Consider the following 72,089-nt stretch of genomic DNA (forward strand, 5'->3'; position numbering starts at 1 on the left):
ATTCTTGTAGTGTAAAATACAGTCCAACATTAAAAGTCCCAAGTCTCTTTAAAAGCCACAAGTCTCTTAACTTGTGAGCGCCTATAAAATAAAACTGTGGTCTTCCAACATCTAATGGCACAGAGCAGTCATTCCTGTTTCAAAAGTGAAAACGTGGAGCAATACAGGAATAGTCAGATCAAAGCAAAGCCAAATTCTGCAAGGAAAACACCAAGTCTTGTAGCTCCAATATCCAACATCTGGGGCTCATTATGTAATCTTGTCACCAAAGGGCTTGGGGATCCCCTATATGTACAACCTGCTGTGTCCACAAGCTTCCCTCTTGGGCTTAGCCCCCCCTCCACCTTACACCTTCAGCTCCCCTTAGTGGACACCCCTTGACCTGACTATATCATCTCCACTGTGCTGAGTTCTCATTGCAACTGAGGTTTTACCTTCACAGTCCCCTACAATGGCTTCTTGAGGCTTCTCTCAACAAGGACTCTGACCAGGTCACAGGGTGTAGGCCTTAGATGTTCTCTACAACTTCCTCAGTCTTGCATCTTTCATGCCTTCCAAACCAGCAGCATGTTGACAGCATTTACATTGCTACATTCTGCTGCCAGCTCGACGTGTAACCCAGCTTCTGGGTGCTGGCCCTGAGAACACACTTTCCTATTGTCCCAGTACAGCGCTGGAGGCCTCACTGTAGGGATGCTAATGCCCACGATAATGGCAGCTGCTTATTCAGCCTTAGCATGATGAGCACACACAGAACATTGGTCATATCATCACACAAGCAGTCCTTGTTCTTCCCATGAATGATAGCACACATTAATCCCAGCACTCAGGAGGCAGAGACAGTAGGTCTCTGAGTTTGAGGCCAACCTGGTCTAGATAGCAAGTTCCAGGACAGTCGGGGACATATAGAAAGACACTGTTTAACCCCCAGCCTCCTCCCCCTCCCCGTGTGTGTGTGTGTGTGTGTGTGTGTGTGAAGAGAGAGAGAGAGAGAGAGAGAGAGAGAGAGAGAGAGAGAGAGAGAGAGAGAGAGAGAGAATAGCCTCTATTCTTGATAGAGTGTTACTCTGTAAAACTCCATGAGCTAGGGCTCCACTTTCTGCACATCTGTCAGGATTTCTGTCTTCAAACATTTCACAAGAAAGAAAGCTACACAGTTAGGCTTATCACAGTAATGGCCCCACTTCCTTGGTACAAATTTCTGTCCTGATTTCCTTCTGTTGCTGTGATAAAAATTGCCTCACGAAGAGTAACTGAAGGAGGGTTTGGTGGCATATACACACCTTTAATCCTAGCCCCCAGGAAGCAAAGGCAGGCGGGGCTCTTAGATTTCCAGGTCAGCCTGGTCTCCATTGTGAGTTTCAGGCCAGCCAGGGCTACATGGTGAGATTCTGTCTCCAAAAGAAAAAAAAGCAACCAAGGGAAAGGGATTTGTTTTAACTTTACAATTTCTAAGTTACAGTCCATCCTAGCAGACAAGCCTCTGTGGCAGGACCTGGAGGAGCTAGTCACAGCATAGTCGGTCACATGACAAAAGCAAAGAAGAATGGAATGCGTAACCGCTCACGCACCTGCGCTCAGCTCAGTTTCCCCGTTCTTAGACAGTTCAGGATCCTCTGCCTAGGAATGGTGCTGGCGCTGCCTGGAGTGGACTCGTTCTTCCCACATCAATTAATTAAAACAACCCCCCCCCGCACATGTTCACAATTCAGCTCAATGTAGAGAATCCTTCATTGAGACTCTTTCCAGGTGAGGCTCAGTTGTGTCAAGTTGCGAAAACTAACCACCACAATTAAACGGCATCGCCAGCCTGCGCTCCTTGAGAATTAGAAGTACAGACTTCGAAGCAAACTTTCATTTTCCATCTTAAGGTTTGAGGCTGTGGATGATGCTTGTTCATACAGCATGGCCTAGCATGTGTGAAGCCATGGTTTCACCCATGGCACCCCTACATCCCAACACACATTGAGTTAAGGAGTGGCCAGACTTGGTGACACATGCCTATAATCCCAGTATTTGGAAACTGAGGCAGGAGGATCACCATAAGTTTAAGGTCAGCCTGGGCTTCAACAACAACAATACCACCAAAAGAGAGGCAAGGAATTTATGGAGTATTTGGGGAAAAAGCTTCTCACAAAAGGGGAATTGGAAAATGAAGTGTTTTGTAGGCTACTGAAAAGAAATATAGGATTGTGCTTTAAGGTTTTTCTTTTTCATTTACTTCAGTGTCCCTTTCTGTATTTTTTTCACTTTGAGTGTGTGTGTGTATGTGTGCATGTGCATGTGGTGTGTGCATGCAGATCTGCGTGCAAAGGTGTACTCATTCATATGGCTGCATGCGTGACATTAGAATGTCCTCCTCAATCACTTCTTCATCGCATGATTTTCCTTAAAGATCTATTTTTATATTTTAATCATGAGTGTTCACGTGTGAGCACAGATGCCCAAGGAGCAGAAAAGGGAGCCCTGGATCCCCTGGAACTGGAGTTACAATAGCCTGTGAGCCTCCCAGGGTGGCTTTTGGGACCTGAACTCACGACCTCTGTTCTCCAATGGCTGAGTCATCTCTCTCTCTGTCCTTTCACCTGAGTTTCTGAGACAGGGCTTGTGACTGACGCTGGACTTTGTCATTTTGGCTAATCTGTCTGACCAGCAAGGTTCCAGAAGTCACGTCCCTGTCAACCATCGGCGTCACACTTGTTTTTAAAACCGCCGCTGGAAACTGGAACTCAGGTCCTTATGCTTGCTTGCACAATAAGGATTTTCTCCTCTGAGCCATCTCCCTGCGTCCTCTCTTTAATGTTGTATCTTGAAATAATGTATAGATTTACAAGAAGTTCCCTTTACTCATCCTCCCTCAATAAATACATTACACACAATATATACTAGAAAGGATATATACCAGCACATTTGACATAGGCACTCGTGTGTCCACTTTTGTCCCATCTTATTACACGTATAGATTTGTGGGCCTACCAATGCAATCAAAATATTGAGCTATTCTCTCACCACAACCATCTGCTCATGCACCCTCACTACTATAGGCTCCCTGACATCTCCTCCACTCCCCCAACCCGTGCTACTACTTTATTCTCCATTTCTTCTTCTTCTTCTTCTTCTTTTTTTTTTTTTTGGTTTTTCGAGACAGGGTTTCTCTGTAGTTTTGGAGCCTGTCCTGGAACTAACTCTTGTAGACCAGGCTGGTCTCGAACTCACAGAGATCCGCCTGCCTCTGCCTCCCGAGTGCTGGGAATAAAGGCGTGCACCACCACCGCCCGGCTTTATTCTCCATTTCTATACTTTCAATACTTTAAAGTATGATTTCCTAGTGTGCTAACACATACCTATAACCCCAGCACTCAGGCTGAACCTGGAGTATAAACATTCAGCATGGATGGGCTAGACAATGATATCCTGTTTCAAAAACCAGCAGAGGGACTCCCTCAAGCCCCCAAAAGGTAGTTTACTCAAGAAAATGGATCGAGAGCTCTAGTTTCAACAGATCCTCAGACTCAGTGGTATGGCTTTTCCACCCTAGATATGCCCCCATCCCTTCTGCAATGCCCGCACTGAATGTACAGTCAGCTATGAATCACACGCAAATTGCAACTCTCCTGTCACCAAGGGAGATGCTCTGAAAAGAGGCCCTTGTGCCTCTAGGTAGCAGAACTGAAATTTCCCCAGCTAGTTCACACGGGGATGGCAAGTAAAGGATGAGACTTGGGTGCTCACAGGAAGACGAAGCGGCCTCTCAGGAAGGGGCTTCACACAGTTCCGACAACTTCGTAAGACACCTTGTAACCAACCGCCATGTACGACAGACTGAAGAGAGCTGCGTAAGACAATGGGTCAGTGGTGACCACACCTTGAGCAGGACGGCTTAATCATCAATACGCCCTGGCTTTGGTTAAACATAATCTCTTATCAGTGTCTCGGAAATTGAGCCCCTTCTTCTCCCCTTTTCTAGTGTGACCACACTGAATAAATCTTCCCCTGCTTGCCAATATTACTTATACCCTGAATTGGCGTGTTGGGGAGGGGTGGCCAAGCCTAGTGTACAGGGGTTAGCAGTGTCTAGACTTTTATCCTAAAAGCTCTACTTACAGAGCTAAAGTGTGTTTGCCATTCCAGGGCTCTTGAAGACTTTCGTGTTAATGTTTAGAGCAAGGACAGTCTTCCCGTCCATCCATTCTGTGATCAGCAAACCCTTACCTTTATTTAACTTACCTGTTACAAATGCCCTCTCGCATGCTGATGAGCCCATCACACAGAGTCCTGCTGTAGCTGGAGTTTAGAAGGAACAAAAGCTTGGGCTCTGGAAACTCCCTCCCCCTGCCAAAAAAAAAAATCTAGATTCAGCTAACTAGCCACAATATGCACACTAAAGAGAGGACAAATGGTCAAAATACAGAAAGGGTATTTTCCCTTTCTGTATTTTCCGATCCACTTTAGAGTGGATTGGAAAGAGAAACAGATAAAAGCATTTAGTGATTCCCAGGTCTGTCTTTGGGGGGGAAACCCCACGGGCTTTCAGTTTGCGTAGGAAACGAAGTAGGACAGGGACCATGTGGAAATGACCAGTCCTGGTCAAGCTGAGGCCTGGTTGATCATTGTCTCAGCTCTGGTTCTCTTACTGCAGTCTTGCCTTGAGGGCAGCTATCTGGTCCTTACATGATGACTGTTTCTGCTCCGGTACGTGATCTCGTCATCATCAGAATATTTCCTATCTGGGCAGGGCTCTGTTCTGTGAGGTTTTGTTCTTCCTGGAATCCAAGGTGGCTGGAGTTTCAGGACAATGCTTTATCTCTGTAAAGGGGATAAACACAAAATGTGGCAGAGATGTCAGCTTTTTAGCCTGGATTTGGTTCCTTTGAGGCTCTCTGAGGAATGAATTGTTTGTTTGAAATTGTAAAGCCCAGACTGGCCTGGAACTTACTACTAAGTAGCCAAGGATGACCTTGAACTTTTGATTCTCTTGTCTCCATCTCCCAAGTCCTGGGATGATGTTTGAACCACTACGGTGGGTTTCAGAGCGGGTGCTTTTCAGCCCAAGCAATGTTTAAGTGTCTACTATTATCTCAAATGAGCCTCTCCTTTTTTCCGTTCCTTTTACCTAGTGGAAAGGTTTGAGGTTCAGGAAGCCTGGAAGGCTCACAGGAAATTCCAGAATTCTCCTGACAATAGGTAAAGTAATCTGGCCTCCAGCAACTGAAGTTTTCCAGAGTGACTGACTATGAGTACCTGAGGTGACTTGAATTCCCAAGTGCGCTGTGAGCACAGCCTCTACCTGACAGACAAGGCTCCTTCTCTGAGATATTCAAAACGAAGCAGCACCTCAAAGGGACTTGTGTGAGGAGAGAAGCTCTACAAGACACTCTAGCCCACTGAAATGAAGTCAGGAAAAGACTCCAAGTCTGCAAAGCCTGGAAGGAGAAAGCTGAAGGGAAGCCCTGGCTTTTCCTGGTTGGAAATAATTTGGATCCACTACCTTCTCTCTTGGGCTTTTTTTTTTAAACGTCTTTATACTTGGATCTAATTTACCTCTCAACACAAAGAACTCCAGGGTTTCCTTACCTCACCAGCACTGCACCCATAAAGCCAGACTCAGAACCTTTAATATGTGGTGTCCTGGGCTGGAGAGATGGCTCAGTGGTTAAGGGCACTGGCTGCTCTTCCACAGGATCTGGGTTAGATACCTAGCACACACGGGGTGGCTCCCAGCTGTCTGTACCTCTAGTTGCAGTGGATCTGACTCCATCTTCTGGCATTTGCTGGGCTTGCAGGCAAAGTGGCCAAACACATAATAACTTTAAAAATTAAAAAAAAACAACACAAAAAACAAAACAAAACAAAACAAAAAAACACGCGGCGCCCTTCAGACTAGTGGCCCCCTCCAAAGCCAGGGCCAGAGACAGAGGGGCTGGTATCTGCTTCAGAGGAGACGTTCAGTACTGGCAATTAGGCCAGTTCCCTACTTTCTCAGTCAGAGCTCCATCATCTCAGAACAGTCGCCACTTCCACATTCTCAGCGGCTTTGGTTTCTTTAGGGGATTGCTTGTGTGGTTCATCTTGTGTTGTCTCTAGTTTACAGGGACTGGAAGAAGCACAAGCAATGCCTGGTTAACGTGTTGGTGTTGGCCCTGTCCCTTACTTGCTACGAGGCCTTACTGTAGCGAGCAAGTAATGTGAACCCTTAGAGCCTTGGTCTCCTCACCTGCAAAAGGTGGACAGGCAACAACAGCTCTTCTGCCCTTCCAAGGATAATCGTTGAGGTCAAAGGGGAACTATGACATCAGTGGAAAGATGAAAAATACAGTGATCAAGGAATTATTAAAATACAATGTTCACAGTATTCTGCTTTCTTAAAGATTTATTTTATTTTTAAGTGTGTGTGTGTGTGTGTGTGTCTATGGGTGTGCACACCAAAGGTTTCCAAGGCCTGAAGAAGGTATTAGGTTCGGTGGAGCTGGAATGACATGCACTTGTGAACTGCCCAATGTAGGGGCTGGGGCACAATCAGGCCCTGCACCAACAACAGTTAAGCACTCCTTTTCCCCCTCCTTATTTGGCTTCTTCAATTTTTAATTAATTTCTTTGAGACAAAGTCTCATTGTGTGGCTCTCATTGGCCTGGAACTCGCTCTGTAAACCACGTTGGTTTTGAACTTACAGAGCTCCATCTGCCTCTACCTCTGGTTTTCTGGGGTTGAAGGTGGGAGCCATTACACCCAGTCTGGACTTTTTATTTCTTTTAAATTTTTCACTTACTTATTTTTATGTGTGTAGGTGTTCTGTCTGCATATGTCTGTGCACCACATGCATGCCTGGTACCCACAGAGGCCAGAAGAGGGTATCAGATTCCCTGGAACTGGAGTTAGAGAAGATTGTGAACCAACATATGGGGCTGGGGACTGACCCCGACTTGACCTAACTGCTGAGTCTTGTCTCCAGCATTAAGAAAACACTGCTAAAGTAACTCTTGCAGGCTCCCCAGCCTTGATTCCCTTGGAGCCACATGCAGCCCAAGATAGTTATGAATGAGGCCCAATACAATTTAGATGATAATGACATATCATAAAAAACTGACACTATTTTGCCTTGTTTCTTTCTGAGACAAATTCTCATTCTAGTCCAAGTCCACCTGGAATTCACTATGTAAGCAAGACTGACTTCAAGCTAACAATGCTCTTCTGCCTACGCCTCCCAAGTGCTTCTGGGAATATCGGCTTGCTCTGCAGTTCTTTCAAAGGCTTCTGCGTTTTACCTTAAGGGGTTCTTTGCTGTTGATTTGATTTTTTATTTTGTGTGTGTGTGTCCTTTTTCTTTTATGTTGAATTAATTTTTAGCACTGTTCATTATATTTTTAAGTACAAGGAAAAGGCCATGGGATATTAATAAATCAATTAAAATATGGCATTAAATTAACCAAATAGCCATTTAAATGGGAAAAAGATCCATGAAGAATTTGATCTCGGGCCAGCCAGATGGCTCAGCAAGTGAATGTGCTTACTGTCAAGTCTAACAACCAAAGTTCCATTCCCAGGACCCACGTGGTGGAAGGAGAGAATCAATTCCTGCAGGTTGACCTCTGACCTCTATACACATACAGAATAAATGTAATTTAAAAATAGAATTTGATCTTGTGCTGGGGATATAGTGAGTATAATGCTTAGCTACCGTCCATATAGGACTGGGTTCAATCCCCCAGCAATGCAAAAACCAAATCTGGTGGTTCATGCCTGTAATCTCAGCAGTAAGGAGGTAGAGGCAGGAGGATAAGAAGTTGTAGGTCATCCTTAATATATAGCAAGTTAAAGACCAGCTTAAACTACATGAAACCCTGTCTCAAAAGAAAAATAATACAACAGAATATTATTTCCTTCATAAGGACACCTAAGCAAGGCATGGTGGTCTATGCTTGTAATCCCAGCACTCAAGAGGCAGGGGAATATCTGTGAGTTTGCACTACATAGAGAGACTCAGATGTCTCAAACAAAGTAGGATTGTAGTTTCACAGCCATAAATTATGTCCATTTTATTTGAATGTAAAAATCAGTCAGAACTTCACTGGTGGCCTATCACTGATCTAATTCTATTTTCAGGGTTCAACATGCACGTGTGTGTGTGTGTGTGTGTGTGTACACGCACACACACGCACATGCGTGCGCAAATGTGCCTACGTGCATGCGTGCATGCTTATGAGGGCTGACTACCTGTTCTGGATCCCTGGGGCTTTGAGCTGAGAACATCAGCAGACGCCTGCTACAGGCTAATTAATCATCACATCAGCTCACTGCAAAACCAAGTGTCTATGCTGATCCACTAATGCAGGCCTCTCGAGTCATTAGGGCATTGGAAGAGAAGGAAACAGCCTAATCTCCTTCTAGGATTAACGGATAGAAGTTCCTGAGATGTAATGAGTTCCTAGTAACCTGGAAGTATGCGCCTGACTCAGTACTTTTTCTATCTCTTCCAGTTATATTCCTTAAAAAAAGAAGCTACCCAGAAATAAAGGTTCCCATTATATTGGCCAGCCAGATGCAAGCCTCTCAAATACCCTTCTCCCTGTACACAATTTTCAACTGGTTGGAAACGGCTGTCAGTCAATCTGCCCTTCCCACCTGTAGGATGCCAACCTAGCCTGACAGCTTTTGAAATGTATTTACCAATTATTTGGGTCTTATAGCACATCTTCTGATTCTTCTGAGCTTGTAGTTTGCAGTTTGATGCATGTTTAGTCAACAGTAACTGGTAAGAGGGAATAACTTTGAAATCACTCCATTTTTTTTTCTGACCACTGAAATATTTAGCTGTCTACAAGATACCATAATAAGCGGCTGACAGGGGCAAGGCTTTTCAGTGGAGCAAGTGATTGCTGGCACAGTAGCAAATGGTTTGCTTCTCTACTGTGGTGTCAGAGAGGACTGGCTGTTGCACGAATGCATATCATTTTGCTTTCCTTTTTTACAGAGCTGCCATAGAGTCAAACTCTTTAACTGGGAGCAACATGCTATAAATGATACACTGTAAGGTAGACAAATCTAAATTTGTTAGCTGTGGGATCCTGGAAAAGCCAAATACTATGTTTCAGTGCTGGGCATCTCATCTGTAACTGGGCAAATATCTGCACTGTGGAATTGTTGTAAGATTTTTTTTTTTGGAAGGCTATGCAGTGTTTAGACTGTGACAGGCAGACGGTGCCTCTCAACTTCTAAAACACGTCCAAATCCCTTGGGGATCATGGTGAGATTCTGACTCTGAATGAGTTGGTTTAGGGGACGCTTGGGATCTCCACTGCTAAATTCTTAGGTGAATGTATGTGCTGCTGGTGCCTGCCACACAGGGAATTGTAAGAGTCTTCTTGTTTGCTTGCTTGCTTGCTTTGATAGGGTATCTTACAGTCTAGGCTCGCCCTGAACTTGGTAAGTAGGATGACCTTGATCTCCCACATTGGCCTCCACTTCCCAGGTGCTAGGATGACAGGGGGGCACAAGTACTCCCAGCCCTAGCAAGGGGCTTGCTATCATTTGAAGGAGCCGATCACAGTTAGTGTCTAATAATAGTTACCACAAAGTATTTCAAGCATTCGTTTTGCTTATTATTTTCAGACAGGGTCTGTCTGTAGATCCTAGACTGACTAGGATCTTACTATATAGGTTAGGTTCACCTTAAATTTGCTTCAATCCTCCTGTCTTTGACTCTCTTAAAAACATTTTATGTGTATAATTATTTTGCTTGCATGTATGTCTGCTTGTGTACCACATGTATGCAGTACCCACAGAGGCTAGAAGAGGGCATTGGATGAGAATTGAGCTCGGCTCCTCGGGAAGAGCAGCTCTTACTAGTTAAGCCATCTCTGCAGCCCCTACTGTCTTTGCCGCTCACATCCTGGGATGGTTGGTAGGTGTGAGCCACAGCTTAAGGCTAAATCACTCATTTTAAAAAGTACCAAGAGTGGTTAAAAAGATGATTTGAGCCCAGCAGCTCAAGACTGGCTTGGATAGCATAGCTAGAGTTCCCATCTCAAAAAAAAAAATCAAATACATATTGTGTTGTTTGGTTTGCGTTTTTGAGCTAGAAGACATATGTAGCTCACTGGGCCTCAAATTGAGCTTAGCCAAGGATGTTCTTCAACTGTCAAATTCTTGATCTTCTAGCTTCCACCCACCAGCTACTGGTTGTTTACAGCTGTGTGTCACTGTGTCTGGCTCCCAAAATACATTACTTCAAAAAAACAGCTTTTGTTTCAATGTTGAGGTGAATCCATTCCCAAGTTTGACTCACAAGACTTACAATTGTACAAAAGTCATCTACTGTGGGGTTTCATTTGCGCGTGCGCCCGTGTGTACGTGTGTGTGCGCGTGCATGCACACGCACACACTAATTTTGTCATCTACCTTCCATGTCAGGATTTAGCAGTTTTCTCAACATTGGCACAGTTTACACTTTGTTGATTCAAGACAAAATTATATTGTTTATTCTACCTCGATGGACTAAAATCTGCCCCCCTCCAAGAAATCATTTCTTTTGACTTTATTGAAACATGCTTGTCTGCCATCTACCTTGATCACGTCCTGAATCATCACCACCTCATGCATTCATTAAGTCGGTGATTCACAAAGCAATTACCCGGCTAATTAGAAAATGCATTTAGTGTGGAGGCCATTCCCCACAGCCACCTCCCCTTCAGTGGCACTGAAGCTGTCAGAACGCAGAGTCGGTGTCTCTAATAATGTGTTGAAAATCTTTGGCCTAACCCAGTGATTGGCCAGAAAGGAAATGAATAAAATGAGGGAACTAACCAGAGTTAGCTACCTTGGGCCTAGAAAGCCCCTAGGCCGGTGTGTAGTTCATTCCTCCTTTCTCTGGGACTGACTTAAATCGCTTCTGAGGTAGAAAGTGGTTCTTAGTATCCTGTAGCTGGGTCTACTTGCATTGCCCTGTTTCATATTTAATCCTGGAGACTAATGTTCTGCTTTGGTACGTTGTTTATCACTTCTAGATTATAGGTGTTGCAAATATTGTCTTAAAGCAAGCAATAATCCCTCACTTGACATTCTGCAGCTAGAATAACACGGCGAGCCTCTCGTGGACCCCTCCATTTTGAATCTCTATCAGGGCCCAAGAGTCACAGCATCTCCCCCCAGCGTCCTTTCCGTTCTAAATTGCTCTCTTTCGGCACGCTCTCTCTAAATGTCAGAGCATTTGGGGCCACTTGTAATCGTCAATCTTTTTCACAGGAGTGGTTTCTAAATCCTGGCGTCTGGTTCCTTGTGTGTGCACAGGCGCAACTGCAGCTATCTCCTGAGAGGCTGCTTCAGCACCCCCCCCCCCCCCCGCGCGCTTAATTGCTTGCTTGAATGAAAACATCTAGAGCTTCTTCCTAGAATCCCTCTAGAAACATCAAACTTTATAGGCTGACCTTGTCCGGTTCCTTTTGGAGTGAACTGGGATGCCAGGATTATGCTAGCCTAACAATATTAAGGTGGCAGCCACACCTGCAGTGACAGATAATTACACCCACTGCCCTGTCTCTTGTCGCAAGTTTCCTGTTTGGTAGCTGCTCTCAGGATGAATCACACTTGTTTTCCCAGTGACAGCTTTGCCGCCTCCTTCATTGAACTTTGGAATCCATACGGTGGCCCCTTGTCTAGCTGGGTCCTTTTCCTCATTCGTCCACCTTCATCCCTGTAAGTCACTGAGAGCGAAGTTTCTTTTGAGGGGACTGAAGGTAATGGCTCACACATCAGGCTCAAGTATCTCCCTAGGCATTGTTTCAAACCATTCTTCCCTTGTGGTGTTCAGCCTTGTCTTGTCTATGAACTCGTCTCTTTATAGTAAACGAATTTACCAAAACAGGACTGGTTCAACTCCCAGTTCTTTGAACACTTACAATTCTTATGTTTTATAAACAAAGGATATTTTATTTTTAAAGTATTTTTTTTTTTTACTTTCTGTAGGACTGTTTTATCTGAACGTCTGTGTACCATATGAATGTGGTAACCACAGAGGCCAGAAGAGGGCGCTGGATTCCCTGGTGCTAGAGCTACAGATGGTTGTGAGCTGTCAAGTTGGGAAACAAACTCTGGTCCTCTGAAAAAGCAGCAGTGGTCTTAACTCCTGAGCCATCTCTTCAGCCCCTGAAAATATCAACTCCTGGAAGTCGTCATTTGTGTAGGATGGACAGGCAAGGACAGTGAGGAGTGATATTTTCATTGTGCACCTTGTAAGTGTTTTTAATGTGGTTACTTATTCTGGACACAGGGTCTCACTATGTAGGCCAGGCTATCCTTGAATTTCTGATCCTCTGGACTCAGACTTGCAATTGCAGGGCTTATACACATAAAACACCATGCCTAGCTAGCTTTTAGGTTTTGAAACATGATTGTTACGTTATATAAGAAGTTAAAAATGAATTGAACCATGTATGGGGTAGAGCACTGGGGAAGGAGGAGGCAGGACGATCAGTTTAAGTCACCTTCAGCTACATAGCCAGTTCAAGGCCGGCCTGAATTATATGAGTAAATGACATCTGAAAAAGAGGTAAGGAGGGTGAGAAAAACAAGTGGGGTAAAAAATGACGATTAAAAAAACATAGCTAGGTATAGTAGTTCCTATCTGTAATCCCAGCACTTGGGAGACTGAGGCAGGAGGGTGGCTGTGAGTTAGAGGCTGGCCTGGGCTACAGAGTGAGTGTGACTTCAACATGGCCGAGAGTGAGGGCGGGTCTTAAAAACAAGCAAATAAAACAAACAGAAGAGGCTGGAGAGATGACTCAGGGCTTAAGAGCTGCTCTTCCAAGGGACCAGAGTTCAGCTTCCAGCCATTCACAGAGTGGCTCACAACTCCTTATAACTCCAGTTCCAGGGAATCCAACCCAACCCCATCTCTGGGCTCTAATGATACCCATACTCATGCACGGTTCTCTCTCTCTCTTTCTCTTTCTGTCACACACACACACACACACACACACACTCAAAAAGACTGTTCTTCTAGAAGACATAGGTTCAATTCCAAGCACCCACATAGCAGCTCACAACTGTCTGTAACTCTAGTTCCAGGGAAAATGACACATTCTTCTGGCGCCTGTGTGGGTACCAAGCACACATATCTTTATATATATATATACAGGCAACTAATACATATAAAATTGATACATATAAAAGAAAATAAAAATGATTTTAAAAGATAATCAACTGTCTTGGAATGTTTAGAAACTCAATATATTTCTATTTCATTTACTTCAGTATGTTTTTCTTTTTGGTATGATATGGGAAGTTAAACCCAGAACCTTATATATTCGAAGCAATAGCTCTACCACTAAGCTACAACCCCAGCTGTTTCACCGTTATTATTTTCCACGTTAACTCACAGAGGTATGAACTAACTTGAAGAAAGAAGTCAGATAATACTTTGGCATTCCTCAGAGGTGATGTCAATAAAATGTTTAAATCAGTAAAACTTGGGTCTTCTCCATGGTTTTCTCTTGGAAAGTAATGTCTTTTCTTTCTGATGTGCTATCTATCACATGCACACACACACAATTCAATAAATGAATAGAGAGACAAAAATAGAGTCTCACAAACATGTTTTTCTGAGTTCAAAGTTAATTACATTTATGTGCTTTTCAGTCATTATACAATGTACAGACATGATTCACTGAAATGATTTATGCTCTGCAAATGGTTAAACAATGATTTCCTATGGAATACTAGACAAACAAGCTTCTAGAAGCAGAGTATTGTTGCCTGCAAACAATCAACTTCAGGCATACATTTGTGTTTACACATATTCCTCGAGAATGCTACATTAGTAGTGCATAAAGTTTATTAAAAAGAGCTGAAAGAGAAATCGATTTTCAAGAGACTCGATGCATTGTGCTTTCAGATAAAAATCCTAAGACAAAAAGGATCAGTTGCTGTGAGAAGAACAGTTAGAGCCGTATAGATGTCAGAGGTCAGAAAATGCTATAAAGAAATGGAAATATTTGTGCTTAGGGGGCTTTTTTGGTAAAATTTTTTAATAAATAAAAACTTAAAAAATATCTCGGTGACTGATACAAAATAGACACAGGTATTCTAGGGCTTTCTCTACTTGGTTTAGAGTGTGAAGATGAAAAAAAATCATGTCCTTGGATATTAACTGCCATCAGGGCAAGTCACTTAACACTCAGGCAAGCAAGGGACTTGGGAGAAAACCAAAAGGTAATTTTCTCCTTAATAACATAAAAGGTTAGCCAGAGCTGAAGCCAGGATGAACAAATTAATTTTTTAAAAATGCCTACCTTCCTTTAGAACTCTCTGGCTAAACAGAGAAGCCAGTCTATTTCTATGCGGTGTCTGGTGTCTGACCCACAGCCTGTTCTGTAGTTCACAAGATGATTGAAATACATTTTGTCTTCGGTGAGACTGTCAGGTAAGTGAGATCCCTCAGTAAGTACCTTGTTTTCTCACCCCTTTCCCACATGGACTGTAACATACTTGTTTTAAGAACACGACAGCAACTTCTTGCAATGACAGAGGGAAATGGATGATTTACGGAGTAATGCTGATGCCCGTGTCTAGGCAATAAATGCCATTTGATGTTCAAGCTGGTCAGCTGCTCATTTAGGTCTTAAACTTTGAAGGACCCATGACCCTTATCAAAGTGAATTAGACAAAAAAAGATGAAAAATAATATTTAAAGTTATTTGCACAATAGGTAAAGATTAGAAAACAATGCCTTCAAATAATCCCCAATGTATTACTCAGAAATATCTTTTTGTTGTCTGTAACATAAAGTGCTAGAGTCCTTCAAATAAAATTATAGACTAATTGAAAATATATATTATACATTTGCAGTTACTTGAAATCATTTAATAATTTGTAGTGTGTTAATGGAGTGAAATAGATAAAAGGCAGTCCACATTCATATTTAAGATAAATTTACTTCAGAAGTCAGTTTGAATCCTTGCTCATGTTCTAAGTATAGCCATTGTGATAAGACCTGAAAAGAAAGAAATGGAGGAGAGTGAGAAATACATTTTACACTACTCGCCATTCAATAGACAATGGTTTGTAGCTTGGCAAGCAAATAAAATCTAGTGCCACAGGCAGGCACTCTACCAAGAACTCAAAGTCGATTTGAATTTAGTTGATATTATACAGAAGAAATCGAATTTACAACAATAGGCAGTCACTAGATAGATTTAATGAAATCACTTACGTCTGGTCATGGCTAATTTCACTATCAAACATACCTCCTACTTTATCCAGTCACATCAGCTGTAATAACAGCAGACATGCCATTTAAAAGTGTCTGTAAAAGCAAACAGACTTCAGCAGCCTATTTATGTCAGGGCTTTAGGGCTACAAGGACACAGCAGTAGAGTGGTCCCACTTGCCCTGAGGGATTCCACTTATAAAATCATATCCAATCAATAATGTAAAAACATGCTCCATCTTCTTTCTTTCAGACAAGGTCTTACTCTTACACAGCCCTGGCTGTCCTGGAACTCACTCTGTAGACTAGGCTGGCCTGAAACTCAGAGATGCTCCTGCCTCTGCCTCCCCGCTGGGATGAAAGGCGCGCACCCCCACATTGCCTTGCATACTCAGTCTTACATGCATGTTGGGGAGCAATGAAAGAGCACGGGGAAGGAAGGTGACAGCTTAGGCCTGAAACCACATACATGCATACAAAGAAATAAAAGTGAAAAAGAAAGCCTAGTGTGCTGGCATATGAGAACTGGGGAGGTGAGCACAGAAAGATCAGGAGGTCAAGGAAAGCCTGGGCTACATGAGACCTTGTCTCAGGAAAACAAAACAAAACAAAACAAAACAAAAGAACACTCCAGAGAATACAGAGTGAAATACAAGAAAGAATTGACATTCAAGTAGAGGTGACAGGAGAACATGAGTGAAGGAGAGACCTTTTTGTTTTAAGACATTACCTCCTATAGTGGAGGCCACCCTCAAACTATGGACTGCAAACTCCTAGCCTCCTTCCTCCACCTCCCAATGACACTTCTATGCCCAACTGAAATATATAAACTTTATACATATTTTATGACAGTGGAAACCAGTAACAAAGCATCTTTAAAAACCTTACCTAAGATATAAGCAGCCACTAATTTTTGATTCACACTTAAGTGGAGGTAGAGAGGCACCAGCGATTCCATATCCCCCAGAGTAGGCAGCATCAGGGCCGCAATACATACCACTCCCAGGAAGACAGTTAACAAACTAGGTCCTGAAGAGACAGTTCTGTTTTCTGTATTAAAAAAAAAGATAATCTCTGAGTTTGCTTCAAAAGCCAATCTAAGACAAAAGTCTAAAGTTCCTTCACAGGTAGTGGCCACCATGCATAGGACTGTGTTTTGGTTCTGTCTGTCAACCTTCACCAGTACTGTAATCCAGGGAGACGTGCACGCTGCACCCACACAAATGTCTATAATTTAACCCTCAATCATTATACACTGGCTGGCTTAAAGGGCAAAGGGAGGGAGGGAAAAAGAACAGTGATTACAAATTTCCCAGCCCCCTGGCTGGAGTCTACAGGACAAAAAACGTCTATCAAGTATGTATCAGAAATACCTTTAAGATTTCCTTTGTTTGGTTGGTTTCTCTCCAGGACAGCCTGAAACTCAATTATGTGTACCAGGCTGGCCTCAAACTCACAGAAATGCACCTGCCTTTACTTCCCCAGTGCTGGGATTAAAGGCATGCGCCACCGCACCCAGCATGGTTCTCAATTGTACAGATGACTACTGTACTAGTATGCGCACCAAAGAGAAAACATACCGACAGTTCTAGAAGCATGTGCTAGAAATGAATGGACAGTCACCATTTTCTTCCTGTACACCAGTGGATTACTTGGATACCACAGGAAGTCCTGACTTAAGATGGCTCAACTTTATACTGGTGTGAATGCAGCAGGCACAACAGAAACCACACCCCAGATGGTGAATTTTGATTGCTTTTGGCTTACTGGCATATGATGTGATAGCTAGGCTACTGGGCTTCGGCGGAGAACTGCAGAACTTCGGCATAACCAGCACAAGAGGAAAACATCAGCACCCTGCAGTGGATTGTGTATTCAATGTTCTTTCCACAGATAAGATGCTCAATTCACAATGAGTTAACTGGGACAAACTGGGGATTTAAAATAGTCAAATTCATAGGATCAAAGAGCATTGTGGCTTCCAGGACCTGGGAGAAGAGGCTAATGGAAGATGTAGTTTAGTTCACGTAAGTCTCAACCATATGGGATTCACATGTCTAAAGGCACACTCTATCACACAGGATCTATATTTAGCAACACTATATTGGGGGTGGCCACGGTGGCGTTCACCTTTAATTCTAGCACTCAGGAGGCAGAGGCACGTGGATCTCTGCGATTTTGAGGCCAGCCTGGTCTATATAGCAAGTTTCAGGATGGTCAAGACTACCTAGTAAGACCCTGTCTCCAACAACACAAAACCAATACTCTTATAAACCTAAAAATTCATTGTGAACGTGATCTAGTGGTACAGATCTATCATCCTAGCATTCAGAAGGCTGAGGTCAGAGGATCATATATTCAAGGCCAGCCTATAGTAGATAGCATACTCTAATCTCATGTTGAATATTCTTACAATAAAAATGAAATACGACCACATGGTGGCTCACACTGTAACACTGCCTATTCTAGAAGAAATGGTGGCACAAGTCTGTGATCCCATCTATTTCCGATGCCGAGGCAGAAGGATTGAAACCATAAGGCTAGCCTGGACAACTTAGTGAAGCTCTCTCTTAAAAATAAATATAGGGCTAGAAAGATGACTCACTGGGTATAGTGCTTGCTGTGCAAGCATGAGGACCTGAATTTGACCCAGAACCCATGCAAAATCACCAATACACACACACACACACACACACACACACAAAGCCCTGTTGTCAAGCCTGATGTGACCCAGTTTTGAGTGTATATCTACAGTATCCAAGCATCTTTTAAAGAAAGCCAGTATAATGGCTAATTCTAGACTCCAACTTGCCTACACTTGAAAGTATAACTTAAAACCCAAGCAGCTAGGTATACTGTGAGGTAACTTTCTTGGTTGGATTATTTAAGGTGGAAGATACATCCTAATTCCAGATCATTTCAAATCAGAAGATCCACCCGAAATCTGGGCCAGACACTCTGGTGGCAGCCTACATAAAGGGACTTGGAAGAAGGATGCTTGTGCTGTCTGCTTGCCCTCGCTCTCATTGGCAAGCTCATGCATTCTGACCCATTCCTTCAATGGTGTTTTAATCTACTTGTTTGGGATTCCAACATGGACTGAAAACTGGGACACCCTTCCTGCGACACCAGCACCAGATTGTGAAAGCTGAAATATCTAGTTTCAAGGACTAGACAACTACTGGATCCTTGGACCTTCCATCAGGAAACAGCTATTGCCAGATGACTTGTATCACGGCAAGCCACCCTAATTAATTAATCCATCCATCCATCCATCCATCCATCCATCCATCCATCCATCCACACACGCACAAACACGCGCGCGCACACACACACACTATACACACTATAATAGATATAGTTTATTATATCAGTTCTGTTCCTTAGAGAACCCTGACTAATAATCCAGTAACAGCATTTTTCTACCATGTACCTTTCCCCACTAATCTTCCTTTCATTAAAAGGAATAGCCAAGAGCAACACAATTTGTGTTTTATTAATGAAATAATGCTGTTCATTCTATTATTAAGTGGAACTTTTCTAAATTATTAATACCTTAGCTATTGTGAAATTTAATTGAACTTCATCAAAGCCAAATAGGTAAAACAAAGTCAAATTTCACAGTAATGATGGCTTGGGATGAAACAATAGCAAAAATAACTTTAAAAACCCTTAGTTCATAAGCAAAATAACTCTGCATTTACATCCACTGCAAGACTGATTTTAAGGAAAATATGACAATTACACCATTCACTGCAAATTAAGATAAAGATAATTTCAAAGAGCTGGTTGCGGTGGCAAACAACTTGTGAGCTAAGCACCTGGGAGACAAAGGCAGGAAGATTGCTTAAAGCTCAAGGCCAGGCTGATCTACAGAGTAAATTGCAGGCAGTTTAGATTATGTAACAGGATTCCTAGCGAGTTTGAGGCTAGCCTGAAGTTCCAAACTGAGTGTGACAGCGCAGCTATAACCGGACTAGGGAGACAGAGGAAGGAAGATCAGGAGTAACTTGGGACTACAGAGCAAAACCCTGTCTCAAAGAAAAATGATAAGGAAAACAAATGTCCCCCATCATCTCTTCCTACAGCTAGCACAGTGGACAACTTTCAGATGTTATAAATGCTCACAGAAACATGTAAAATAGGGGCTGCAAAGATGGCTCCATGGACAAAGTGCTTGATGTATCAAATGGGAGGACTTTTGAGTTTGAATCCCTGGAACTTAAAAGAAGCTGGACACAGCAAACTTGTCTGTAATTCCAACAGCAAGATGTGATGAACACAGCTGTGAACAAGAGGTCCTGCCTCAAACAAGGGAGACTGACACCTGAGGTTGGCCCCTACATGTACTGTGGCATATACACGCCTGCATCCAACACACGCACCTTACACATATAAAGATAAAACCATACAACTTTACAGTAATAGCACGCTATCTACCTGCCATCCCCCTTTACTAATGTCCTTGACACTTTGGAAAAGACTTCATTATTTGTATCTCATGTATTGTGAGTGTTTCACCTGTTTGTAAGTCTGTGCACCACATGTGTGCCTGGTGCCTATGGAGGCCAGAAGAGGCTGTCAGACCCCCTGGAACTGGAGCTACAGACAGTTGTGAGCCACCATGTGACTGCTTGGCGTCCAACCTGGGTTCTCCAGAAAAGCAGCGAGTGCTCTTAAGTGATGAGCCCTCTCTCCAGCTTTTTCCACTCAGCATACAAACCTCATTCTAACAGAGCCTTGTAACTGCCTGACATTCCATTTCATCAACAGTCATAACTTAGTCAACTCTCAACTGATGGCCTTTCATTTCAGGCTTTTTTAATTAATTAATTAGTTATACAGTGTTCTGCCTGCATTTATGCCTGCAGGCCAGAAGAGGGCACCAGATCTTATTCTAGATGGTTGTGAGCCATCTTGTGGTTGCTGGGAAGTGAACTCAGGACCTCTGGAAGAGCAGCCAGTGCTCTTAACCTGAGCCATCTCTCCAGCTCAACAGTTCTTTATTATTACAAACAATAATAAAGAAGATATTTTTCTGAAGCCAGAAGGTGAAGACTCAAATGTGTAACAAAGTCTTTGCAATTCATTATTAATGTAATTAATTAAGACAAATCTACCAATCTTTTAAAAATATCTTTAATAGCCTTGACTACTAGTATTTTATGAAAGTATATTTTATATATTTTACAGTTTATTTTTATTACATGAAAAGATCCAAAAAATATAAAACTGTGTTTTTATATGCAGGCAACACTTGTATAAGTCAACTTGTTAAGTGCATGAACTGTAGTGTTTTTTTTTTCTTTTTAAAATTTGTTATTGCTGGTAGTTTTTGTTATTTGGGGTGGCAGGTTCTCATGTGTCCCGCACTGGCCTTAAACTCCATCTATCTAACAGAGGATGACGGTCAGTGAGATGGCCGAGTGAACAGGTTCTTGCTGCCAAGTCTAATGGCCTGAGTTCCATTCCCGGGATTTACATTGTAGAAGGAAAGAACCTTCCCTCATCTCGACCATCCCGTTCCCTCTTGCTCTCTTCCACCCCTCCCCTTCTTCTTCCCTTCCACCCTCCCTTTTCTCCCCCCCTCAACACTCCCAATTTTCTTAGGGTTCTTGTCTATTTCCCCTTCCCAGGGGGGTCCATGTGTGTTTCTCTTAGGGTTCTCCATGTTACCTGGCTTCTCTGGGGTCATGGACTATAGGCTGGTTATCCTTTGCTTTATTTATGTCTAATATCCACTTATGAGAGAGTATGTACCGTGTTTGTCTTTCTGGGTCTGGGTTACCTCACTCAATATGTTTTTTTCTAGTTCCATCCATTTTCATGCATATTTCAAGATGTCATTTACAGGGAGAACAAGGAAAGAGATATCTTGATTGTGGGAGCCATTACAGAGCTAGCAAGAAACCTGCCACTTGGGAAATTCCTAGGAATCCACAAGGATGACACCAGCTAAGACGCTAAGAAATAATGGAGAAGATGCCTGAACTGACCTTGCCCTGTAGTCAGATTGATGACTACCTTAATTGTCATCATAGAACCTTCATCCAGCAACTGATGGAAGCAGATGCAGAGATTCACACTGAAGTACTGGGCTGAGCTCCCAAAGGCCAGTCAAAGAGAGGGAGGAGTGAAATAAGAGCAAAGGGGTCAAGACCATGAAGGGGATACATATTGAAACAGCTTACCTGAGCTAATGGGAGCTCACTGAGTCCAGACTGACAGCAGGAGAACCAGCAAAGGACCAAACTAGGGCCACTAAATGTGGGGGACACTCGTGTGTCTTGGGCAGTCAGTGGGACCACTGGCAGTAAGACCAAGATTTATCCCTAGTGCTTGAACTGGCTTTTTGGAGCCTATTCTGTTTGGAGGGATACCTTGCTCAGCCTTCCTGCCTCAAAGCAATGTGCAAGACTTTGTTGATTCCCCATAGGAAGCCTTACTGTCTCTGAGGAGTGGATGGGGATGGGCTGGGGGGAAGGGGAGGGGAATGGGAGGAGGGGAAGGAGTGGGAACAGGGATTGGAATGTAAAATGAGAAATGATTTTTTAAAAATAAATTAATTACAAAAGGAAAAAACCTATTCCCACAAGTTGTCCCCTGACTAAGGATCACTCTGAACTCCTAACCTATTGACTCTACCTCCCAGCACATACCAAGGGCTGGGATTAAAGGGCCTGGGGCACCGCACCAGTCCAATGTTGTCTCTCATCAAAAGATAAAAGATGCTCCTGTCACTGAACAATCACTGCTAGGAAACTAACGCCTCGTCCATAGTCCGCAATCTTGTTGTTAAGCAGAAAGTCTAGGCACTCCCTGTGCGGACTGAAAAAAAAACAGCAGAACCAATCAAAAAGACAGCCCTTCCTACCTTCTAAAACAAATATTTGGAGATGAACATATTGATATAGGGGTTCGTAAAATGACAAGTACATTTGTAAAATAGTCCCAATATAAGCTTCAATTTCTTTCCTTTTTATCTTTGTTTTAATTTACTTTTTAGTTTTTAATTCATTTTAATTAGTTTTAGTCTTAATTTCATATATATGCACTATATTTACAAAATAGTTTTTTTCCCTTTGTTTTTGTTGGGGATGGAACCTAGGGCCTTGCTTAAACAAGGTTGGACACATGTTCTACACTGGGTCACTTCCTGAGCCCTTTTTCTGTCTTAATAGAGTTTTACTAGGTAGCCCTCATGGCAATTCTGCTTCAGCCTCTAGCACACTGGGATTAGCAGCCTGGGCCACCACTCCTGACAGACAGCTGGTATCACATGCATGTATCGCTCTCTGAAAAGACCTTTGTTTTCTTCTTTTTTTAAAAGATAGATTTATTTATTTATTTATTTATTTATTTATTTATTGTGTATACAACATTCTGCCTCCACGTATGCTCACACGCCAGAAGAGGGGGCAAGATTTCATTACAGATGGTTGTGAGCCACCATTTGGTTGCTGGGAATTGAACTCACAACCTCTGGAAGAGCAGCCAGTGCTCTTAACCACTGAGCCATCTCTCCAGCCCAAGACCTTTGTTTTCTATAGAAACTTTTATCTCCCTGCTCTTCTACCAGGATTGCAGGACAATAATTACAAGCTGGGAAGAAAGGGGGATGATGTCTGAAAGTTGGATATGAGGAGTGTCATTGTTGAAAATATATATCATAGCGATTCTGAGTAGCTAAGCTGGAAGGAAATGAGGAATGGAAAGGGATTCAATTAATAGCCCACAGGGGATATTATAATCTACTTAGTTTAATTAACTTCAACTTTAATGAGATTTTTTTTCAAAATAATATGAACAGCACACTAAGCTTGGCCTATTGCCAAAATGAATCTCGCTCCTCCTTCAAACTAATCAAATGAAAAAGGATATAGGAAAGTCATAGAAACAATAGTATATAATTGCTAAATTGTGCTGGTATTATAAGGTTGGTACCCGCATTCTTTAAGTTTATATATCTTGGAGATATGGCATTTCCTACGTTTCAAGCCTAGGGTAGCAATTGTCTGCTCCTCCTACCTACTGTGGCAGGCATCCCTTCCCTTCCCTGAATCTCCATCTGTTGACTAGGCTGAAAGTGGTTATCTTGTGAGTAGTTAGTCTCAGCGCCATGATTACTGGTGGAAATGTATAAGGTTTTAAAAACATTACTACCTGGTTGACATGACTGCTCAAAAAATACACTTTCCGTTAAATGTTCCTTTATTCTCTTCTCCTCTTCTTCCTTTTGTTGTTCTTTCGCAGACGGGAGAAGAGTGGCAATAACCTCTTTCCTTCCTAAAGCCTTCCTCTGGCTTTGCTCAGAAACTTGGAGGCGGAATTTGTCTATCACACCATAGTGACAGGATCGAACATCTCTATGACGAATCACACTGAAAACAGCAAAATAATAACAATAATTAATAATTACAAAGTCTGTTTAGGTTTTTGGGGGGCTATCAAACATCAGAAATTTCAATAGGGTAAAAATAATCTTACTATAACTAAAAAGAATCTTTCTGACTATAACTAAATACTCAACATTTGCCAATGACGCTAAAAAAACTCCAATCATCATATGGCCTAAGGAAGAAAATGGGCAATTATGAAATATTAGATGAACACACACAGTATGAAATGGAATAAGTCTTCTCTGTGTATGTGGCTGAGGATTGAACCCAGGGCCTCAAACACACTGAATAAGCAAGCAGTCTACTGTTGTGTTATGGCCTCAGCCCAGAATCAAAGTCTCAACTAAAAGAGTGGTAAAGAAAATTGCTTTTAACACTGAATTTGTTTCTGTACATCTGTTAAAGATTTCTTTCCTAAATTAGAACACATAAAATAGTTTCTTCCTCACGAACATAATAAATTCTTATTGTTACTTATTTTTTTTATTGAAATAAGAAATCTTCCTTTTATTGTGCCTAATTCTTCTGAGGGAAAGCAAAAACAATTAGGTCAAGGGTAATGGGTGTTTATTTGGTAAGACTACATTTTTTTGAATATCCTTGTTTATTGTGTACCGAATGACAACCCAAAGAAATATGCAAAAATCTGTTCTTAAAAGGACACATCACCTATGGCAGGGGTTCTCAATCTTCCTAATGCTGAGATTCTTTAGTGCAGTTCCTCAGGTGTGATGGCCTCCACCGCAACATTATTTCATTGTTACTTCCTAACTGTAATTTTGCTACTGTTATGAATGTAGCGTAAATATTTGGGGAACTAGAGGTTTGACTCCTGGGTTGCGACTCACAGGCTAATAACCACTGACCTATGGCTTTGGGCTGAGGAAAATTCACGAAAAGAGCTTTGCCTCTCATAGAAGCCTTAGACAAAAAATAAAGAAGCCTTAGACAAATACAGCTGACTTGGGAGCTTTAATATTAAGGGTTGACCAGTGGATTCATTTGGTCACTACTAGTTTCTAACGTAAAAATTAAATATGAACAGCTTGAGCAAACAATCACTCATTTGACACTCTAAAATGAAATTACTAGAAGCACTCGGCTAACCTTTCACACACTCGCTTCCTGTTGAGATTCAATTCCAGGCTTATTAGCGGAACCATTGTCAGACAATCTTATACTGCTTTTGTTCTACAATGTAGTATTATTTGCTTCACAAATGTTACTATAGTAGCAGGATGTCTCAAAGAAAGCTAAATTCTCTATTATAGCTAGAGAAATGAAAAGGAATAAACAAGAACTTGACCATAAACATCACGAGCTAAACTGAAACAATGAGGAATTATTAAAAAAAAAACACTGGCCCAAATTGTATAAGTATTTGTTTGCCTTATATAGAATCTTTCAGAAACTTCTTAAACTTTTTTTTTTCTTTTGGTTTTTCAAGACAGGGTTTCTCTGTGTAGCTTTGAAGCCTGTCCTGGAACTTGTTCTGTAGAAAAGGCTGGCCTTGAACTCACAGAGAGATCCGCCTGCCTCTGGGATTAAAGGCCTGTGCCACCACCACCACCCAGCAAAAACTTCTTAAATTTTTTTTTTTTTTTGGTTATTCGAGACAGGGTTTCTCTGTGGCTTTGGAGCCTGTCCTGGATATAGCTCTGTAGACCAGGCTGGCCTAGAACTCACAGAGATCCGCCTGCCTCTGCCTCCCTAGTGCTGGGATTAAAGGCGTGCGCCACCATTGCCCGGCTTACTTCTTAAATTTTGATAAGCTTTCAGCCCCAAATAAAAAAACAGAAATACCTACTTAGGAATCACTTTGAGAAGGTATCATTTTAAAGTTCAAACATACATATCCACACACTGAGGACATGTTACGTGAGTCTGACTTACATATCCACACACTAAGAACATGTTACATGAGTCTGACTTACATATCCACACATTGAGAGCATGGTACGTGAGTCTGACTTACATATCCACACATTGGGAGCATGGTACGTGAGTCTGACTTACATATCCACACACTGAGGACATGTTACGTGAGTCTGACTTACATATCCACACACTGAGGACATGTTACGTGAGTCTGACTTACATATCCACACACTGAGGACATGTTACGTGAGTCTGACTTACATATCCACACATTGGGAGCATGGTACGTGAGTCTGACTTACATATCCACACACTGAGGACATGTTACGTGAGTCTGACTTACATATCCACACACTGAGGACATGTTACATGAGTCTGACTTACATATCCACACACTGAGGACATGTTACGTGAGTCTGACTTACATATCCACACACTAAGAACATGTTACATGAGTCTGACTTACATATCCACACACTGAGGACATGTTATGTGAGTCTGACTTACATATCCACACACTAAGAACATGTTATGTGAGTCTGACTTACATATCCACACACTGAGGACATGTTATGTGAGTCTGACTTACATATCCACTCACTAAGAACATGTTACATGAGTCTGACTTACATATCCACACACTAAGAACATGTTATGTGAGTCTGACTTACATATCCACACACTGAGGACATGTTACGTGAGTCTGACTTACATATCCACACACTAAGGACATGTTACGTGAGTCTGACTTACATATCCACACACTAAGAACATGTTACGTGAGTCTGACATACATATCAACACACTAAGAACATGTTACGTGAGTCTGACTTACATATCCACACACTAAGAACATGTTACATGAGTCTTACATATCCACACACTGAGGACATGTTACGTGAGTCTGACTTACATATCCACACACTGAGGACATGTTACATGAGTCTGACTTACATATCCACACACTAAGAACATGTTATGTGAGTCTGACTTACATATCCACACACTGAGGACACGTTACGTGAGTCTGACTTACATATCCACACACTAAGAACATGTTATGTGAGTCTGACTTACATATCCACACTGAGGACATGTTATGTGAGTCTGACTTACATATCCACACACTGAGGACATGTTACATGAGTCTGACTTACATATCCACACACTAAGAACATGTTATGTAGTCTCACTTACATATCCACACAGCACTGAGGCTTCACTGCACCAGCGGCATCAACGACAACATACTTATTTGGAGTCGTACATAAAACTGAAAGAAAAAGTCACAATGTCATTAGTGTGATTAAACCAACTCATTTAACTTAGTAGGAACTGGTTAAAAATTCAGAAGCTAGGAGACTCACCTTTGAACTTTAAGGCAAACTCATAGGGGTTGTACAGAGTCAACACTTGCTTATGTGTTGACTGATCATCCGCATAGAATATTAGCTCCGTGGGGAACACAAAAACAGGAAGATTTCCTTCCACTAACTCTGGTTGTCTTTTTTGTTGATGCATTGGCACTGAATCCCCCTTGCTGCAGCTTCTGTCTTTACAGTCTCAAATCTATTTTGGACTTTTTTAGATTCGGTTAAAAATTCCAAAGCATTTTGGCAATCTATAAAGGAGAAAAAGAAACTGCATGATATCAATTTTCAGTAATCTGTAGTCACTCTACAAAAAAAGCATATTTAGGGAACAGCAAGATGGCTTAGTGGGTGAAGCTGCTTGATGCCAAGCCAGACCTGATGGCCCACACTCCATCCATGAGGCTCATGGGGAACCAAGTCAGTCAAGCTGCCCTGACTGTCTCTCTCTCTTTCTCTCTGTAAGGGAGAGAGAGAGAGAGAGAGAGAGAGAGAGAGAGAGAGAGAGAGAGAGAGAGAGAGAAAGAGAAGGAAGGAATGAAGAAAAGAAGAAAAGGTTAAAGCAGACTGTGTGTGGTACACACACCTTTAATGCAGAACTCAGAAGGCAGAGGCAAATAGATCTCATGTGAGTTCCAGGCCAGCCTTGTCTACATAGTGAATTCCAGGCCAGCCAGGGCTCTACACAGTTGAGATGTTGTGGAGGCTGGGAATTAAACCAGGATTGAAGAGTGGCCATCTCTCCAACCCCTAAAGATTGATTTTTATTTATGTGTGTATGTGTGTGTGTGTCTGTCTGTCTGATCTGAAGCTGGGGTGGTGGTCTTTGTGGGTGCTTGGGACCAAATATGGGTCTGGAGAGATGGATCAGTTAAGAGTACTTCCCGTTCTTTTAGAGGACCGGGGTTTAGTTTCCAGAACCCACCTCAGATGATTCACAACCCCTGCATCAGGGGATCTGATGGCTTCTTTTGGCCTCCTCAGGCACCTCCATACACATGACATGCCCACACGCATACACTAAAAAATAAAATCTCTCTAAAAAAAACCCTAAAAATTTCCAGTATTTCACATAGAAAATTTAAGAATCACTTTTACAGTGACATTAATAACAATTTATTTAGTGCTGTGTAGAAGTATGGGGAAGGCTTTCTTAATCTTTTTTCCTACTCTAACCAAGATGCCTGGGAGCTGAATATACTTGCTAAGCAGTCCTTGGTGTTTTCTTTGAACATTCAAAGTCCCTAAGTGCTACCGTTCTTCTGCTCGTATGTCAGCTTACACAGGCTTCATGAGAGCTGCCTTTTGCCAGCTTTAGAGGCTTTTTCAGATTCCTTCTCCGCCTCTTGAATGTGTTCCAGGTAGCTGTAGGGGGCAGACGTCTGTCTGCCTGTCTGTCCAATGTGATGTTTCTGCTTTTATTTCCTAATCTCATTGTAATCAATATTCTTATTTAGCAAACCTCCTAAAAGTAATATAAAAATACATGGTCTGAGGATGTGGCTCAGCTGGTAAAGTGCTTTCCTGGCATGCACCAAACAATGGCTTCAGTCCCCAGGATTGCATAAAACCAACTATGGAGATACATGCACCTGTAACCCCAGTATTCAAGAAGCAGGGGCAGGGAGTTTCTGCAGCACTTGGTTTCCACATCCCCCCTCACAATACCCCCAATTTCAGTATCTCTCCCAGTCCTCTCTTCTACAACCAGGAAAGGATCCTTGTAGTGGGACTGGGACATCAACCTAGCCACAAAACCTTTGACCTACAATCTGTCCTGCGTGCAAGAGGTGCTGAGGCAATGGTGGTGCAGAACTTGTGGGAGTGGCCAACCCATGACTAGTGTAACTTGAGGCCCATGCCATGAGAGGGAACCCATGCCTGACACTGCTGGGAGGGCCAGGAACCAGACAGAGGCAGGACAGTCCAGAGACCCAGGATAGAACCAAACATGACCAGAAAAAAAATCAATGAAAATGATTCCTAATGATATTCTGCTATAATCACTCATATATCAGTGACTAGCCCAATTGTCAGAGGGGTGCATCCAGCAACTTGTTGGTACAGATGTAGAGACCCATAGCTAAACACTACACAGAATCAGGGAAACCAAGAAGAGGGGAAGGACTGTAGGAAGCAGAGTGTGTCAAGGATGCCAGGAGAACACTGCCCACAGAATCAACTAAGCGGGACGCACAGAGACCAAAATGACAATCATGGACCCTATATGGGGCTGAGCTAGGTCCTCTGCATATACCTTATGGTTGTGTAGCTTGGTGTTCTTGTGGGACTCCCAACTGTGGGAATGGGGAGAGGGGGAGGGTGTTCCTGAATCTTTTGCCTCTTGGGACTCTTCCTTCTATTGGGTTGCCTCATCCAGCTTTGATATGAGATTTTGTGCCCAGTCTTATTGTATCTTGTTAGGCCATGTTCGATGGATATCCCTGTGAGGAATTGATCTGGGGGCAGGGATTGGGAAGAGTGGAGGGACAGGAAACTGAGGTGAGGATGTAATGTATGAGAAAAGAATAAAAGTTTAAAAAAAGCAGAGGCAGGAAGATTAAAGATTAAAGACAAACTACACAGAAAGTTTGCCACCAGCCTGAGAACATGAGATTCTGCCTCACGAACAAATAATAAAAAAAATAAGGCTTCCCCCGCCGACACACCCCCACTGCAAAGTACAAATTGGGCCAGGCATGGTGATGCATACTTGTAGTCCAGCACTTGGGGGACTGCTTGTAAGTTTGAAGCTCGTGTTTTCTGTGCAACAAAAGCCCTACGTCTTAAAACCCACCAACCCAGCAAAGCGGCAAATCTAACTCAGAAAATCTCCAGTTTTCATTCTGTAGAATATCCTTTTAAAACGGGCTCTCAGCCGTTACTGTGAGTCGAGCTTCATAGACATTCAAAGAGGACTAGAACCAATGAACACATTTAGCTTCGTCAGCTGCCGGGGCTCTGATCCTTAATTAGGCTTTCTGATCTTTCACCAAAATAGGATCTAATACCATCGTACGTCAAAACGTAGATGGGAGACGTGTGCACCGTGCCATCAAGACGGTCTGCTGGGGCATGGTGATCCACACTTTCATCTCTGCTCTCAGGGGGCACACGTAGGTGAGGTGCTCTCATTTTGAGGCTAGCCTGGACTACATAGTAAGTTCTAGGCCAGGCAGGGTACATAAGTAAGCTACAGTCTCAAAAACAAACAAAACAAAACCCCCAAAAATAGAAAAAGAAAGGAAGGAAAAAAGAAATTCAAGTCTGGAGATGGGGCGTTGTGCTGTATACCTGGAGTCTCAGGCTTTTGGAGGCCGAGGTAAGAGGATCCACAGTTAGAAGCTGTTCTGGCCTACAAAGTGAGACCCAGTCTCAAGAGAAGAAAACCAGGAGCGTGTACACATGAGTGCTGGGAGGAGGGCATTCAGACCAAGAGTGCTGCACTGCAAAGGCATGGAAACCTGAAGGCCAAAGGGAAGGAAGGCTCTGAGCCCCAGCTCCCTAGCCATCACTTCAGAGCACATACAGAGCGCATGACAATGTTGGCTTTGGTCCTAAGTTTGGTTTTCAATAAGCTGACTGAGCTTGTTGACATTTTTTATGAGTAACAATATCTAATGTTTGTATAATTCATAACAGATTACTCAGACTTTTATTAATTACATGGACTGAATGATTAATAAGCTCTTAGATAGAGTGTTGCTCGGACTATACTAAGTGCTAAGTGTTTCCCATTATTATTGGTCATAGTGATATTTAATTATGAATAGACCAGCCTGTAACAAACAAAAAACCCAATATCATTAGGTTTCCTGCCTTCTAGTCCAGTGTTCTTTCTACTATAGCACAATATTTCCACAAGAGAAAGAATATTTTCAAAAGCATCTGACTCAAGTGATTATAATTTAACATATTTCCTCCAAATCTATTTTGCTTTCCTTTCCATCCTTCTCCACTGCCCCCCACCCTCACTTTCTTTTTTGACAGGCTCTCTGGTAAATTTGTTCTCAGTCACACAGCACTGCTCTGGCATAAGCCACCACACACACACACACACACAGGCTCTGAATTCCTTTCTTTTACTCTAAGCCACACACATTGCTACTTGGATAAGGCACTCTGAGACGTTTGGTATATATTTATAAATAGAATGTAATAAAATAAGTTCTGTAATTTGATTCTTAAGAAATTTGGCTATTAGGAAGATCCAAATTTGACATGACTAAGTAATAGATGCCCTGACTCGTTCTAAAACTCAGTTTGGAGGGAAAGAGTTTTAGCAGCTCCAATTTATAGAAGACATAATCAGTAAGTATTGGTTAAACTGGGGAGCCATCGAGAAAACAATAAAGTTGAATTAAGCCTTTGCTTAATACCATGGCCAATTCCAAACAGATTAAAGCTTTAAGTGTTAAAAAGGGAAAGAAAAGTCAAAGCACTAGAAGAAATCATAGAAAATTAAAAAAGAAATACGCAGGTTAACAATGATATGAAACTAAAACCCAGAAATATTGACAAATTTAGTTACATGAACCCTTACAAGTACACATGGCTGGCCTGTAATCCCAGCACTTGGGAAGTGGAGGCAAGAGGATCAGAAGTTCAAAGTCAGCCTTATTTATACAGCAATTTTGAGACCAGCCTAAACTATATGAGAGCCTGTCACAGACAAAAAGCATATTATTTTATAGGGAAGGGACTTAGCTTTCAGAAGGCTATTTAATTTAACCTCACAAGAGAAACACAAACTAAAGCCATGCTCTGGTACATGTTTAAAAGGATATCAGATTAGGAACAGAAAACCTTGTTAGCACATGGGGAGAGAAATCAGAAATCAGGCACATTCTTCTATTACTGATGGGGATATAAACTGGAACAGTTCCCATCCTGTTAGAATGAAACATTCATATCTTCAGAGCCGCTAAATTTACTTTTTAGAATATTTCTATAATATATATCCTCCACCACCACCAAGGGTGAAGTTACATACATGGAAGCTTTTATATGGAGTGTCAAGGATTAAAGGAAATGATTTACGTGAAGCTTGGTGTAAAGACCTTGGCACTCAATATAAACTAGTTGTTCATAGCAAAAGACTGGGAACATCTCAGCTGTCCATTAATAGGGGACTTATTAAAGTATAGTATAGCCATTCATTGGGATACAAGAAATCTGTCAAAACAATAGAGAAAGCTCTTTGTATAGCTGGACATAAATTAAGCCATACAATGTAAGATAAAGCTGGACCTGCTAATATAGACCTGTAATCTCAGGTCTACATTAAAACAGGAGGCTATCAAATTCAAGATTTACCTAGATACTTAATGAGATTCTGTATCAAAACAAAAAGTGGGTTGGTCTATAGCTTAGTGGCAGAACACTTGCCTAACATGTATGAAGTCCCAGGTTCGATCCCTAGTACCAAATAAAAATCTGATCACAAACAAAAAGTTAAGAGAGGGAGAAAAAATTTAAAGGAGGGATGGGATAAAGCTCAGTGGTAGGGCCTAGATTAAATCTCCAGCACCCCCCCCCCCCGCACCCAAAGAAGATGTAGGGTTGAATAAGAAAAGCATGGAGCACTTTGTGAAGGACATACTATCATCTGTATGGAAAGTGTAGCTAAGGAACGATAAACTGGGTTGTGATGATACATGCCTGTAACCACAGCATTCCTGAATCACACACAACAAGATGAGGCATTCCAGGCCAGCCTCAGCTACATGGGGATTTCCAGACCAGCATGCGCTACATGAGTAAAGAAATAAAAAAACAAAATACGTATTTTTCAAGCCTTTTAAGCAGGTGTGGTGGCAAAGGCCATCCTAGTAGGGAATTGAGGCAGGAGGACTACAGAAGATTATCTCAAACAACAACAAGAGAGGAATACGAGATGATTCATAAACCTTACTGTGAAGTCAAAAATAACCACACAGACAAGTGCTAAGTCGCTGTTCTAACTTTAAGGAGAATTTAGTTGGCACAGGTCAGAGGAGGAATTTTATTAGCTCGAATAAAGGCTTTTTTTTTATCCTTTGCACCTCAAGGCTTTCTCTTCGTGAGTTAAAGATGCCCTCGTTTCACCATGAATCACTAAGAGGCCATCTCCTTGTCAACATTAAAGAAGTGGTTAGGCGCTTTTGAGCGCTTTACCATTTCTTTTCACATCCCTTTCCCCATTCATCAGTTATCTTGGCTAAGATAGATGTTGCTTCCTCAACTCCAAGCGGGGGTGAGGGGGTGATAAGGGGAGAATTAGCACCAGGTCAGCAGAAGGCATTAGCATTGCTAACAAACATCACGAAGCACAAAAGTCACCTTTCACGGACAGCTTTCCGGGAGACTAACACTTTCTCTTTGTCCTACTCCACGTTACAAAATGATAAAGTGCAAAGATCCAAGGGAAAGATTATATACTAAGCTGGCCAAAACCTTCCGGCAGATCAGTTTATAAAGGTGTTGTCCAAAAGTCTAGTGTGTGCCAAGCCAAAGTGTGCCAGTGCCTCACAGATAAGAAAAGCCCAGGATGGTTAAGAAACTTTCCCAGAGTTGCACAGGTTATTATTAAAGGCAGAATTACACTGTCCACTTACTCTTTCACAGTATTTCCCTTCTCTGCATCTCAGTTAGAAGATCCTATCCCCACAACTCTGCTGTATGTACCCTAGTGTCATGTAGCCTGTCCTAAATAAAATTTAAATGAACACCGTGTTAGCGTTTCTTTTTCCTTTTCCTGTGCTGATATCGAACCCAGGGTCTTGCATAGGGACCTTTTTTTTTTTTGAGAAAGGGAGGGTCTCACATACCCCAGACTAGTCTTTAAGTCCTTACCTCTATCTCTCAAGTGTTACCATGACAGGTCTGTGCTACCATGCCTGGCACCAATGCTGTTTTTTTTAATGTTCTTACTTGTATGAATTCAGTATTTTGGTATTTGTCCTTTTCAGTTACACGGTAGCCCTAATCACATTTTTATCTTGTTGTGAATTCATGATAGACCCGAGTTCAGGGCAGGCACTGAGAAGCCACTGAGGTCGTTGGCTTTCCTAGTGTCCACTAATAATCAGTTCTTTCAGCCGTGAGCATGTGCGGAATGTTCAGTTTACATAAAAGGCAGGCAAGGAATCTATCTTAGTCAAAGGCACTTGTGGTGGTTTGAAAGAAAATGGCACTATTAGGAGGTGTGGTCTTGTTGGAGTAGGTGGGGCCTCGTGGGAGGAAGTGTGTTACCGTGGGGTCTTTGGCACCGCCCAGTGTCCCAGATCACTTTTTGTTGCCTGTAAGATATAGACCCCTCGGCTGCCTCTCCAGCACCATATCTGCCTGCATGCCACCATGCTCCCTGCCATGATGATAATGGCCTAAAGCCCTGAACTGTAGGCTGCCACCACAGTTAAATGTTTCCCCTTATAAGGGTTGCCATGGCCATGGTGTGTCTGCACAGCTATAGAAACCCTAACTAAGACAGCACTGCATACAGACAGGTGGCTGCTGACCACGGGCTACGGTGAGAGGAAAGAAGAAGAAATCCATACTCTTCTCCCCCTGCCTTCTGCTTCCCTTTCATCTCCTCAGAGTCAATCTGGGCCAGTGGTGTTTATGAATCTTGACACTCGCACATGGTCCTGACCATAAATGCAGGCAGCCCTGCTGAGAAGAGAGGTGAGAAACCGCCTTGTCCTTGACCCTCTCCTAAATAAAGGTACAGAACATTTCTGAGTAAAATTAGAAAGAAAACCTTATATGTGTATACCACCTTGTGACCAATTTACAAACTACTCTCCCACAGACAGCAATGGCAACACTGGTTTATCCTGACTGTTTGAGGCAGGGTCTTGCTATGCAGCCCGTGCTAGCTTCTCACTAGAGGTTCTCCCGCTTATGCCTCCTGAGTGCTGGGATCACAGCTGGATGCCCCCATTTCTGGCAACACTGAAACTGCGTACTCTTTGCTGTTGGTCCATACTATTGCCCACAGTTCTGATCATTTTGTTTCCCTCACTTTGCACTGAAGAGAGGAAGGAAAAGACAAGGCACTGGGATAGATGGGGGAGTTTCAAATGACGTCAACACTGTAGGTTTAAAACACTGGGATTATTAGCAAGCACTGAAACTATATTAAAAGTACGTTCTCATCCCCTCCCCTTCTGGGAAAGTGGAGCCCATCAGAAGGGCATAAGTAGTCCTTCTGGATTCTTGTACTACTATGCTTCAAAATTTAAAAATTATTAAGAATGGGGCTAGAGAGAGAGACAACACAGAGGTTGAGAGTACTTGCTGCTCTTGCAGAGGACCCCGGTTCAGTTGCCAGCACCAACATCCAGTGGCTCATAACAACCACAGTCACCATGAGATCCAATGTCCTCTTCTGGCTTCTATAGACAACAGCACACATGTAGGGCACATACATCCACTCGGGCACACACAAATACACATAAAACAAATTAATAAAGCTTAACAAAACAGTTCAGTATTATTTAAAGTCTAGCCTCCACCCACCAGGAATTAGTGACCCACCTGCTTAGTCACAGAGTGCCAGCTACTTAAACTACATGCCTCTGACTCTAGATATTTATTCTGTTCTTCAGCCCCACCTTTAAGCCAGGCCCCTTTTATCTGAGTGCAGGGGCTATCTTAGTCCTCCACACTGGGTACAGTCTTAGCCAAAAATCCAAGAAAATGCAAATTAGGTAAGAGCAATAAGTTTTACTACTTTAGACTCTTTAGTATAAATGCCCTTTCTCCTCCATGTTATAAACTTAGCAACAAAATATGAATTCCAGCATCACATATCAGAATTTTTAATGCCCAAGTGATACTATAATGCTAATTTTATATTTTAATGTCCATTATTCAAGAGCATATCTTTTTACATGTTTTTACGGTTCTGGTATAATGTGTTATCTTTCTGGTGGAGCTGACTACTACTAATCAAACAGAGTCATAAACTAATCCACATCCAAAACTAAAAGCTGAGTAGTATATAAATAGTATATATACAAGATTTTAAAACAACACCCTAGCTGAGCAGTGGTGGTGCACACATTTAATCCCAGTATTCCGGAGGCAGAGGCAGGTGGATCTCTGTGAGTTCCAGGTCAGCCTGGTGTACAAAACAAGTTCCAGGCCAGCCTGTTACACAGAGAAACAAACAAACAAAAAGAGTATAAGAAAAGAAGACCCTAGCCAGGAGCAGTGGAACAGGCCTATAAAGTCCAGCATCTTAGGAAGCTGGGATAGGAAGATCAAAAGTTCAAGGACAGCCTGGGCCACATAGCAAGACCCCATATCAAAATAAAATTAGTGGCTGGGCATCCCTATAATCCCAGAACTGGAGATGCACAAGTAAGAACTCTGTAAATTCAGGGCTAGCCTGATCCACATAGTATATTCAGGCCAATCAGGGCTACAAAGTAAAATCCTGTCTCAAAATTAAGTGTATATTAGTAATATACACTTATAATGTTATAAAATTAAGTGTATATTAGTAATATACACTTATAATGTTATAAAATTAAGTGTATATTAGTAATATACACTTATAATCCCAACACTGAGACTGAGGGAGAAGAATGATGAGCTGAAGGCTAACCTGGGCTACACAGTGTTCCAAGTCACCTTGGGCTAGAGTGAAACCTTGCCTCAAAAAAGAAAATGAATGGATAAATAAATATACAAGCAAGCAAAACTTTTAAAAGGGTTTGGAGTGTAGCTTGGTGGTAGAGAGCTTGCCTAGCATAAAACACTGGAACTGATCTCCAGTACCACACAGAAAGGAATGGCTTAGAGAAATATATGGCTGGGTATGTTGGCACAAGCCTGCAATTCTAGCACTTATATATAGAGACAGAAGGGTTACTACAAGTTTATGGTCAGCCTGGTCTACATAGCAAGTTTCAGACCAGCCAGAGTTACATAGCAAGATTCTGTCTCAAAAAGAAAATAAGGCTGGGTGTGATGGTATACTCCTCTAATTCCAGAACTCAGGAGGCAGAGACAGGCAGTTCTCTACTATTTTGAGGGTAGCCTGATCTACATAGTAAATTCTAGGTCAGCCAAGTCTACATAGTATAGTGAGATCTTAACAAAACAACAATAACAACAAACCCAGAAAACAACACACACAGAAACTCTCTAAGCCAAAAACAACTCCATGTTAATAAACGTATTATTTCCACAATTTACAACATTCTAGTGTCTTTATCAGTTCGGTGTGTGGAGAACGTAGGCTGCTACATGAAGATCTTGAATTCAAGGCTTGGAGGAGCGCATCATTGAGGCCAGCACTCAGGAGGCAGAAGCAAAAGGATTTCTGAGTTAGAGGCCAGCCTGAGTGAGACCCTGTCTCAAAACAAAAGGAAGTAAGACTATCTTTAATTTATTCTTTGCATACCTTATTATATATCAGGAATTATGGCAGGGAATATGAAGAAAAGATGAAAACAATATTTTTATCCCAGGTTAGCAAGAAAAACATATAACAGGTTTAGAATATGATGCTATTATAATATTAGGACATATATTGAAATGCCGGTTGACACAGTGTCCTCTGGGAGCAAAAAGATGGCCTATATCCAGAGTGAAAGGGATAAATTGCAAGAATGCGCAGAGGCATAAAAGGGATAGGGGTACTGTACTCACAGTGAGCCCTGCATATGATTTAAACATGTATGGGCAGAGTAACAAGAAGAGGGAAAACTGGGAAGGGAAGTTGGAGGTAAATGGAAATTCTTTTATTTATTTATTTAATGTTATTGTTTTTTTCTTTTTTTTTTCTTTGAGACAGGGTTTCTCTGTAGTTTTGGAGCCTATCCTGAAACTTACTCTGTCGACCAGGCTAGCCTCAAACTCACAGTGATCCCCCGCCTCTGCCTCCCGAGTGCTGGGATTAAAGGCATCCTGAGCCACCACAGCCGGGATGGAAATGGAAATTCTTAGTCCCTGCCCTAGACCTATTGAATCAGGAATAGTGGGAATTCGACAGAGTCTGAGAGTCTGGCCCTGCTTTTAAGGAGTCGTCGGGTGGTTCTCAGATTCACCAATGCAGAGAGCCACTGCTGCAGGCCATGGAAAACCTCTAAAGGATTGTTTTCCTTTGGTTTTTCAAGACAGGGTTTCTCTGTAGCTTTGGAGCCTGTCCTGAGCTTGCTTTCTAGACCAGGCTGGCCTTGAACTCATAGAGATCCTTCCGCCTCTGCCTCCCTAGTGCTGGGATTTAAGGCGTGTACCACCACCCAGCTCCTCTGAAGGATTTTTAAGCCACAGGGACTGACCTGATAAGTGTAGAGGTGGGTGGGTGGTAGCCATTGACTATCCAACACCTCCAGTATAGATATAAGAAAAAAAAACCACTGTTGGATGACTATGGCCCCAGATGATGAAGTAAGCCGAAGCTACCGCAGCAGGGATGGAATCAGATTTAAGAGATGTTTCAAGTGACCAAAGGTCAGTCAGGTGACTCGTGTACAGTCAGCCATACAGATGTGTCACTGAAGTGGCTTTTACATAAAGGCTATAGTCTTGCTGAATTTGTCCATTTCTAGACCCCAGAAAAAGGGAGGCTGAGAGCGTTTTCTATGTGTTTCTTTATAGTCAAGAGTAATAAAATAAAAACCCCAAATAAACAAAAGCCACAATAAAGCAAAAAGTAGGGTTTAACATAGAAAATAAGGCTGGGTGTGATGGTTTGTACATGAGCCTGCTAGTCTACTTGGTTGTCCTGTAACTCATTGTAAGTCAGTGGGGTGACAACTTAACATATTCATATTTTCTGTGAATTTAGTTAGCAGGAACTTAAACTCTGAGAGTGATAATATTAGAACGTGCTGACAGAAACAAATTTTGAACCCAAGAAAACTAAACACCAGGCACGGGTTCAGCTGATCAAAGTCAGGTACTATCAAAGTGAAGCAGTTCACCCCTTCCTGTTTTCCTAACTGTGCCACTAAACTCACAGAAAGAACCCAGCTAATTCAGCAGGAAGCGGGAACTGAACTGAGTGAAAGAACTAGACTTTGGGCTACACCTGAAGGTCAAAAAAGCCAAGCAGAGCTGTTATTTCTAATTTGGGAGCATGATTTAGCTGAGGCCATCTTCAATTACCTGAGGAAAAGCAAGACAGGTACAAGTCAGCGTATAGGAGTAATTTACCTCCCAAGTGTCTTTTGGAGTTTTGAGGCAGAGTTTCACTATGTAACCAAGCTGGTCTGGTACTCACAGTATAGAGTGGGCTGGCCTCAAACTCACAGAGCTCTACCTGCCTCAAGACTCTTGCAGGATACAATTCCTATTTTTATCATGATTCTGGATACCTCTTGCTATTTCATGCTTTTTAGTTGCTACCAATATCTTGCCTTATTTGGCCAACATATTTGTCCAAAAATAGCTCTCTGTCCACAACTGCACAGTGGCCAGGCGTGGCGGAGCACACCTGTACCTCCAGCATTTGGGAGCCTATGGCAGACAGGCTGTCTAGACTTTGGAGCTGGCCTGGGTTATACTGAGTTCCAGGCTAGATGGAGGTTCACAGACAAGACTGTCTCAACCCCTCCTCCTCAAACTGTACACTTTTAGGTAACTTGAGAGCTAGAGAGGTCCACAAAAATGAAAATAAAAGCCCCATAATAGAGATGAAGAAATCGAGGATTTAAAGACTAGATCACTTAATATATTTATTGTAAGTAAATATACTCCAGACTGCTAAAGGGGACAAGACAGCCTTTAGAATTGGTTGCCTTCATTGCTAGTTTTTAGGAGAGATTAAAATTTTCTCTATTTTCTACGTTAACCCCCCCCCCCCATTTTTGCTTTATTGTGGCTTTTGTTTATTTGGGTTTTTTTTTTTTTTGGTTTTGGTTTGGAGTTTTTGTTTTTGTTTTGTTTTTTGGTTTCGGTTTGTGTTTTGACACAAAGCCTCCCTGTTATGTAGCTCTGGCTGTCCTGGAACTCACTACGTAGACCAGGATGGCCTTGAGCACAGGAGACTACCCAGCTTATTTTAAACCTTTTTTAAAAACAAAAGGGAGAGCCCGGCAGTGGTAGCACTCGGCTTTAATCCCAGCACTTGGAAGGCAGAGCAGGTGGATCTCTGTGAGTTCAAGGCCAGTCTGGTTTATAAAAGCAAGTTCCAGGACTACTGGGGCTAAACAGAGAATTCCTGTCTCAGAAAAACAAACAACAACAACAACAACAACAAAAACAACCCAATAAAACTAAAAGAAAAGGGAGTTGGGCAGTGGTGGTGCACAACTTTAATCCCAACACTTGGGAGGGAGGCAGAGGCAGTTTGAATTTAGGGCCAGCCTGGTCAACAAAACAAGTTCCAGGACAACCAAGACTACACAGAGAAACCCTGTCTTGAAAAACCAAAAATAAATAAATAAATTAAAAAAAGGAAAGAGTAGCAGTATTTTGAGACATCCCATATGTAGCCCTGGCTGTCCTGGAACTCTCTATGAAGGCTGGGCTGGCCTTCAACCCACAGAGATTCACCAGCCTGCCTCTGCCACCTAAATGCTGGGATTAAAGGCCTACGCCAGTACACTCAGCTTGTAATTTCTTTATTGGCTTAGTAAGAATGCGGTGCGTTTTGTAGTTTCTTGTTTCATGTTTTCAGATAGTGCACTTGAATGTAAGACCTCCATAATATTTGAGAAGAATAAACATGAACAATTTAAGGAAGCTAGGTGAGGTATCTATTTTCTGTTTTGCCTATAAAGGGATCACTACACTGAAATAGTACCTATTAATTACACTTGATTACATACTACATGTACAGGGAATCTATCACAACCTTTTCTCACAGATTTGAAAAATAATAAGATTTTAAGCACCCCGACATGTCAGAAATCCTGTGTTGCTTTGCAAGTTCTACACATCTTTACTCCCACACCCTGTTTGAGTGTATAGCTTGTCAATTTTAAAGACACTTTTGGTCGTGTTTCCTGTTTTCCAAACTCATCACCGATCTGTACCAAATACATGTGTAATCGAAAAGCTGGGTGTCTACCCCTTACTCAATTTCCTGAATGTAGTATTTAAAAGGCAAAGGAATTTCCCAATCCTTACAGGAAGTGTGGACAAGATTTTCACCACTAAGAATGTATTAAATACCATGTGTGCCTTTCCCGAAAGAGTAGACTTTCTCCTTCTGTCTGGAATTCGCATTAAGAACAAAATGTGTTCCAAAAGACCAGGACTGCCTACTAGGCAAAATTTAGGAACTTGGATTTTTCAGGATTACTTTCTTTTCGTTTCCTTAAAGGATAAAATGCTAGGTAGGACCCTTTCCACTTCATATTTGCCCTGTGGCTTTCCAAAGTGAAATTTCCTTCAGTTCCACTGGGACTGCAATGCTAGTTCAGCCGGAGAAAGACAAATGTCAGTTACTTTTCTCAAAGGGGAACCACAGAACTTTAAAGGCTGAGGTCTAGGGAGGGACTACAACCTTCCTCCTTAAGACATCAGCCCCACCTGCTTGGGGCCCAGCCTTCACAGCTCTATCCCCACACTGCCCGACTCCTTGTGAACCTGGTCATGTGAGCCTGTTTACAGCTGAGCAGCTGGTGCAACCATCAGGATCAGTGCAGAGGTCCAGGGAGCAATAAAGATACAGGCCATGTACCCCCTATAATTTCAAGAAGACGTTTGCTTCCACTACAACCCTCCCCGTTTCTCCACCTCCTTTCATGTCCCTTCAGGCAAAGCCATCCCGGGACGCCTGGCTCCAGCCATCCTCTCCCCCCCTCCCCACCCATTTCCTCTCAGTTGCTCGGTGGGGGGACTGGCTAAACTGCAGGAAGGGCGAGGACAGTGTCACCCCGAACAGAGTAGTCGACCGACTTCTCTCCCGCAGCCCTCCAGGCAACGTCCGCCAAAGAGTTGTCCCTGGAGCCGCATCCCCAGGGCAACTGAACTCCGCCAGACCGGCAGCGGGAGGCTTGAGAGGTTGCCTTCGTCCCCCAGGCAGGGGCAGCTACACGTCCGCGGGCCGACCCTGTCGAAGGGCCACCAGCAGTCAGAGAGTGGTGGACCCGCTGCCGGGTCCCAGCCACCCACCGCAGCCCGGCACCGGCACCGGCACCGGCACCGGCACCGCACAGCCCTGCTGTCAGTCACGGAGCCAAGCTTTGGCTGCGGGTCCTGGGCATTGTCTACACCGGGAGGCGGGGGCTCGGCCACGCAAGTTTCACGTTTTCCCCCAAGTCAGAGGAAGTGGGTGACGGGACACTGGGGGGACTCTCACCTCAGTAACAGTGGCTCCTTGCAAAGCAGCCGCGACTGCTCCTTGCTCCTTTGTCAGCGGCTCCGGACTGCACTGCCTGCTGGGAAACGGGAGGACTCGACTGCCACCTCTCCCCGCCCAGGAGGATGAGTCGCAGCTGGAGGGTGGGTGAGAAAGGGAGAGAAGGCGGAACCGGGGGCGGGGTCTAATCGGGGGCGGGGCTTCGGTGTTGCCACCTGGCTTCTGGGCTTTCTTCCTTCTCAGTGCTTCGAACTACTTCCTTCTTTGTCCTGTGGCTGCTCCTCCTCTTCCTCTGACCCCTGAAACGATAAGGGAATTTCTCAGAGAGCCATCCCTTTGCCCTCATTTGATGGTGACCATTGACATCTGTCTCATTCACTCCTCTCCCCAACCCAGAATATACTCAATGAGTACCCAAGGCATGTGACTCTTCCTTTGAGACATGTCTTGATGACCAGCCCTGTATCTCCACTCTTAACATCAGCACAGCAGACTGTTTAGGATCCAGGGCTATTTGTTCATGTTGCTACAGTAGCCCCCAATTTGGACTTATTCCTTCCACTGTTACTTTTGTCTAAACTGTTCCCAAGGATTGCATTCCAAACCAGCCTAGTCTGCATAGCAAGACGCTGTGTGGTGGGGGTAATGTGCTTGTTAGTTTATGTCAACTTGACACAAGCTAAAGTCATCTAAGAGGAGGGAACCTCAATTAAGAAAATGCCTCCATAAGGCAGGGGAGCCTTTAGGGATCTTTCTTTCTTTCTTTCTTTCTTTCTTTCTTTCTTTCTTTCCTTCCTTCCTTCCTTCCTTCCTTCCTTCCTTCCTTCCTTCTTTCTTTCTTTCTTTCTTTCTTTCTTTCTTTCTTTCTTTCTTTCTTTCTTTCTTTTTGGTTTTTTGAGATAGGGTTTCTCTGTAGCTTTGGAGACTGTCCTGGAACCAGCTCTTGTAGAGCAGGTTGGTCTCAAACTCACAGAGATCCGCCTGCCTCTGCCTCCCGAGTGCTGGGATTAAAGGCATGTGCTACCACTGCCCTACTTGGGCATTTTCTTAGTGATTGATAGGTGAGGGCCCAGCCCATTGTGGGTGGTTCCATCCCTGCGCTGGTGGTCCTGGGTTCTATAAGGAAGCAGGCTGAAACAGGGAGGAGGTGGTGCACGCCTTTAATCCCAGCACTCTGGAGGCAGAGGCAGGGGAATCTCTGTGAGTTTGAAGCCAGCCTGGTTTACAGAGCTAGTTCCAGGACAGATAGGGCTGTTACACAGAGAAACCCTGTCTCAAAAAAAAAAACAAAACCAAAACAAAACCAACAAAACAAGCAAGCAAGCAAACAAACAAGCAGCCATGGGGAGCAATCCAGTAAGCCGTACCCCTTTGTGGCCTCTGCAACAACTCCTGCCTCCAGGTTCCTGCCCTATTTAAGTTCCTGTCCTATTTAAGTTCCTGTCCTGACTTCCTTTGATGATGAACTGTGATATGGAGTGCAAGCCAAAAAACTCCTTTCCTTGCCAACTTGCTTTGGTCATGGTGTTTCATCGAGACAATAGCTTCTGGGCTTAACTAGAACACCTGTGTTTAAAGGAAAGTGTGCTAGGCTGATGGCACAGACCTTTAATCATCCCAGCACTTGGAAGGCTGAGGCAGGGGGATGTCTGTGAGTTTGAGGCCAGTCTGGTCTACATAGTGAGTTTCAAGACTACATAGAGAGAGCCTGTCTCAAAATTAAATTGAAAATGCAATCTAAATTTTACTCAAAAAGGAAGAATAAGATGCAATGGTCACCAGTCCCCTCCCAATAAGTATGAGACCCAATGACTTCTTCCTGGCTGCCCTACCCAAGCAACCAGCTACACAGTGGCTATCAGAGGCTAGAGCCTAAGTGATACCTTTACTCACAGATTCAGTGTGTAATGCTCTTATCTGTCTTTTACCTACCTTTCAGGTTCCAGGGGAAATGTCACTTTCCCAACCAGCCTTTCCAAAGCTTCCATAAGAACCTAAGAACCTAGTGTTTTCTTTGTCTGAGACATGGCCAACTATGTAGTCCTGGCCTGACACTCACTTTGTAGGCCAAGTTAGTTCTAACTTACAGTGATCCTCCTGTCTCTGCCATGCTGGGATTACAGCACACACCACCAAGTCCAGCAGATTATTCCATAAGAACCACCGACTCCTACTCCGTCACCAAAGAACACTGCTTATTCCGTTTTGTTATTCTTCTTGACATTGGTAACATGGTCATGTTTCTATCTTCCTTTCTGCTCTGCCCAGGATAGGAATACCTCAGAACAGGTCACAGCTGCCAGCACAATGCCCTTTCTACATGTATACAATTTAATTAAATGCGATACTTCATCTTGACTGCATCAGAAAACCTAAGTAGGCCTAGAAAGGATTCCAAGCAAGGCTTTCTTCACTAGGCCGTCTCTCCATCTTGACCTGACCAAGTATCACTTTTGCAAACACAAACTGGTTAGGCAGCAGAGCATTGCAAAAGGACCAAAGCTTGTACTCCTCTTGCAGGTCGGACTGGTTTGGTACAATATGTGCTTGTGGGAGACATAACTCGTGCGGCTCCCTTGCGAGTCCAGTGAAGAAAAGTGTATGGTGCCCTAGAAAATAGCTGAGTTTCCGTGTCAAGACACCTGCTAGCTTTTGGAGTCTTTTCGATTCCTATTGGCTCAGGCTATCCCTGGGCTCCATACCAACTCAAACCCTACGTGCATTGTCTGTGACATAAAAGTATATTGCAAGAGTGGGCATTAAAATAAAGAGGGGGAAGCTGGAATATGGTGACCGTCCAACAGCCACCCATAGGACAAAGCAAAAGCCTTACAGTTGTAGACTTCAGAAGGTAAGTGGTCTTTGAGCTTAGAGGGTGGGGACCTCTAAGTATAGCAGTTCTAGATAGTTCTAGATAGAATGCAATGTCCTAATTTAGGAAACTAATCCCAGTGGCCCACACTACTCTGGGGCTGGTACATGCTTAGCAGTTTTAGAGAATATACCTTATAGGATGCAAAGCATGGCCGATTCCCTCTAGAGGGGCAACCTCTGTGATCTAACAATAGGCGCCTTACTTTTCCTTGTTCTCCCATCATTTAAGGTGCCATTGCATTCTAATTGTATTATAAAGGATATTATGGCAGATGCTGAGAAAATTCCTTCCCTGGAGAGGTGTAAACAAAGTCTGCCTCCTCCTTATAAGGCCCCAATAACAAACTAAAGTATGATTCCACTAAAGCTCAACCTGGGGGATGAAGGAGTATGAGGCTTAGTTACAGAGAATGACTGAGGGCTTGCTACAAGTATGTGGGTGACTCCAAAGCAGTCACTCTGGAAAGTTTTCACACAGCATGGTGTTTCTCTCCTGCCTGCCAGTTCCTGAATAACCACTCAGAGGCTTAATATTAATTACAAACTGTGCAGCCTATTAGCACAGACTTATTAGTAACTAATTATTACCACTTAAATCAACCCATTTCTTTTTTCTTTTCTTTTTTTTTTTTTTTTGAGACCGGGTTTCTCTGTAGTTTTGGAGCTTTCCCTGGAACTAGCTCTTGTAGACCAGGCTGGCCTCGAACTCACAGAGATCTGCCTGCCTTTGCCTCTGGAGTGCTGGGATTAAGGGTGAGTGCCACCACTGCCCGGTCCATTTCTGTTATTCTATATTTTATCACGAGGCTCGTGGCTTGTTGCCTCACATTTTGCTTCCCTGACAGCTGCTGGCATTTCCTTGCCTCCGCCTTTTTTCTCCCTGTATCTCTGTTTGGTTTGCCCTCCTGGCTCTATTCTGCCTGGCTATTGGCCAAATCAGCTTCTTTATTAATCAATGGTAGTAAGACATATTCACGGCATACAGAAGGGCATCCCACATCATCATGGACAATGGCTTCTTCTCAGCTGCATAAGGGAGCATCCCTCAGTTAACCTTCCCCAGCTTATGGATTCTAGCCCTTCTAGAGATCATTGAGGCCAAGAACAATTAATGCAGAATTTTACACACGAAAATGGCTAGGTAGAATGACTAGAACCTCAGGTGAGGGCCCAGTGACCCAGTCCAGCCCATTTTTCTTTGAGAGAATGTCAACAGTCTACAAACCTTGTTGTGATGGTCTCTTCTAACAAGTTCAATTGATCTGCTGAAGATAGCAACTGTTTTGTTTTGGAGACTATGTTCTACAACAACAAGGTTTCCATAACCCCAAAACAGAGATGCAGATCCTTGGTCTATGTGATTTACAGGCTTGTAGGAGGTTCTATTATGGTAACGTGTACAGTGTATATGGTATCATAAACTATATGATGCTTTCCAAACATAAGATTTGTTTTGTTATTTAAATTCTTTTTAAAAACTCTTTAATCTTTAAATTTTTTTAAAAGATTTATTTTTATTTATGTGTATATGTGTGTGTGCATGTGCCTGTGTGAAGTTTTGTGCACTGTGTGTACATGCTGCAAAGGCTAGAAGAGGGTTCAGATCCCCTGTAACTGGAGTAACAAGTGGTTGTGAGCCACTATATAGATGCTGAGAAGAAACCCAGGTCCTCTGGAAGAGCATCAATTGCTCCCAACCGCTGAGCTATCTCTCTGACTCTGTCATTAAAATTCTTTTTTTTGTAATTTTTAAATTTTTTTTATTATTTTTTTTATTGAAAAAAAGATTTCTGCCTCCTCCCAGCCTCCCATTTCCCTCCCCCTCCTCCCACTCCTCTCCCCCTCCCCCCACTCCTCTCCCCTCCCTCTCCAGTTGGAAGAGCAGTCAGGGTTCCCTGCCTTGTGGAAAGTCCAAGGTCCTCCCCCCTCCATCCTGGTCTAGGAAGGTGAACATCCAAACTGGCTAGGCTCCCACAAAGCCAGAACATGAAGTAGGATCAAAACCCCGTGCCATTGTCCTTGGCTTCTCATCAGCCCTCATTGTCCGCCATGTTCAGAGAGTCCGGTTTTGTCCCATGCTTTTTCAGTCACTTAACCATATGTGCTTAAGAATCAAAGTGATTTATTACAAACCTTGGGGACGATACCTTTGTTTAATGTCTATATTTTGTTTTTTAAGTAAGCATACAAATAAAGGGCTTAATTATGGCATTTTCCTTCACATGTATCATTCTTTGTTCTAATTGCTCCTCCTCTGTCAGCTCTCCTCCCGTGGCCTGTTCCCTTTGCCCTCATGAGCAGTCTCCCTTACTGCTTTCATGTCAAGTATGCATTTCCTGTTTTCCAATTAAATCTCTTCCTCTTCTCTCATGATCCAATTTTCAATTTCATAACACATGCACCTGATCCTCTCTGTCCTCTCCCCTCCCCCACACTTTTAAATCTAGGATCAGCATAAGAGAGAAACCATACCGTATTTATCTTTCTGAGTCTGGCTTATTTCACTTAATATAATAATCTCCAAATGCATTTATTTTTCACAGTTATAATCTTAATTTTTCTTGGTTTCTGAATAAACCTCCATTGTGCATATGCACATTTTCTTTATTCAAGAGTGGTCTATCTAGGTTATATGGTGGTTCTATTTTTAGGGACAGTGTAGTTAGACCATGACTTTCCAAATTTGCCTAAGGGTAAGAACGACATTTTAAAAAGCAGATTCCAGACCCTACATCAGACCCACAAAATACAAATTACGAAGAGAAAAATAAGGTTGACCATACAATTCAGAATAACACCAGGCAGATCTTATCCTTGGGCAAGTGTGGGAGATTCTTCTATGAGCAGTTAATCACATATCAATACAAGCTCATTTAGGATTCATTCTGAAAATGTCCTTAGATAAAGCACACACACACACACACACACACACACACACACGCACACACACACACATACGCACACACACACACATACACACACACACACACACACACAGAGAGAGAGAGAGAGAGAGAGAGAGAGAGAGAGAGAGAGAGAGAGAGAGAGAGGAAACAGAGATTGGAAGAAGTCTCCAGCCAAGCAAGCAAGCAAGCAAGCAAACAAGCAAGCAGTCAAATTAATGCCAAGAGCTAATCTGGATAAAATCCCCTTGCACTTCCTTATCCTTGCTCCCAATGTTCTAGAACCTGGCTCCAGGTGAAATAAGAATTGGAGCTAACCTAACTAACGTACCAGGAAAGTCAAATGGTTAAACAGGATTTTTACCACCTCAAACTAATTGGTGATATTCCATACGTTTCTTAGTGCTACAATGGCTCTGACCAACTACTGTTGTTAGATTATTTCTCCAGCCTTTTATGATGGTGTATAAGTACCGTCATCATTTTCCTGTTTGTCTTCCATGTGAAAAGGGCTAGACCTAGTCTCACCCACCTGTTAGAGCTGGTGCTTTTCATTGTGCTCTATATAGTATATGGGCAGACTTATACAGAGCTGACTCTTGAAATTGCCAGTTCATTGTCTACTTCACCAACTGGACTAGAAACTTAGTAGGGACAGCTGAAGTTCAAATTTGAACCTATATGTCTTAGCTTGATGTCAAGCACACACCATGTTCATGTCATTATTCATGATGTTGTGTGTGTGTGTGTGTGTGTGTGTGTGTGTGTGTGTGTGTGTGTGTGTTATATACCCAGCAGTTGTGGGACATCTACCCACAGCTTGGCCATTACCATCTGAATCTCCTGCCTGTTTCTTTGCCCAAACTTACAGAATCAAACCATAGGAGAAATTGTCCTGTATTTTATAGCCACTCCACATCTTTATACATATCAACAATTATCAGTTATTTTTTAATTCTTATTAAATTGTCTGCTATATGTTCACACTATGTATATATGACTTTTTAAATGTTGTTTTGTTTTTTAAAGAATGGAAACACATCCCGTTCTTCAGGAGTTGCAGGTAGCATTAGAGATAGCAAGGGGGCCCTATGATTTGAACTGTGGATTGCTAGAGTCTCTGGGAAAAGCCTAAGATGTTTTTCATCTTCTGTTGTGGCAATAAGGGCACCTGTAATGTTTGTATCTGTCGAATTACAACACTATTTACGTAGGCTTTTCAAGTTATCTTGCTAAATAAAGTTGATTAAGACAAGAAGAATGTCTTGGGCACAGGACTGAGATAAAAGAGAGAGCAAGTCTTTTTCATCTGTCAACTTTTTTAGACTTATTTGTTTTATTATATGTGTATGTATGCATACCATGTGCATGCTTAGTTCCCATGCAGGTCAGAAGAGGACACAGGATTCCTTAGAATGGAGTTGTGGGTGCTTATGAGCTACCACGTGGGTGCTGGAAATCAAACCTTGGTTCTCTGCACAAACAACAAATATTCTTAGATGGTGATCCATCTCTCAAGCCCAAAACTTTCTATTCATTCATTCATTCATTCATTGAAATAGCATCTCACTATGTAGTGCTGGCTGACCTGGAACTTGCTAGTAGAGCAGGCTATCCTTGAATTTACAGAGATCCACCTGCCTCTGACTTCTGGGTTCTGGGATTAAAGATGTACACCACAACACCCAACCCTTGTTTTTGTTTCTGTTTTTGCCTTTTTAAGGCAGAGTTTTACTCTGTAACCCAGGCTGGCTTCAGACTCATGGGCAATCATCCTGACTGTCACCCATGGCCTTAAAGTTCTGATTCTCTTGCTTCCAGGGTCTCAACTGCTGGGATTGCAGGTGAGCACCATCTTGCCCAGTTTGGAATTCTTGCTGACTGTATAAAATGGCTCTGGAATGAAGCCTATGAAGCTCATGGACTTTCAGCAAAGCAAGGACTAATGACCTCTGGAAACTATGGTCAATTGCTTAACTGAGCTGACAGGATAATGTATGTTTGTACAGCGACTAGAAGACCTTCAGTCCATTATGCTATTACACAGATTCCAGGAATTTAAAGAAAGTCCAAGGGTTACAGAAACTGGTTAACTTTGTTGTACAGAATCGGGGGTGGGAGGTGCTGGGAATGTAGCTCAGTTTGGTACAGTGCTTGCATGAGACCCTGGGTTCAATCCACCAGTACTGCATAAAGTAGGCATGTTATGGTTACTGAGTGTCTGGAATCCTCAAACTTGGCAGGTTGAAGTATATGGACCACTTCAAGTTTGAGGCCAGCTAGGGCTACAGGATGAGTTCAAGGTCTTTGGAAAGCCTGTCTCAAAAGAAAACAAAGTCAAGTGGAGTCCACGATAATTATGCTGTGACCCAGATACTGTCTTAGGTCAACTCCAAAATCTCCTCTTATCTCAATACTCAGCACATGGGTTCCCCATATTTTAGCGTCCCTCTAGTCTTGAATATTTCTACATGTCATTTTGGTTCTGCTACACATCAAATCCTAAGCTTTGCCATTTTTCTACAAGAAATACAGAGACACTCAGCATTTTCTATATTAGGCAACTATCTCTGCATTTTGTTTTTTGAGATAGGATCTCATTATGTGTCTCTGACTATCCTGAAAATCACTATACAAACCAAGCTGGTCACAAACGCACAGACATCCACCTGCTTCTGGGATTAAAGGTGTACATCACCATACCAGGGCACTTTTATCTCAGTTGTAGAGGTCCCATTTTGTATTCTAAATAGTTTTCTACTATTTTCCTTTTTTGGAGGGCAGGGAGATTCCAGGCAGGGAAATTCCAAGCTGGTCTTGAATTTGTCAGCCCCAGTATCAGCCTTCCAAGTACCAAGCCACCTCAGCCAGCTTTGCATCTCGGATGCATGATGAAATTTTAGTGTTGCCCTTTGATAATGCTGTCCACACTGCGTCCCCAAAGGCTAAGTCCAAATGTGAGCCTTAAAGACACATTGATTTTATTGCATGCCATCTATATTTCTAGATAGACAATTTTTTGTTAGCCTGGTGGCCTGCCAAATAGGAGGAAAGTCCATGTGGTAAATGGGAAGAGCAAGGTCCCAGGTGATGGAGGCTTTAGAAAGGAACAGCCTAAAATGAAGGCGATGCACTACAAACTGTGCAGTCTGAAGAGGCGGCTCAGTGCTTAGAGTGCATCCTGCTTTTTTACAAACGACCCAGGTTCCCAGCCCTCATGTTGTGCAGCTCACAAATGCCTGGCACTCAAGCTCCAGGAGGACCCAATATGTCCTGCCTCGAATGGCTCATGCACGCATCCACGCACACACCAACTTAAAAATAATCAAATGAATATTCTTCAAAATCAAATTGTGCGTGCCTTTAATCCCAGTACATGTCTCATGTGTGTGTGCATGTGTACAGATACACACACACACACACATGGGGGGGGGAGAAAGGAGTAGGGAGACATCCATGATCTAGGATCTATCCCATTTACCCATTTACCCACTTCTCAATTTTCTCTGTAAGCAAACTTGGAAGACACATCTAGGGGGAGAACAACAAACGGATGTACTTCAGAGGAAAGCACAGAGGGCATAGCACAGCTGGCGTGTTTCTTCAAAGAGACACGGCTGATTTTGCTGACTGGGATGAGTAAGCCAGGCAGGGAGATCCTTCAGTAACACATATTTAAGATGTTGCTTGTGTATAATTATACTCCACTTCAGTCCATGTGATTTCATACTTCAAAGGAACCGGCCCTATAATCCAGTTGTATTGTTTCCAAAAGTGCCTGGCAGGAGGCAGGAGTCCTGAACTGCGGGGCACTGATGAAGAGCTCGGAGAGGATGCATTCAGCTCTAGGTTACCACTTCATCATTGCCGCATCCTAGCTGTGTGCCACCTTCATCAAGTTTGCTCATGGTAGTCCTGGTTTTCTTATTTCTAGGATGGGGATGAGCCTGGTATGGTGTCCTGATGCCACTCGAGAAACCGAGGAAGCTCAAGTTCAGCCCAAGAAACCTTGCAGCAGATAAATATGTCTTCCATCGGGCCTGACGACCTGGCTTGGATTCCCAGGATCCATGTAGCAGAAGGAGAAAACCAACTTCCAAAAGTTGTCTTATGATTTCCACACTCCCATCATGTCTTGCGCACCTCACAATACACACAAATAAGTGTAACGAATTGAAAACCAAGTAAAATTCTAAAATAGATAAGTAAATGCCAAACATGCTGAGCCATCTCTCCGGCCTTATATCCATCTCTTAAGAGGTATGAAGGGCTAGGCAGGCATGGGAGCACACACATGCAGTTCTAGAACTTAGAAGGTAGAGACAGGAGGATTAAGACTTCAAGTTCATTCTTGGCTATATACAAAGTTCAAAGTCAGCCTGGGCTCTATGAGACCTGTCCCAGACCAAAGGATAAAAATCTAGCTAGGTATGTTGGTTCACACTTACAATTTCAGCTCTTGGGAAGCAAGAGCCAGAAAACCTCTGGAACTTTGCGACCTGCCTGGTCAACATAGTGACTTCCTGGCCAACCAGTACTATACAATGAGGAGCTGTTTTTTTAAATGATCAAAGAAAACTCTCAAACAAAAAAAAAGGAGGAATGGAATTGTGTAGGGACCACGTGGTCCAGCAGTAGAGCACTTGCCCAGCATGGTCAAGCCCCAGGGTCATTGCCAGGATCATCTGAAGAAAACCTAGATCTGCACACTCCTTTTAGGAATGGTTCCTTTGATATGTCAGAACTAACTGGAGTGCCCTGTAATCTAACAATTACCAAAGCCAGCGACTCTTCCTCATCTGTCTCACCCTGTCACTGTCAGCCACAGGACCACAGGACATGATACTTTCATGACCTTTGTCTTTGAGACAGGGTCTCACTCTGTAGGTCTAGAACTCACAAAGATCTGCCTGCCTCTGTCTCCTGAGAATTGCGATTAAGTTTGTGCCTGCCACCCCTGGCTTCATGACTTTTGTTTGTTTGTTTTTGAAACCTTAGTTGAAATCTGGAGGCAGGTCCAAGTCTGCTCCTTAGAGTCTGTCAGGACTAGCCTAGGAGAGAGAAAGCTTCAGCAGTTGTGAGTTTTCCTTCTTTCCCATCCTTGAGTGTGCTTTTCATTATAATGCCAGAACCTTGAGGCTGCATTTAAGACCCTATTTCTTGCCAGATACGGCAACACATACCTGTAATCCCAGCACCTATAATTCCACCTACTCAAAAGGTGGAGGCAAGAAATTCCCAAGACGGTGTTAGAGAGTGACTTCAAGGCCAGGGTGGGCAACTTAGTGAGAACCAGTCTCAAAATAAAAATAAAAAGAGGACTGAGGATGCAAGACACTTGTTTAGCCTGGGCAAGGCTCTAAGTCTAAACCCCAAGACCTTGGGGGATAAAAATTAGAGATCAAACACAGTGGAGAAACAAAATGGTCTTTCCAAGCACCGTTGACCTCATCCGTTCTCACTGCTTCTATCACTTATAAAGTGCTATTTCCCAAATCTGTTCCTCCAGCCTACCTATTTCTTCTGATCCCCAGACTCACATCTAGTCATTGGATGTCTCCACTTGGGCATCATGAACACACTTCAATCACCACATCCCCAATCAAGCTCATGATCTTTGCAAACCGGGTCCCTCCCTTAGTGTGCCTTATCCTAGGGAATGATGCCACCGCCTATCTCGTTATGCAAGTCAGTGCCCCAGGAGTCCTGCTTTACTGGTCCATTTTCTCTAAACTCTACATTCAATCAGTCACCTGTCCTAGTCATCTATTTCTTCCGCCCATCTTAAATTCATTGCCCGGTGCTGCTCTTCTCAGAGGCAAGATTATTTTTTTCATCTGGACTATTGTTATACCTTCCTCTCTACTTCTCCCACTTACAATTTTATTTTTCACAATAGTTTGAAGACCTCTCTTTCTTTCTCTCCCCCCTCTGTCTGTCTCTGTTGTGTGTGTGTGTGTTTGTGTGTGTGTGGTGGGGTAATGTGGCATATGTATACATGTGGATATATGTGTGGAAGCTAGAGATGTCAGATTCTGCCTCTGTTGCTGGCCACCTTATTTTATTGAGACAGTTTATCTTACCGAATCTAGAGCCCAACAACTGGCTAGACCAGTTAGTCAACAAGCCCCAGGACTACCTTCCCCCGTTTCTGGATTTACAAACACACACCACCTAACACATTTTCACTTGGGCAGAGGGGATCTGACTTCAGATCCTCATGGTTACATGGCAGACAATTTACTAACTAAACCATTTCTCCAGACCACTAGAGATCACCTATATTTTTTAATCACTAGAGATCAAACCCAGAGTCTTACTCTCTATGACAGAGCAGCATTCCCCAGCCCAGTGAGATCTTTTTCAAAAGAAAATTATGTCACAACTTTTGACACACACACATACACATACTCATACACACACACACACACACACACACACACACACACACACATGCCAAAAGAGGACATTGGATTCCCCTGAAGCTAGAATTATAGGCAGTTGTGAGTCACCATTTTGTAGCCCATCCACAATTCTTCTACTTCAGTCTCCTGAGTGCCGAAAATACAAGACTGTACTACTACATCTGGCTCCAATACAGCACAACTTTGTTTAAACCACATCTGGCTCCAACACAGCACAGCTTTGTTTAAACTCCTTTGATCGATTCTCATTACCCTTAGAATAAAGAACATATGTCCATAATTTGGAGATGCTCCTGATCTATTCCACCCACACATTTGTCCTACAGCTCACGTTTCCAGGACCCCATGCTGCCTTTGCATTTTTCCAGAGAACTTCTCATCCCTCACTTGGTTGTTTTGAAAATGAGGTCTAGCAGCTCAGGTTTGCCTCACACTCAGGAAAATGCCTCCGTCTCAGCCTCCTGAGTGCTCGGATTGAAGGTATGTACTACAACATCTGGCTCACTCTTCATCCTCTAGATACTTTATTTTGACTGCTATTTATTGCCTATCTCCCTTTTTTAGAATGGAAGCTCCACGAGACTAGGAATCTCTAGGTTTTCTTCCTTCCTTTATTTAGTCCTTTCTTTTGTCCTTCCTTCCCTCATTCCTTGACAGAATTTCACACAGCCCAGACTGGCTTTGAACTCCTAGTCTTTCTGCTTCCACCCCTCTGAATGCTGCAATGACAGACTTGTGCTACTAGTATACCTGGCTCAAGAAAATACCAGTCTAAAAGTCAAAGAGAGAATTCCCCAAGAGTTTTACTCCCAAACACCTAGCACAGTTTTGGTGTCCAGGGAGGACTCAGCAGGTATTTGCCAAAAGAAGAGATGACTAGCAGGTCTTGCATATTACTGGCTCTTCAACCTCTGCAGTCTTATTTCCTTACAATGATTCTCTTTTATCTCTCAACTCAATCCCAACAGGACATTTCTGAACTCCTGAAGTATGTCCTAGTCTTCCCCCTACTCAGGACTTTTGCACAGTGTTCTCACTGCTTGGAACATTCTCCCTCACATCCCATCAAATGTTCCCCCAACTCCATAACCACAATTTCCTCCTCTTTGCCCTTTAGATCTAAAATTAAATTGAGAAAAAAATCTAACCTTATTATTTAAAGTGGAACTGGCATACCACAAATTGCACTTGTTTAAGGCTTCAATTGATGCATTTTGATGCATGCAACATTTATGAAACCACAACAATCAAGAGTGAATAGCCATCAGCCCTAAAAGGTTCCTGGTGCCCTTTATCACTCCTCCTCCCTCTCACCCATCCATTGATGACATGCTTTCTGCTGTTATGAAACATTGTGAATCTCCCAGAGTTGTAGACAAACATGGCAATACGCTTTTGACTTATTCGCCTTCTTTAACTCACCATAATAATAACTTTCAGTTTAATCTAGTTTTCCGTGTGCATAACAATTGGTCCCTCCTCCTTTTTTTGAGCTGGAGTCTTCTCTTGTCACCCAGTCTGAGCTTGAACTTGCAATTTTCCCACCTCAGTCACCAAAGTGCTCTAATTACCGTGTACATGACCAAGTCCAACAAATATCCTCCCTTTTATGACTGGAAACTATTTCATTCTATAGCTATACCACAGCTTATCCATTTACTAGTTGATGGACATTTGTGCTGATTTTGGTTTGAAGCAATTACAAATAAAATTGACTGGGCTGAAGAGGTGGCTCAGCAGTTAAGACAACTTGCTACCCTTGCAGAGGACTGGGGTTCATTCAGTTTGCAGCATGTATGCAGTGACTAACAACCTGAGATTCTAGAGGATCTAATGCCCTCCCTTAGTCTCTGCAGGCACTACAGCCATACGGACAGGCAAAACACTGGTACACATAAAACATCTTTGAAAAATACTGCTGTGATAAGTGGGGTGTCACATACCTGCCAAGCAAGAACACAGGAGACAGAAACAGGAGAATAGAAAGTTTGAGGTCAATATCAGCTATATAGTTGGTGTGAGATAATTCTGGCCTGTACACAAGGAATTCCAAGTAAGCCTGGACTCTTAAGACTCTTTCTCATAAAACCAAAACCACATAAAAAGTATGACCATTTACGCACAGTGACTTTTGGTCCTATAATTTTTTCCAGGGAATCTTTTGTTTTTGATGATTGTGGTGGTTTGAGAGGAAATGCCCCCCCAAAGGAGGTGTGATCTTGTTAGAGGAAGTGTATTACTGTGGGGCTGGGCTTTGAGGTCTCCTATGGTCAAGCTACACACAGTGAGGCAGACCACTTCCTGTTGCCTGCAAGTCAAGATGTAGGACTCTCATCTCCATCTCCAGCACCATGTTTGCCTGCACGCCACCATGTGGCACCATAATGATAATGGACTAAACCGCTGAAAGGACAGCCTACCACAATTAAATGTTTTTCCTTTCTAAGAGTTGCTGTGGTCAAGGTGTCTCTGCACAGCAATAGAAACCCTAACTGAGACAGAAGTTGGTACCAGGAGCTGAGTATTGCTGTGACAGACCTGGCCATGTTTTTGTTAGGAGTAATATGGACTTTAGTACTTTGGGTTAGAAAAGCATTGGAATGCTTCAAGCACTGTTTAATGAGTCACACCAGTAAGAACATGGAAAACAATGGTGCTGAGAATGATTTCAGGTGGGGGAGGTCTGCTTCAAGGGGTTTCAGAGGAGAGTAATTTTAGCATGTTGTCTAGAGATGTTCTTGTGATACTTTGGTGAAGGAAAAAGTTTTGGATTAATTCTGTTGGCAGAGGAAATCTCAACCTCGTATAGAGTCTGTCATGTGGTTATTAGTGGTGACTTTAATGAAGATATAAAAAGAAAAGGAGTAAACTGAGTAAGGAAAGATATTTGAGGAAAAAAGGAGCACCAGAAAGTGGAATGGAGCTGAGTCTTATAGTCAAAGAAATAAACAGACTGAGAAATGGATTAAAGGGAGTGGTGACTTTGGGGCAAGATCCCAACCAGTTAAATTTCCAATTTATGAAAAGGAATTAAAGAAAAACTTAGAGCAAGGTGTGATAGTGCACTCCTTTAATCCCAGCATACCAGAGGCAGAGGCTGGTGGATCTCTGAGTTTGAAACCAGCCTGGTTTAGAGAGCAAGTTCCAGAACCGCCAAGCTTAGGCAGTGAAGGAAATCATGAAAAACAGAAAGTTGGTGAAGGTGTAATTGAAAGATTTCTGAGTTCAAGGGCAGCCTGCTCTATCTAGCCAGTTTCAGAAGAGTCAAGCTTAGACAGTGAAGGAAACCATCAAAACCAGAAAGTTAGTGAAGATGTAAATGAATGAGGGGACCAGGTTCTGATCCCAGTACGCAGCAGAAATTGGCAGCTTTGGCCACATAGTTCTGGCTTTAAGGGTAGATAAAAGGGGTTATGAAATTGGCCTCCACAATGAAGGAAAGCCACTGAGTCCAGGCATGTGTCAGGGGTGTCATTGTGTGAAGCTGTGGAATTGAAACCCATGATGGTAGAGATGCCAGAGCTGTGGGGATACCTGCCAATGAAAGCTGCTAATGGAGTGAAGCTAACCCAAGAGGAAGAAGTGTGTTATATCAACAAAGCCAAAAGGAGATGAACCTCCGAAGAGCGTTTTGACATCAGACATGAAGATAAAGAGTTTGAAATTTTCCAGCTGTTTTTTTTTTTTTGAGGAAGTGTGTCACTTTAGAGTTGGGTTTTGAAGTCTCTTTTGTTCAAGCTACACCCAGTGAGACAGACCATTTCCTGGTGCCTGCAAGTCAAGATGTAGGCCTCTCAGTTATGTCTCCAGCACCATGTCTGCCTGTATGCCACCATGTGATACCATGGCGAAAATGGACTAAACCTCTGAAAATGGAAGCCACTCCAATTAAATGGTTTTCCTTTATAAGAGTTTCTGTGGTCATGGTGTCTCTTCACAGAACTAGAACCCTAGCAAAGACAATGATTGAGCAGCAAGAGCCTCAGACAAATGAGCTAAATTCTCATCCCTGCTTCTTTGCTTTTTTTTTAATATTTTATTTATTTATTTATTTATTACGTATACAGTGTTCTGTCTGTGTGTATGCCTGCAGGCCAGAAGAGGGCACCAGACCCTATTACGGATGGTTGTGAGCCACCATGTGGTTGCTGGGAATTGAACTCAGGACCTTTGGAAGAGCAGGCGATGCTCTTAACCACTGAGCCATCTCTCCAGCCCTCTGCTTCTTTGTTTTGAGACAGGCCTTCACTACATAACTCTCTCTGACCTTGAACTCACAGCCTACCACAGACTTAAAAGGTGTGCTCTTGCCCCAGGCCATTTATTTTTCATTTTGTGACAAGGTCTTGCCTAGTCTATCACTTCCTAACCCTAGCCAGTCTTGGACTGACACGCGGTCCTCCTACTTCAGTATTTCAAGTGCTAGTGATACAGGCCACCAAAACTAGCTCAGAGGAATGTTTTCTGGATTTCTTATTAGCCTGGGTTCTCCTGTCCTACTATCTCATCTATTCATCTCTTCTCTATCTGAATGTGTGTGTTTCACATACATGGGATGCCAGTTTGGGTTAAAAGAAGGGCTTACATTACCAAGAGAGAAGAATGGTGAGACAAAGATAATCTTCTTCTTCTTCTTCTTCTTCTTCTTCTTCTTCTTCTTCTTCTTCTTCTTCTTCTTCTTCTTCTTCTTCTTCTTCTTCTTCTTCTTCTTCTCTCCTCTTCTTTTTTAATTATTATTATTATTTTATTCAGTAGCATGAAAGGAGACAGATGGGGTGTTTGGTGGTGGATACCTGTAATTTCTGTACTTGGAAGATAGAGGTATGAGGACCAGCAGTTCAGTTCTTGGCTGCATAGAAAATTCAAGGCCAACTTGGGCTACACGAGACCCTGTTTTTTTTTTAATGAGAGAGCAGAATTCTTGGCTTATCTAATATAATTTAACGAGATCATAATGTTGAATAATTTCAAATGTGTTGAACTGGGCGACAGTATTGCCTACCTACCAAGTACAAAAGATAAAGACATTTTTTGCTCAAGCATATTTTGAGACAGGGTCTCACTATATAACCCTGGCAAGCATAGAACTCTCTTTGTAGACCAGGCTGACCTTGAACTCACAGAGATCCCATTGTGCCTGAGTGCTGGGATTAAAGGTGTGCCAACACATTCAGCATTTTCCCCTTGTTCTTGACAAAGTTTTACTCTGTAACCTAGGATAGCCTGCACTTACCATATAGCCCAGAATGGCCTTCAACAATCCTCTTGCCTCACCCTCCAGAGTGCTGGAATTATAAGGATGAGCTGAGTCGACTAGCTTTTTTTTTTAATTACTAGGGATTGAATCTAGGTTTCATGTATTCCAAACAAGTGCTCTAACGTCACGCTGTACCCTCAGCCTCTCATTTGGTTTCTTTTGAGACAGTATCTCTGTCATGGACTTTCCCAATCTACTTTGTCATGTTAGAAACTCCTGTGGTTTTAGGAGTCGAACCAAGGGCCTCATGCTTGATACTCAAAAGAACCTGTCATTGGGAGATATACCCATTTCTCTTCTCACTTTGAAACAGTTTTGGAAAGTTGCCAAGGCTGAACTTGAACTCCTCCTGTGGCCGGGGAAATCTTAGTATTCTCAATATTCTTTCCCCAGCTTCCTTAGGAGCTAGGATTATAGACTTGTGCTATTAGGCCTAGTCAGCACAGTGTGTGTGCGTGTGCACGTGCGTGCGTGCGTGCGTGCGTGTGTGTGTGTGTGTGTGTGTGTGTGTGTGTGTATGTGTGTGGTGGGGGTTGTTTGTTTTGAAGTGATGAGGATCAAACCCGGCCCTTGTACAGTAGGTGAGGGTTCTGAGTTACATTCCAAGTCCCAACACCATTTTTGAAACAGTCTACTGCTATGCTTTCTGTTTGTTGTGGAGTCCTGCCATTTATGAAACTTGCCTATATCCTTTTACCACATGCCCATCAGCTCAAACCTCTCATACACACTCTCAAAACAAACACACTCTCCTTCCTCTGTTCCAGTCTGCTCTAGTAGCTCTTTCCTCCACTGTGACATTATATCTAGCAGCCAGATCAAGCCACCCAATGGAGGTGAAAGACCCACCAAGCAGCCTGGCTCAAGTTCCAGGCATACAGATCTGGGTTTCCAGTCCTGCTAGACCTAAAAATACACCAGCCATTGGCAGGTGGCTGGGCTATTTTCAACCTTGGGGGCCTCAGGAATCAAGGGACTCATTCCAAGGCAGGAAGCAAATGAGCAAGGCCCTGTTGGTGGGCTTTAGATAACATCAGCTGTCTAGAGGCATTTGTCCCACTCATTCCCAACTGTTTATTTGCGTTGTCTTTTTTTTTCTGTCTCTCTTTATGGGCTCAATCCCATCTCCAATTCTACTCTAAAGCATGAACCAGGGTCAGTAGATGCAGCTCTTAGGAGGGCAGAGTGGGGGGCAGAGGAAATTTTTTTTTTGCAGCTTGCCCATGGAGTTTCTTAAGTTACAGAGGAGCTGTGAAGTGACACAAGTGACTTCTAGTTTCTCTAGAGTTTCACTCTTAAAACATTGCACATATGGAGAAAGTAGGTCATGGTGTCTATTTCTGTTGGCTGCATTTGTTTGTTTGTTTGTTTTGAGACAAGGTCTCACTATGTAGCTATAGCTGGCCTGGAACTCACTATATAGACCAGGCTGGCCCCAAATTGTAGAGATTTACCTGCCTCTTCCTCCTGAGTGCTGGAAGTAAAGGTGTGTACCAACATACCAGCTGGCTGGTTTTGAAAACTGCATTTTCTTTTCCTTCCTTCCTTCCTTCCTTCCTTCCTTCCTTCCTTCCTTCCTTCCTTCCTTCCTTCCTTCTTCCCTCCCTCCGTCCCTCCCTCCTCCTTCCTTCCTTCTTTCCTTCCTTCTTCCCTCCCTCCCTCCCTCCTTCCCTCCCTCCCTCCTTCCCTCCCTCCCTCCCTCTCTCCCTCCCCCTTCCTCCCTTTTTTCTTTCCTTTCTTTCATCTCTGTGTGTGAGTGCATGCCATAGGGCACATGTGGAGGTCAGAGGACAACCTGTAGGAATTGGTTCTTTTCTTTCATTGTGTGAGTCCCAGGGTTTGAACTCAGGTTGTTAGTCTTGGTACCATCTTTACCATGGACGCATATTGCTGACCTCGTTGGCAAAATTGGAGTGTTATTATTTTTTCCCCATTTTATAGAAAAAGAAAACTGAGGAACAGAGCGGTTAGGTGAGTTACCCAAGCATACGCAGCTAGAACATGTAAAATCCAGGGTCAGGACACAATTTTAGATCTGCCAGAGTCCAGCACTTATACTCTTCTTCATCTGTGTCTCCAAACTTGATCCTTCAGTTGTATCCCAGGATGATCAATTCAGAATCCTCTATTGTCATGAAGTCAGCAACAGAATTTACATCTCATTTATACCCTAATAGTGCCAAAGAGTACTATTTTGGATCCAAGAAAAAAAAAGAACAGAGATCAATCCCAATTCATAAATGTTTACATGAAAGCAGACAATATCAAATCGATTCAAAGGAAATGCTTTTTTAACAATGTACATAACAATATTCACATTGGGGAACAGAGTTTTATTTCAACAAATAAATGCCATCCAGCATACTAACTGAATATTGTTAACTCAAGTTGTATTGATTCCTTAATTTGTTTACATTTAACATGCAAAATCCTTCTGGTATTACAGTTGTTTAACAGCATGAAGCATAAGGAGTTTATATCTTATTTTATGATATCATATATTTAATGTTAAAATAAAGCATCAACACTAAGGAGCTCGGTGAATTCTTCCTGACAGAGGGCCCACACATTGCTCATATCTGAGAAGCTGCTATATGGGCCACCGAGGCCGTTAAGAGCAACATGACTGCTTAGGGATTCTTATTATTAGAATCTTGTTTTGGTTGCCATTATTACCTTGGTGATATTTCAAGCGTTCAAGGTGACCCTGTCCTCCTTTCAAACACTGGCGCATGTAGGAAATAAAGCTATGAGTCTTTGACATTCCTCAAATATTCAGGGAACTTACTGTACCCCAGTCATTTGTGTTCCATGCTGCTGCTAATAGTTTGTGCCATTTCTCATGTTTTTTTTTCTTTCAAATATATGCGCTCCAATGGCAGGTCTGGAGGGGAGGAAAAGGGAACAGGTTCATTTTTCTTAAACTTCCTCTAGATTGCATATCATTTCCTTTCTATTTTTGTCTCCTTTCACACCTGGATGTCATTATGAAATCTGTCAAAGCTTAACTTGATGGCATAGGCCTACAATCCCAGCTACTCAGGACTCTGAGGTAGGAGGATTGCTGTGAGTTTGCAGCCAACCTAGGCTAAATAGTGAGTACCAGGCCAGCCATGGCTACATAGCAAGATTTTCTCCATAGAACAGTAGAAAGATGCTGAAGATGAAGCCAAGCAGTACCTTGCTGGCTTATCATGCAAAAGGTCTATGTCTATTTCTCAGTATCCCAAAACAAACAAGCAAGCAAGGCAAGAGAAAAGAACCGGGCAGGCCCTCCTGTTGTTTTTTAAAAAATGCTGCAAGATCCCTGGCGGCAGTAGGCAGCAGAAATGCTGTAGGTCCCAAATGGTGGTAGCGGGCCATGTGGTGGCAGACAGCAGGCCCTGGGAGCAGCCAGTCCCAGGCAGAGATGGCTGCTGGTCCCTGAGCAATGGCTGGTCCCAGGCAGGGAGACACATGGCAGGCGGGCAGGAGACAGAGACATGGATAGACATGACTTGCAGAGTGAGGTTGCATGTTTATTCAGGGGGTTATGGAGGAGGAGGGGTGAAGGGGGGACAGAGAGAGAGGAAGAGAGAGAGAGAGAAGAGAAAGTGAAGCTGCCTCTCCGAGAGGAAGATGGAAAAGAGAGCGAGCTCAGGCCCGAAGATCAGCCTGCCTCAGCGGATGGGGGAGGGAGTGGGCCTGACTTGTCTCTTAAAGAGACAGAAAACCATAACACCTCCATTTCCCCCAAAATTCAAGTGTGTGTGTGTGTGTGTGTTTGAGAGAGAGAGAGAGAGAGAGAGAGAGAGAGAGAGAGAGAGAGAGAGAGAGAAATAGTCCATTCCTTGAGTAAAGGGAAATTTGGGGGCAAGCATAGAAAAAGACTATCTGACACTGCTGTTTGTAGATTATTTCAACCTGTTTCTTTCAGTGCAAAATGAAGACAAGATCATATTACATTCACCCCAAAAAGGCTGAATATAAAAGGCATTATATAGTGTATAGTGTATGTATTGACTAGACAGTGTCTGTCACTGAAGCAGTGCTCAAAAAATAAAAAGTCATTTCTGTGTGTGATGGCATGTGCCTTTAAACCTAGCACTCAGAAGGCAGCAAACAAGTGAGTTTGAGGCCAGCCTGCTACTCATTGGGACTTTGTGCCAACCAAGGCTACATAGAGCCTTGGTCTCAAAACAAAACAAAAAGAAAACAGAAGCCAAGCATGGTGGTGTCTGCCTTTAATCCTAGCACCTGGGAGTATGAGGCAGAAGCATCCCAAGTCCATGGCCTGCCTAACCTACAAAGTGAATTCAAGGGCAGCCTGGAAAGCTTAGTCAAACTCTATCTCAAAAGGAAAAGTAAAAAGAGACCCAATCATTATTAGCCCAGTGAGAGACCACCTCCCTAGCATGTACAAGTCTCAGGGTTCAGTCCCCACTACTGAGCTGTGTGGCATGGGGGGGGTGACCATTCTGTTCATCTCACAGGAAAATACACATTAAATATTTCAGTGAGGCAGAGCAAAGAGCTATAAATATATTATTAAATTATAATCTGCATTAAGCAGATTTGCTGAGAATGACCCTCGGCCTTTCTATTGCACTCTAAGGAGGAAATATTCAGAACACTTTGAAGCATTAACGCTTGTCAAATAAACATAAAACAAAGGGCAATTTGGCAGTGTATGCTTCAACATGTGAATCTAATAGAACTATTGTAGAAAGTGTGATCCATGAATTGATTCAAATTTTCAAAAATAATTTACGGTTATCAACAAATTACGTTCTAAGATTTTCCCATTTGCTTGTGGTTTTCTTAACGATTTACTTAATTTTTACTTCTCCCCTCCCGTGTGTGTGTATGTGTGTGTGTGTGTATGTGTGTGTGTGTGTGTGTGTGTGTGTATGTCACATGCAGATGTCCATGGAGGCCAGAAGAGGGAGTCAGAATGCCCAGAGAGGGAGTTAGAGGCAACTCCAGCTGGGAACTAAACTTTGTTCTTCTGAAAGAGCAGCAAGTATTCTTCACCGGAGGTTCTATTGTTCCACTTCCTGTTTGTGTTTGTTTTTAGACAGGGTCTTGCCATATGGCCCATGTTGGCCTAGTACTTGCAATACTCCTGCTTCGGCCTTCTGAGTGCTGGGATTACAAGCATGTACTTCCATGCCTGATGCAACTCTGGAAGCTTTCTCTGGATGTTTTGGGTACATTTGAAGTACAGCCTTCTCACCTTACTGATGAGAAAAATAGGCTCTATTTGGGATGTGACTTGCTCAGAGATGTATTTGTATTTCTAGCTCTCAAAATTTCTTTTTAAAAAACCAGATCCATTTTATTTCTTAGTTATGTGTATGTGTGTGTTGTGTGTGATTCTTTGCACATATGTGTAGATGCCTGAGGAGGGCAGAGGTGTTGTATCTCCTTGTAGCTAGACTGGCAGTTGCGAGCCACCCAATGTATACTGTTGGAAACTGAACTTCAGTCTCCTCCAAGAGCAATATACTCTCTTAACTACTGAGCCATATCTCCAGCCCCATATTCTTCAACATCTTTATCCTAGTTTCTTAAGCATTCAATGTACTTCAACATACTTTCCTGTGTCTCAGGTTCTCTGTATGTAAACTGGGGGTAATTATAGGGACTACCTCATTCAAGAGTCCTGTTTCTAACCTACCCTCCTGTAAGTATTAGCTAGTATTATTTTTGTTGTGGTAATCTCTATCTCCTGGAATCTTTCCTCTAGCCTTTGAAGGCATGCATCATAGGCCCTGCCATCCCTTTATCTCAGAGCACATCAAAAGACAAAGGGGACTAAATGTCTCATCTGCCATATCAGCAACTCAGTCACATCTAGACCTATTATACTCTGTCCTCAGGGAAGGTCAATGATGCAGCATTCCTCTTTGTATGCTGTGAATACCATTGGTTATTAAAGGACTACTTTGGACCTATAGCAGGGCAGAATTTAGCTAGGCAGGGAAAATTAAACTGAATGCTGGGAGAAAGAAGGAGTCAGGGAGAAGCCATGGAGCTGCCACTGGAGACAGACACGCTAAAATTTTGCTGGTAGGCCACGACCTCATGGTAGAGATGGGTTAAATTAAGATGTAAGAGTTAGCAAAAAAAATGCTTAAGCTATTGGCCAAACAGTATTGCAAATAATATAATTTCTGTGTGATTATTTCTGGAGTCTGGGTGGCTGGGAAACAAAGAAGCAGCTTCCTTACAATAGGTCAACACCTTCAGGAGCCTTTATAGCTTGAAACTTCTATGCTCTCTACTTCAGGGAGCCTCACAGTTTGATAAACTTTATGCCTATTTTGTCTCAGAGGACAAGAAAGTGGTAGAGGAAAGTTCTCACATGGGAAGACACTGAAGAGTGCACATGTCTTTAATCTGGGCCCACTTTGCTCATCTCTATGAGTTTTGTAAAGAAAAAAGGTTTATTTGTAAGGCCAGACTCTCAAAGCTGAAGACAGGGCTTAGGGGTATTTATGAGATAAAGAGCTGGGTATGGCGGTGCATGCCTATAACCCCAGCTATTAGAAGGTAAAAGCAGAATGAACAGGAGTTCTAAGTCATCCTTAGTTACATAGAGAGCTTGAGGCCAGTCTATCATACTACATGAAACCCTGTCTAAAGAAAAGTAAAGAAGAGAAAAAGAAGCAGAGAAGTAGAGTGGTCAGGCATGGGGAGAGGTAATTAAAGGTAGTCAGTGGTCTATACATGTGGAATCTAACCTCATGGCTCTTTATGGAATGTATGTTCAGAAAATGACAGTATTAGCATGATCTGAGGGGGGACTTAACCTCCTTCTGCTATCAAGAAGTCACCAACTACACTTGTGAAGAGTTTGTGGTTCTAACAAAGGTGGCCTTCAAGTCCACGAAGAGTCTCCTAGTCAACCATGACTCCATAAATCAGAAACCTCAGAGGTGTTATCTATTGACAAGATATATCAAGGTAGTGAGAGACAAACAATGCACAGCTCAGCTTTATTAGCTCCAGAATTAGTGAGGCTCAAAAGGCAATTCCAACTGGACACACCTGTGATCCCAATTCTTGGGAGGGGAAGACAGGATGATTGCGAGTCCAAACTCATCTCGAGCTCCATAGTGTAGTGGCATTTCATTTGTAATTTATTTATTTATTTATTTATTTAAGATTTCTGCCTCCTCCCTGCCACCGCCTCCCATTTTCCTCCCCCTCCCCCGATCAGGTCCCCCTCCCTCGTCAGCTCAAAGAGCAATCAGGGTTCCCTGCCCTGTGGGAAGTCCAAGGACCACCCACCTCCATCCAGGTCTAGTAAGGTGAGCATCCAAACTGCCTAGGCTCCCACAAAGCCAGTACGTGCAGTAGGATAAAAAACCCATTGCCATTGTTCTTGAGTTCTCAGTAGTCCTCATTGTCCGCTATGTTCAGAGAGTCCGGTTTTATCCCAGGCTTTTCCAGACCCAGGCCAGCTGGCCTTGGTGAGTTCCCAGTAGAACATCCCCATTGTCTCAGTGTGTGGGTGCACCCCTCGCGGTCCTGAGTTCCTTGCTCGTGCTCTCTCTCCTTCTGCTCCTGATTTGGACCTTGAGATTTTTGTCTGGTGCTCCAATGTGGGTCTCTGTCTCTGTCTCCTTTTATCGCCTGATGAAGGTTAATATTCAGGAGGATGCCTATATGTTTTCTTTGGGTTCTCCTTCTTATTTAGCTTCTCTAGGATCACGAATTATAGGCTCAATGTCTTTTATTTATGTCTAAAAACCAAATATGAGTGAGTACCAAATATGTTCCTCTTTTGGGGTCTGGCTTACCTCACTCAGGATAGTGTTTTCTATTTCCGTCCATTTGCATGCAAAATTCAAGAAGTCACTGTTTTTTACTGCTGAGTAGTACTCTAATATGTATATATTCCATACTTTCTTCATCCATTCTTCCATTGAAGGGCATCTAGGTTGTTTCCAGGTTCTGGCTACTACAAACAATGCTGCTATGAACATAGTTGAGCATATACTTGTGTTGTATGATAGGGCATCTCTTGGGTATATTCCCAAGAGTGGTATTGCTGGGTCTAGGGGTAAGTTGATCCTGAATTTCCTGAGAAACCGCCACACTGCTTTCCAAAGTGGTTGCACAAGTTTGCATTCCCACCAGCAATGGATGAGTGTACCCCTTTCTCCACAACCTGTCCAGCAAAGGCTGTCATTAGTGTTTTTTATTTTAGCCATTCTGACAGGTGTAAGATGGTATCTTAAAGTTGTCTTGATTTGCATTTCCCTGATCGCTAAGGAAGTTGAGCATGACCTTAAGTGTCTTTTGGCCATTTGAACTTCTTCTGTTGAGAATTCTCTGTTCAGATCAGGGCCCCATTTTATAATTGGGTTGATTAGCCTTTTACGGTCTAGTTTCTTGAGTTCTTTATATACTTTGGAGATCAGACCTTTGTCAGTTGCGGGGTTGGTGAAGATCTTCTCCCAGTCAGTGGGTTGCCTTTTTGTCTTAGTGACAGTGTCCTTTGCTTTACAGAAGCTTCTCAGTCTCAGGAGGTCCCATTTATTCAATGTTTCCCTTAATGTCTGTGCTGCTGGGGTTATATGTAGGAAGTGGTCTCCTGTGCCCATGTGTTGTAGAATAAAGCTTGCTCGGGATCAGAGAAGTAAAGCAGCCACACTGGCCAGTTTTACAGACCAGGTAGCAATCACACACCCCTTTAATAATCCCAGAACTAGAGAGGATTATAAAATGGGAGGAGACAGCTCTCAGTCTCAGCCTCATTCTGAGATTCCTGGAAGGCAGGATCACCATTTTGGACTGATGTAGGAGCCAGTGGCTAGCCTTTTTTTTTTTTTTTTGCCATTCTGACCTTCATGTTGAACCCCGATTTCTGTCTCTGAGTTTTTATTAATCATGCTACAACATAGCAAGACTGAGGCCAGTCTGTGATGCATGAGATTCTGATTTTTTTTAAAAAAGTATTGTTAAGTCCAAAGCAGCACCCTCCCGCCCAATGACAGTGCCAGTAAGAATGTCCTAAACAGAAGGACTTTGGCTGGGCAAACAGAGGCCTAAAGGTCAGTTTTCTGTTTACCAGGAACTTCCATTAATCCACCAAGAACATCCCTAATCTGGCCCAGAGGTCAGTTATGGAATGCAAGTGTTTAGAATGCTCATGCAGATGTATAGATGCACATAAATTAAAAGGCAATACATTTTGAAGAGTTGAGACCTTTTTCCAGGTGATGATTTGGTACTTGCCCTGTCTCCCAGAGGTAAACTAATGTCCCCTCCACCTTGTTTTTATAACCTTCATTTACTTATTTAACACATCTGATTGTTTTGACTACATGTGTGCCTGTTGCTCAGGGAGACCAGACCATTGGATCCACTGGAACTGGAGTTACAAACACTTGTTAGCAGCCATGTGGTCCTGGGATTCAAACCCGAGTCATCCGGAAGAACAGCTAATGCTCTTAACTACTGAGTCATCTCTCCAGCCTCTCCACCCCATATCAGTAAAGGAGTGTTTGTCGTAATGAGCTGGTGTAAGGCAAATTTCTTTGCTTCCTGCAAATTACAGGTAGCTGAAATGACTCCCAGGATTGCTGAGTGTTTGAAGCCAGCATGTATGACATAGTAAGTTCCAGGACAGCCAGGACTACAGAATGAGGACCTGTCTCACAAAATCAAACCAAAAAGAAAATGAATATTGTGGCCCATGATTGTAACCCTAGAACTTTGAACCAAGAGGTTTGCTTGGAGTTCAAGGCCAGCCTTGGGTAAATAATGATGCCCTATAACAAAAACAAACAAGCCGGGCAGTGGTTGTGCGCGCTTTTAATCCCAGCACTATGGAGGCAGAGACAGGTGGATCTCTGTGAGTTCAAGGCCAGCCTGGTCTACAGAGTGAGTTATAGGACAGCCAGTACTGTTTCATGGTGAAACCCTCTCTCGAAAAACCAAAGCAACCAAACAAACAACTAAGATCTGAAGTTTTGTTGTTAGACAGGGTTTCACTGTGTAGCCTGGGCTGGCCAGGAACTTTTGTAGACCCGTGGTAATCTGCTGCGGCTGAATCCCAAGTGCTAGGATTATGGTCCTGCACCCAAGTCACTAAGGTAAAATATCTATTGTTTTCAAAGGTCATTTTGACTGTTGAATGGGCAATTGGAAGGATGCATAGAAGAGCTAATGAATACACAAATTCAATATACTATACATTGAAACTATGTGTGGCAGGAGAATAGTGAAAAAGTTAAGTCAGGTGGCTTCAAAACATTATTGAGCACTTAGTTGATGTCAGGCTTAGTCCTGGATGATGGGGACACTGCGGTGAAAGACACATCCACTCTGGCAGGCATCATTCTAGTGGTAAGCTGTATCTGGTGGCTCAAGCCTGGAATCCAGCTGCCTGGAAAGCCAAAGCAGGACAATTGTAAAATCAAGGCCACTCTGTGCAATTTAATGAGACCTTTTCTCAAAATAGAAAGGCTGGATATGAAGCGAGGTAGAGCATTTGCCCAGCATGTTGAGGCTTTAGGTTTGATTACTAGAACTTAAGCAAAAAAACAGACAGACAGACAAACCCAAAGAAACAACTTCATGGGGCTTGACAGATGACACCATACTTAAAAGCATTTGCTACTCTTCCACAGGACCTGAGTTTGATTCCCAGAACTCACATCAAGTAACTCCAGTTCCAGATCTGACATCTTTTTCTGACCTCTATAGGTATTCACACATGTGTGGTGTACAAACTCTCTCTCTCTCTCTCTCTCTCTCTCTCTCACACACACACATAAAAATAAACTTTAAAAGAGGAAATTCATATATGGTGTATGAGGTCATGATAAATAAATACTAAGCAGGAAAATAAAGCAAGGCAGACACGAATTGGTCAGAGGCATGGTGTTTTTATAAGGCAATCTTTTTTTTTTTCTAATTTCGAGACAGAGTTTCTCTGTGTAACAGTCCTTGCTGTCCTGGAACTCACTCTGTAGATCAGGCTGGTCTTGAACTCACAGAGATCCACCTGTCTCTGCCTCCCCAGTGCTGGTATTAAAGGTGTGTACCTCTGTGCCAGACCATATGATAATTTCGAAAGCAGTAGAGACTGAAGGAAGAGAGAAAGGGTGCCATAATCGGGGGGTGGGGGTGGGTGGGCAGAATTCCCAGCACTGAAAACAGTAAGTAGAAAGGCCCCGATGTATACAGCACCTTCTGAGAATGTGGTTCAGTGTGTTATTTGATAATGGGAAGTTTGGTTCTGTAATCTAGGCTGTAAGAGATATGACTACTTTCTAGTCCAGATAAGACAATCAGTGAAAGAAGAAATTCTGAGATGATAATGCTGTTTCAGGAGAGTAAGACCCTACTGTAACAGTGGCCTAGATTCCAGAAAGTGAGAAAGGCTTATATCCTAGGTAATTCCTGATCTTGTCAACTTGACGGCACTAACCATCATACCCAGCTTCTGTGTGTAAGTTGTTACAAGGTAGGGAGGAATAAGATCTAGGTAGAACAGGCTGGATTTATATTTCAGTTGGTACAGTGCTTGCAATAGCATGTACAAAGCCCTAGCTTTGATTCCTAGCACGTCATAAACTGGGCACCTGCTTATAATCTCAGCTGCCACAGTTTCAGACCAGCCTGAGCCATAGGCAGTATGTCTCAAAAATAAAGAAAAGCATTAGGCTGGAGAAATGGCTCAATGGTTAAGAGTTCATATTGCTCTTGCAGAGGACCCAAGTTTGGTTCCCAGAACACAGGCTGAGTGGCTTACAACCACCTGCGTTCCATGGGATCTGATGCCCTCTCCTGGCCTCCGTGTGTGTTGTGTGCACACGCTGCACATAGAGATAAACAGGCACACACGTCAATTTTTTTAAAAAAAATCTTTTTGTTTGTTTGTTGTTTTTTGAGACAGGGTTTCTCTGTGTTGCTCTGGCTGTCCTGGAACTCATTCTATAGACCAGGTTGGCCTTGAACTCACAGAAAATCTTCCTGCTTCTGCCTCCTGAGTGCTGGGATTTAAGGTGTGCACCACTATGCCTGGTATTAAAATTGTCTTTAGAAATAAAAACACGGGTGTTCTATGCCTGTAATGCCAGGTGGAGCTATGGAAGTCAGGAATCCAGGGTCATTATTAGCTCTGCAGCTAGTTCAAAGGCAGTTTGGGCTCCGCAAGACCCCACCTCAAAAACGAGTTAGATGGAGTTTAATCTTGTTAATCAATCAGTGATCTCTTTGAAATTGAAAGTGTCTTCTGAGTTGTTCAAGTGGGACAAATCTAATCACAAGCGGCCTCATAAGTGAAAGGAGGAGCAGGAGAGTCTGCTGTGGTGATCTGATATAAAAGGGACTTAACCTACCTCTCTCACCAGAAAGGAAGGTGGAGAGCCAAGAAATGTAGGGGCCTTAAGAAGTTGGACAAAACAAGGAAATGGACTCTTCTGGCACCTTTACAAGGAAATGAAGCCCTGCACCTTGAAATGGATCAACAAAAATAAATATAGCTCAGAAAATGAGATGATCAAAGGCTCCCACACTGGCTTCAGATTAGTCGT

The 72,089-nt window shown here is 42.8% G+C and overlaps 1 protein-coding gene across 2 annotated transcripts; it reads right to left on the reverse strand.

Annotated features, from left to right (window-relative positions):
- Window positions 1-13,570: 13,570 nt before the first annotated feature.
- Mospd1 (motile sperm domain containing 1) lies at window positions 13,571-42,221 on the reverse strand. Of its 2 annotated transcripts, none has more exons than XM_075957609.1 (6): window positions 42,095-42,221; window positions 26,845-27,098; window positions 26,675-26,750; window positions 23,364-23,581; window positions 16,089-16,250; window positions 13,571-14,984 (listed from the first exon to the last, which is right to left on the reverse strand). In XM_075957609.1, the coding sequence occupies exons 2-6, from the start codon at window positions 26,996-26,998 to the stop codon at window positions 14,953-14,955; spliced, it is 642 nt and encodes a 213-aa protein (XP_075813724.1). In that variant the 5' UTR covers window positions 26,999-27,098; window positions 42,095-42,221; the 3' UTR covers window positions 13,571-14,952. The 2 variants fall into 2 exon arrangements, with proteins under 2 accessions (XP_075813724.1, XP_075813725.1); XM_075957610.1 differs by having other exon boundaries at window positions 16,198-16,250; window positions 42,095-42,205.
- Window positions 42,222-72,089: the final 29,868 nt, after the last annotated feature.

Source organism: Microtus pennsylvanicus, chromosome X (assembly GCF_037038515.1).
Source record: "Microtus pennsylvanicus isolate mMicPen1 chromosome X, mMicPen1.hap1, whole genome shotgun sequence".
Taxonomy (NCBI): domain Eukaryota; kingdom Metazoa; phylum Chordata; class Mammalia; order Rodentia; family Cricetidae; genus Microtus; species Microtus pennsylvanicus.

Bases quoted from the DNA above. Each gene is read 5' to 3' on its own strand.
- Mospd1 (XM_075957609.1), bottom strand. From the start codon at position 26,998: ATGCATCAACAAAAAAGACAACCAGAGTTAGTGGAAGGAAATCTTCCT. The intron at 16,251-23,363 runs GTAGTAATGTTT...TTTTTAATACAG, and splicing joins TGAGCAGTCATGTCAACCAG to AAAACAGAACTGTCTCTTCA. The intron at 14,985-16,088 runs GTAAGGTTTTTA...CTTTCTTTTCAG, and splicing joins AGTGGCTGCTTATATCTTAG to GTCTTATCACAATGGCTATA.